Raw genomic sequence first — 58,117 nt, forward strand, 5'->3', positions numbered from 1 at the left:
AACACACCCTTTCTAGCTTTCAGAATTCTGGTAGGCTGGTTCAACTCAAATGTTTTGGTTCAAACTCCTCTCCAACTGATTCAAACTGGCTTCTCTTGGTTTCTGACTGAATTGCCCAACTTGGAAAGATTGCCTCTGATCTTCATGAATTGAACTGCTCTAAACTCAACCATTATTAACTGAACTAAATGAAACTGAACTGAACTCCACTGTAGTCTCCCTCACTACTCCATTTTTATTATTTATTTATTATTTATTTATCTTCATTTACATTTCCAATGCTATCCCAAAAGTCCCCCATACTCCCCCACTCCCCTACCCACCCACTCCTACTTCTTGGCCCTGGTGTTCCCCTGTACTGGGGCATATAAAGTTTGCAAGACCAAGGGGCCTCTCTTCCCAATGATGGCCAACTAGGCCATCTTCTGATACATATGCAGCTAGAGACATGAGCTCCAGGGGTACTGGTTAGTTCATAATGTTGTTCCACCTATAGGGCTGCAGACCCCTTTAGCTCCTTGGGTACTTTCTCTAGCTTCTCCACTGGGAGCCCTGTGATCCATCCAATAGCTGACTGTGAGCATCCACTTCTGTGTTTGCAAGGCCCTGGCATAGCCTCACAAGAGACAGCTATAGCAGGGTCCTTTCAGAAAAATCTTGAAGGTGTATGCAATGGTGTCAGTGTTTGGAGGCTGATTATGGGATGAATACCCGGGTATGACAGTCGCTAGATGGTCCATCCTTTCGTCACAGCTCCAAACTTTGTCTCTGTAACTCCTTCCATGGGTGTTTGTCCCAATTCTAAGAAGGGGCGAAGTGTTCACACTTTGGTCTTCATTCTTCTTGAGTTTCATGTGTTTTGCAAATTGTATCTTGTATTTTGGGTATTCTAAGTTTCTGGACTAATATCCACTTATCAGTGAGTACATATCATGTGAGTTCTTTTGTGATTGGGTGACCTCACTCAAGATGATGCCCTTGAGGTCCATCCATTTGCCTAGAAATTTCATAAATTCACCCTTTTTAATAGCTGAGTAGTACTCCAAAGTGTAAAATCTAAGTGCATCAAGGAACTCCACATAAAACCAGAGACAGTGAAACTTAGAGAGGAGAAAGTGTGGAAAAGCCTCCAAGATATGGGCACAGGGGGGAAATTTCTGAATAGAACAGCAATGGCTTGTGCTGTAAGATCGAGAATCAACAAATGGGACTTCATAAAATTACAAAGCATCTGTAAGGCAAAAGACACCGTCAATAAGACAAAGAGGCCACCAACAGATTGGGAAAGGATCTTTACCTACCCTAAATCAGATAGGGAACTGATATCCAATATATATAAAGAACTCAAGAAGGTGGACTCCAGAAAATCAAATAAGCCCATTAAAAATGGGGATCAGAGCTAAACAAAGAATTCTCACCTGAGGAATACTGAATGGCTGAGAAGCACCTGAAAAAATGTTCAGCATCCTTAATCATAGGGAAATGCAAATCAAAACAACCCTGAGATTCCACCTCACACCAGTCAGAATGGCTAAGATCAAAAATTCAGGTGACAGCAGATGCTGGCGAGGATGTGGAGAAAGAGGAACACTCCTCCATTGTTGGTGGGATTGCAAGCTTGTACAACCACTCTGGAAATCAGTCTGGTGGTTCCTCAGAAAATTGGACATAGTACTACCTGAGGATCCCACAATATCTTTCCTGGGCATATATCCAGAAGATGTTCCAACCGGTAAGAAGGACACGTGCTCCACTATGTTCATAGCAGCCTTATTTATAATAGCCAGAAACTGGAAAGGACCCAGATGTCCCTCACTAGTCCTTAAGTACTCTCTCTTTCCTGTCTGTCATTTTGAGAGCTGGGCATATCCTATCTTTGACTCATTTTGTCAAGTCTTTCTCTGGTTTGTCACTTTGTCTGCTCCTCACTTAGCTGTCACTTTCAAATTTGGCTGCCAACTTTACCTTAAAGGTGTATACGAAGGGTGTGTCTGTATTTCAGTCAGAGAAAGTAAAGGTCTGTGGCATGTCTGCATTCCACACAGATCATACAGACATAGTCGGTCTTTAGATGGGATTCACTTTGAGCAGACATGTTGCTGGATTTAAAAAAAAATCTCTATATATAATTCCTTCAGACTGTTGTAATCCATACATCACACTGACCTGATGGTTTCTTTTTTTTATAATACTTTTATTAAGGTAAGTATAATTTATGTACAGTTTATGCTTCTGTCACCAACTTTTTAGTCTATTTTAAAGTTTTATAAGCTATGTAATAATGTTGTTTTACTCTGTTCTGTGCTCTTTTTGTTTAACTCAGCCATAGTTTATTTCCGTCTATTACTATGTAGAACTATGATGAAAAAGCCACAAAAAAAATTCTCTGAGCATTCTGGAGAGACAAACTTTTGAAAAAATAAGAAAACTTGTTTCTCTGGTAGAGAAGTGACTTCTAATAATAATGAGGTTGTTTCTTCAACAAAACACAAGGCCAATAAGAGAATAGGAATTTGATATAGTCCTAAGAGTTATGTATGAAGAAGTTCTGCTGATATTGACAATCTGTAATATTTAACTGGAAATATAATCTGGACACCGATCTTAGGGTTTTAGTAAGCTTGGGCTGCTGTTAGACATCCTGAAGACATAATTTACCAACACCTTATTGCTCGCCAGTCCTGAGGCTGGAAATCCAAGACCATAGTGACAGCAAATTTAATTCCTGGTGAGGGCCCTGTGTCCTGATCCAATGTGCTGCTGGTTTAGGAAATAACCATTATATATTTTTTGAACATCTGATTCCGTGATTGGTAGATCTGTTTGGAAAGGATATAGAGTAGTGAACTCTTGCTGGAGGAAGTACATTCCTGAGAGAAGGCTTAGAGAGGTGATAGCCTTGCCCCACTTTCAGTTCATTCTTCAAGTTTATAATTGAAGTTATGAACTCTCAGCTTGTTGTTCCAGTTGCTGTCTGCTATGCTTCTCCCACCATTATGGACTCTCTCTCTCTCTCTCTGCAAAAATAAGCTCACATAAATTCTTGCTTCTATAAATTATCTCAATTAAATTTCATCACAGCAACAGAAAAGAAATAAATATACCTGCTTGTTCACGTATCTCTCTCACACAGTGGAGAAAAGCTTAGCCCCTCTCATCTTCTGTAAACTCTTGTCACATTTCACAAGCCCTGCTTCCATGCTTTTCTCTTCATCTCTTCATAACATCATATTGGCTCTCCCGGGTTTAATAGATAAATTTTAGAGGGGTATGCACATTCAGCCCATGCATACTCTCTTTGGTGGCTTATGACCACAGGAATTTTCATTTTGTAATTCTACAGACCAGACTTCCTAAAATCAAGGTGTCATCTAGGCTACTTTTAGGGGGAATTTCTAGAGGTAATCAACTCCTTGCAGCATCTAGACATCACTTGTGCCTGTTGGTTCACAGCCTCTTCAAACTATTGTTCCTACCTTTTACTTTAAATTCCCTTTTGAAATTTTGATTCAGTTCCAATACTTCAGAGAAATGTCCCCATATCAGTGTTCTTGAAATAATCACATTTTCTACCTGCCTATTACTGTGTCATTTGATAACTTCATAGGCTGTGGAGATGAGGGTATAGACTTTTGACAAGATAGGATCTTATTCTGTCTCCTATAAGTGCTAGCTCAGTACTGGTGACTCAGTTCTGTCAACTCTGCTGTTTTTACATGTGAGTAACTCTTTTCTTCCTGGAAGTCAATTTTAATGTTCATTCAGATGGAAGAAACCACTGACTTCCACAGGACACCTAAAGAGTGAGTCTGCTCTTAAAGATCAATTATTCATGGGCATTTTAAATAGTCTCTTGGCAAGAATAAAACTGAAAGAAATCAATTCCAAAGACAAAATAAATAAGAGCAGTACCACAAGCTGAATACATTTAATTTAGAAGATAATGAATTAAGACAGACCCCAGAGTGGACTAACTTTGTTTCACATGGATTAATGGAATAACACACATCTGGGCCCACTTTGTTCTGTTGACATTGGCTACTGCTTCTTGAGCTCCAGCGAGAATAAGGGAACGGACGAAGAATCTGGCTTATGTGCTCTGTAATGCTGGTATGAGATTTAAGCACATTGTTTTAACTCAAATGGAACATATGTGAATAAGAATTATTTGTATTTTTAACAAACACAATACTTAAATGGGGTATAAAGCTCCTGATGGATAAGAGTTTGCTACATGTAAAGCACTATATGTCCTTTAAAATATTGTTACATTGAATACCTTTGATTTCCTTATGTTAGAAGAGGAAATTAGTGTTTCGTAAGGTGCACAGTTGCAAAGAGCAGGGCTTCTGTGAATATCATTCTCTTGTCTCCTTCATGAATTTCTCTCACACGGAGAATGTTTAATAGCCAATGAATTCAGTCAGTGGTATGATAAAAGAGAACATCAGATGTACATTATTATACCACATACACAATCCTTTCATATATGCTACTTCATCTCAAGAACACCATGAAAAAAATGGATATAAGAATCCCATTTACAGAGCCCTAATTTTTAGAGACATTAAGTGAAGCATAGAGAGTTGACCATGAATCCCTCAAACTTACATAGACAATTGCAGTTAATTCCCTTCTGAACTCCTTATAGCCATGTGGGTACAGTAACAAACACTGGCTGTTGATCCTAACATACAAAGGACAGCTTACTGTAAGGAAAGAAGCCTGTGTTTGAGTCCGTGCTCTCCAGTGTGTCACTAGATTACTTTATTCACATGCCAGTCTTACCCCCCTGGTATGAGGTGAGAAAAGTAAAATAACATTTACCTGGTATATACAAGAGGAGGTGATGGATACTGTCACTTTGTCACCTGTGAGAATTTTTAGGAGCAAAATTTGCTTTTAACTGAGCATCATGTTGTCTAGGGTTTTCTCTTCCCATTTTGCAGTTAGATATCCTTTGGCATATAGAGGAACTATAATATAGCGATACCAAAATTCACAACTAACAATCTTTTAGGATGAGTTCTAAATGACTTCTTGTTCAAAGGGCATTCTTTGGAAGAACGCTATTGGTTGTATTCAATACAATTCTGTCTCATTTCAATGAAACTGCTGACATCAGACTTCTTAAAGACTGGCCAGGTGATTAGGCATCACCAGATGATGGTTGAGGGTGAGGGCATCATTAAATATGGACAGCCAACTGACAGGCAGCAAAGTAGTTCTAAATTATGTAATAAAGATTTTTTTGAAAAAAGTGGAATTTACAAGGAACTATACAAATGGACTTAGAAGATTCAGGATCTCCTTTCAAGTTTTGACAAAAAAATGGTGTTCTTTAGTTTGTGGCCATTTGCTTAATCAATTACTAATTAATGGCATACAATCAATAACTAAATGCTTGATACTTAGGAAAATTTTTCAGAACAATTTTTCTTTTGATCATCCATGAATTGTCAAGAAAGATGACCAACTGATTGTTCTGGTTAGCTTCAGTGTCTAATAGATAGAGCCTACTTACCACAGAATAGAGTCTCAATTGGGGTATTGTTCATATCAGAATCACCAATGGACATGTTCAAGAGAGGTTGTCTTGATTTTAATTGATTTAGGAGATCCATGCCCACTCTGGAAAGTGCAATTCCCTCAGCGAGTAGTACTGGGCTGTATAAGAAAGCTAGTTAAACATGAGCCTGTGCTAAACCCAAGCAAAGTTTCCTCAAGGTCTCTTGAGCTGTGGGGCAAGGGTATGTGATGATGATGTAGCCCATTTAGGGCTGAGCATTCCCCAGACTCTTACTCTTTGTTTGCTGATCCATCATGCTTCTCCCTCCATGTTATTCACCATCTACTACACGAAAAGTTTTTCTGATGATGGTTGAGAGATATTGCAAGAAGTCATTCAAAAATGTTTTAAATCTGTTTTTATTTAGCAGAGTAATAATACTAGGGCCCATGACTCATCCAGGCATTTTGGTCCCATTTTGGACCCCGCTAATAGTACTATACATGTGTTCTTTCTTCTTTAAGAAAATAAGTAATTTGATTTTTATTTTCCTTTTATATAAAACCACATGGGAAGCTATCATTTTGAATCAGAATTCCTCTTTGTTCAAAGCATCCTGAAATCCTTGCATTAAGTTTTGGGTGAATTTTAGCATGATTTATAAGAAGAGATATGAATATTGCATACCTATGTAGTGCTGGTACCAGGAGCTCAAAGAAATAATAATAATTTGGTTTTGAACTTTACCAGTTAAAGAAGCATCTGGATTGAAGCAAGTCATCCTATAAGAACTGGTTCAAATGACAACATGCTGCTCTTCAAACCCTGATTGCATTACAGGAAAAAAAGAGAAAAGCGTTATCATTCGTAAAGCACATGCACAGGTCTGAGGGTACTGCCTCCCGAGTGCTGGGATTAAAGGCGTGGGCCACCACACCCGGCTCCTATGCTCTCTAGAAGGCTTAGGACTCTCATATTGATTTGAAAAGCCTTGCACACAATAGTCCCCATTAGGGTTGGTCTTGTGCACTTTGAATTCAGATGCTGAATTCTGTACCTCAAGATCAGGTTGCAGTCTGGACATGGGCATTGTATTGACCAATGTGCTATAAAGAATGCTCCCCAGTAATCTCTGATTGGATAAGAAATAGGCTAGAGCCTATGACTGGGCATGAGAAAGAGGAAGGTGGAATTTGAGATTGAGTGGGGGACAGAATCTCAGCTTGGAACCATGAAGAGAAGGGAAAAGGGAAGGGAAGGAGGAGGTGGCAGTGAGGCAGGATAGACCATGAGGATGTGGCCAATAGAAAATCTCCCCGAGGATATACATAGAGCAGAGCCAACAGAGCAAGACTCACTTGGCAAGTAACATAGGGCAGATAGCTGGGATATAGGATAGAGTAGCTCACACTCTGCGCAGTTTAGGCTTACAGTTCGTTAATAAAAACACTGGATTTCTGTGTGTAGAGGCTTGAGTATGCCTAGCCGATAGAGTGGCCCTATTTGGAGGTGCAGCCTTGTTGTAGCTGATGTGCCACTGTGGGCTTGGGCTTTAAAACCCTCAATCTAGCTGCCTGGAAGCCAATCTTCTCCAAGTTGCCCTCAGATAAAGAGATAGAATTCTCAGCTCCTACTGCCCCGTGTATGCCTGGACACTGCCATGCTCCCACCTTTAGGATAATGGACTGGAACTCTGAACCTACATGTCAGCCCCAATTAAATGTTGTCATTTTAAGAGTTGTCTTGGTCATGGTGTCTCTTCACAGCAATAAAACGATAACTAAGATACTGTGTCTTTTATTCTGGCTAGAGTGGGGCAGAACCCCTCCACCATAAAATTATTTTTATAAATCTCATTATTATCAATTTTTAAACCTCCCAAAAATTGTTTCTATTAGCTGAAAATATGAGCCCCTTCAGCTGACATTCCTAAAAGCCACTCTTTACTTCCTGTTTATTTCGATCCAACAGCCTGATCAGCAAACAGAGTTGACTTTGAGGTCATCCAAGTCCATTCCTAAGTTCCTACCTCCCCCATCCCCCTTTAACTGATTCTCCTCAGCTTGGAACTTACAGAGAAGGATGCAGCATAATGTTTCTGAGAGTAAGACATTCTGGGAGTAAATAAGTCACTTCATAGTCTTGCTTCTGTGCTCCTCAGTCAACAGTAGTGTCACTGAGGTTGGTGATCACACAAGTGTGGTCACCCTTTTGAGGCTCTGTATGGCTGTTGAGAACTCTCTTGGTTCTCAGAATCATATGCTTTGTGGTATCTTGTGAATGGAATAAAAATTAGTAAAGGGTTAGTGAACAAAATGTGCCTATAGATTCAGAGAGAGAGTGGGGGGGGGGGGGAGGGAGAGGGAGGGGCCAGAAAACAAACAGCTTAAGCCATTTACAAGTAGAAGTATGTGCTGACAGAGACAATAAGTGCAAAAGACAATTGAATTAAAAATGAGAAAGGACATTCAAATTAGAGAGATAGACACAGGAGATGGAGGAAAGGAAGGAGGGTATAAAGAAGGAAGGAGAGTCTGAATGCTCCCCTCACATCTTTTCCAAGTGAATTTTCAGTGTTTTTCATGCCTAAAGAAATGCATTTCTCTCCCCCCTTTCTGTCTAAGCCTAGTGTAGGGCACATACCACTGCACAATGCCCACAGAGACAGTGCAGGTACTCTGTTCTGCTTGTCATAGGAGAACAGATAAAGGTAGCATATATATATACAACAATTGTGGAATCAAAAGGTTCAGGAGGTCTTGTGTAGAATAGAAAACTTTTCTTGAGGAGACACAGTGAATATGTCTACTGTCTTTAGAGTGAGAAACCAATACTTACAGAAGGGACAACTTGAAAGTAAGAAAGAAAGAGAGAGAGAGAGAGAGAGAGAGAGAGAGAGAGAGAGAGAGAGAGAGAGAGAGAGAGAGGAAGGGAGGAAGGGAGGAAGGAAGGAAGGAAGGAAGAAAGAGAGAGAGAGAGGGAGGGAGGGAGGGAGGGAGGGAGGGAGGGAGAAAGACATACTGGAGAGGAATGAAATGTTCACACATTTGTAGTGGGCCCTTGGATGGATGGGTGGATGGATGGATGGGTGGATGGATGGACCGATGGACAGACAGACAAACAGACAAAACAGAAACACAAGACAAATCTAAAACTTCTGGAATTCTAACTCCTGGGTTGTAATATGGCCTTTCCTGTAAAGTTCACAGACAAACAAGATGGCTTAACGTTTTGCTCACAATTATGTTTGCACATGAAGTATCTATCCTCCAAGAAGACACATGAAGTATCTATCCTCCAAGAAGACACATGAAGTATCTATCCTCCAAGAAGACACATGAAGTATCTATCCTCCAAGAAGACACATGAAGTATCTATCCTCCAAGAAGACACATGAAGTATCTATCCTCCAAGAAGGTACCTGAGAGCATATTCCCCAGCTGGGAAACACCATTTTGGAAACTTCTGGAAGCCTTTTAGGAGTTTGTAAGTAGACCACTGTGGGTGTCCTTGGGAACTGTAGCCTCTGCCGGGCCCACCTGTGTGTCTCTGTAATGAACTAAACAGCCTCGGCCCCATCATGGAGTTGGGCTGTTCCACATGCCCCAAAGCAACGGAGACAAAAAAAAAAAAAAAAAAAAAAAGATGGACCTATAAAAACCATAGGAAAAAAATGAATTCTGCTGGTTAATGTCAGGTATTTTGTCTCAATGACAAAAAGTCTAATGCAGTTGCTAAACCTCTTGTATATTACAGAACATCTTAGTTTGTGCACTTGATTATTAACTTCATTGACTAAAAGTAAAAATGTTAATTTTGTAGGATTAGCTATGTCTGCCAGCTGTTGCTAGGTAAAGCAGCAGAGGAAATGTTTATGTGTATAATTACAGAAAACATGATGATACTAATCAACACTGGGGGCGCACACACACACACACACACACACACACACACACACACACACGCCCAAGTCCTAGGACATTAGAACAGATGTACTAGGATGACAATGACAATACCCCATCCATGCTGGAAGGAGTACAGCTGGTTCTGCTCTATCTGCCTTAAGGCCTCAAAAGAAATGACTTGTCACCAGACTGGGGCGGGAAAATGTTTGAGCACAGTAGCTCTGAGCCCATCTGAATTCCCTCCTCTGTCTCTGATTGGCTAAAATATGGGAAGAAACAGCGCCCAGCCTCCTGCGGCTCCACTCATCATTGGCTGAGAAGAGTGGCAATCAGAGTTGGCCGAGACTGATGCCCTAGCTTCAGCTCCGCGCTGGTCTGGGAGCACTGTCGCCGCTGTAGTCGCTGTCTGGGTCCCTTCCGCGGTACTCTTGCCTGGAAGCTGCTTCCTAGGCTCCGGGCGCGGACACCATGGTGAGTGCTGTCAGGATGGTCAGTGGAACATCACACCTGAGCGGGTGGACCTTGACTGGCTAGAGAGCTGGCTGAGATGCAGAAACAAGCCCCAGGGCACACAGAGCGGAGGGCCGCGAGGAACAGCGCCTTTGGTGGGAGGTGGGGACATATGATCTGCTGGAGAGCTCCGAGTCTCTGGGTCTGGTTGGGTCCCCACCACTCAACCCCAGCCTCCAACTTCAGGGGATTCTGGGTTCAACGGGCAGGGTTGTGTGGGAGGCTCAGGGCTCAGGTTCCTGAGCTACCCCTGTTGCACCACGGTGACAGGTGAGCAGGGGTAAGAAGATGGGGGAGGGGAAAGGGAGGACGAGAATTCAAAGATCCCGCAGAGCCCCCCCTTTTAGAATAGGGTACCCCGAAAACGTAGCCTGAAGGCGAATGACAGGTCAGAGGCACCGGGTGGAAGACAGGGTTGCAAGACGCGGGTCCTTAACCGCGGGGTCTCTCTCTGCCCTTCAGTACGGTTTCGTGAACCATGCCCTGGAGCTGCTGGTGATCCGCAATTACGGTCCCGAGGTGTGGGAAGACATCAAGTAAGTGAACAGCCCCGCTCCCAGGGCCGCGCGTTGGCATCGCGCCCGCGCCCGCTTCTCTGGCTGCTCCCAGCAGGGTCGTGGTGCGCATCCTCCGGTCTCCGCTCCCACGCTCCGAAGCCCGGACCAGGAGAGGAGGGTAGGCCGGGGCGTGGCCGCCTAATCAAGCCCCTTGGGGTCGCTGCGGCCTCTTCACCCGACTGAGCGTGGGAACACCCAGACAGGCAGAGCACTGTGACTCCCAGGCCAGGTTCAGAGGATTGGTTAGCTCCCATGCAAAGGGACCTGGGGGCTCCCTGGGCCTCTGCAAGGTCTTGGGACCAGAGGCAGGAAATGAACAGAAGATTCGCTTTCTTTTGCGATTTACAAACCAGGTACACATAATATGGTTAAATCATTTGGTTATGCTATAGTGCACTCAAAGATTATTTCTCCAGTAAGTCATGAGAAACCCATATTTAATAAAGGGACATTTTCCCTTTAACTTGCCCAAATCACCCTTGCTTTGCTGTATTTTCTTTTGGCAACCCTAGCAGGGCATCCTAGTTTCTGTAGAGCTTTGAGTCTGGTACTCAGATAAGACGAGAAAATACACTTATCTGAGATTTTAAGGACCAGGGCATCTCTTAAGCTTTCTGTAGGTCTAAGGAGGAGGTTTATTGGGGATTGAAGCCAGAACCTTATCCCTGAGAGGCAAACACGATGCCACTGAGCTGCATGTCTGGCCTTTATATTTTTGAGACGGGATCTCCCTACACACAGCGTAGGCTGTCCTGGAACTGCCAATCTTCTGTCCTCTCCTAGTGCAGGTTTTAGAGAAATGCGTCATCAAGCCTAGCGGAGCATTGCAATCTAACAGACTTATCTTTCCCCCTCTCTCTTGTTGAAACTTGGATTTAACTCCTGAATATCTGAGTGCCACTACCAACTATAGTACAGTCACAGACTGGAATTACCACGTTCTGTCTGGGTAGCGTTGGTGGGGATTAGAGAAGGACAGAGGGGAACAGGTGTCTATTATTTGTTGAGTTCCTGCACCCACCGATGCACATTCGTCCTTGCTATTTTTCTCAGCACATTTTTATAAGCAATCAATTTCAACATGCCTTATTATGTAGTAAGAGGATGGTGATTTTCTGTGTGTATCTGTTTCCATAGAAATGACCAGGTCTATAATTTAAGTGTTAAAACCCAACATCTCCCTCCAGCTCTCTTGTGTTTGAGCTTTAATTCACGTTCCATAAGCCATCCGTGTTATCCACACTTGTATTATCCACAGGGCACTGCTGCATCCGATAAAAAAGAGGTCAGGATGTGGAAGTTGCCATTTTATCAAACTAAATTCTAAGAAGGAAGGCTGCTTTGTGGTTGCAGTTTTCTTTCGACTTTATTCTTTCCTTCAGAATTGTCATTTTCTCTGGAGACAGTATAGGAAAGGCAGACACTGAGAACAAGCCCTTCCAGGGCCACCAAGCATGGGGATGTCTGTAAGCCACTCTGTGACTGCACAAAGGCAACATCCACATCCCCCAGACATTAACCTCTCATCTTTAAAACGGAAATCCCCAAAGTTCATGATGGATGAACTATAGAAACAGATATGTTTAGGATTTAAAGAATACCAACATGTTTATCTTTAAAATTAAATTGTCAAGGGATTTGTTCATGGGGATTATAATCTAAAAATAAATACATTCTATTGATAACTTTCAAATGGTGGCAGAAAATAATACAGGTTACTTCAAGTAATACATACATGTACATACATACATATATACATACATATATACACATACACACACAGAGGGAGGGAGGGAGAGACAGAGATAGAGACAGAGAGAGGAGATGAGACAGGTTCTTGTTATGTAGCTTTGGATGTGTGGAAATTACCATGCAGATGAGGCTAGCCTTGTTCTTACAACAGTCTTCCTGTCCTTGCCTCTCATGTGTCTGGACCACAATCACGTGCACTCACCACGAAAAGAAGTACCACTGAGCACGATTCTTAGGTTGATAGAATGCTAATAATTATGAGCCAGGTCACATGGGGGGTTTCCTCTGCAATTACTTGCAAGGACAGTGCCCTTGTAATAGAGGAATAGAACCAGTGCTGGCTACCTGGTTGCTTGTTTTCTCTTTTTAGGAAGGCATCTTTTATTGTTGGCATGGGTGCAGTTTTGTATATTGCTGGGGAGTCTGGCTTGGGTCTCTGGATCTAGAGGATTAAAACTTTTCCTTGCTACCCTGCCTAGTTTCCCAACAGGTTGTTGAATGCCTCCGGGAAGAGCGTTTGCCTAATCAGCAGATGCTCACTGAGGGTGAGGGAGATGTAACTGCTAAGGCTGCTGTCATGAAGGTGTCTCCTCCCCTTCCAGCCCAGCCCAGAGCACTTCTGCAGCTATTGGCCCAAGATGCTTTCCGTTTTAACTTCTTATGGAAAACAATATATGAGAGAACTTTTTATCCTTTCCCCCCCCAATAAGAACCAACCTTTTTTTTTCTTCCTTTATGATTTGTGAAAAACTATAAATAGCTATAGGATGTTTTGTAATATTTTTGAAGTTTAGTAAGAAGTGGGCATTCATTCTTTATGAGAAAGGAAGCAAAACATTAAATGACAAATAAAACTCTAAGTGTCAGGTTCCAGACAGAAAATTCTAGATGACTAAGAGCAGAAAATATCTCCTTGTAAACTCAGGGTCTGCACAGACTATGACCAACAGCATCACCACTTCACAAGCATGTTGTCTCTTCTTCTCAGGAAAAAGAAAAATCGCTCAGGAACCTTCTCTTAAAAAGAAAGACAGAAAAGATTTAGTGTCTGTGCCCAAGTCTCGAGGCCAGGCATTGTGGATGTATATGCATAACTACTCAAATGCCACAGTATAAACATGTAAACACGGTAAGCTCTTATACTAGGCAACATCTGGATCCAGCATCCCCACCCACTTTTGATCTACACAATAACATAAGAGGGCAAGAAGTTGCCTCAGATCTTGCTTTGCACATTTTGAAGCTTCAGATGATCCTCCTAAGAAGCCATGATTCCCAAGTGATGAGATAAAAATATCTATCATCCATTTAGAAAATGTAATCAGACTTTATGCATATTAAGATACAATCTAAAGGCTTGATAGGTCTCTCTCTATTATCCGGGTGTCAGCCCTGGTTGATGTGGTAATTGTATTGTGTCAGTGAGCTCTGAGATTCTCTGCCTACCTTGGAATTTATATGGATTCTAAAGCTGGATTCAAAAGGCTGGAAATTCTAAGAAGGTTAAAAGTCTATTGAAAACAAGTGACAGCTGAAGATGTAGCTCAGTGGTAGGATCCAATACCAAAACACCACACACACACATACACACACATATACACACACTCACACGCACACACATGCACACACACACTCACACACACACACACACACTCACACACACATGCACACACACACCACACACACATACACACACACTCATACACGCACACACACACACACACACACACCACACACATACACACACACTCACACATACACACACACTCACACATACACACACATACTCACATACACACACTCACACACACACACACACACACACACACACATGCATCCCTTTCAGAAAACCACTTCTTTGCCTACAGGTAAGCAGGACAAAGCATTGGTTACTTTGTGCCTGATTTTTCTGAGAAACTAGAGATAAGCAGTTAGATGTAAATGCTGGCATGAAAACAGTAAGTTCTATAATAATGTAATCGCTTTGTGAATTACTAGATTCTGTTGTCAATTTGCTATCAGTCACTGTCCATATGTTTTGTAGGGCTTTTGTCAATTTGCTACATATTTAATTCATTAGTCCTCCTTCTCTTTCGTCTATTGTCAAGTTTATCTTTAGTGAACATAGTTTAGTACTTCAGGCACTGAGGGTAGAAAAGCAAATGATGTCATTCTTGTCTTGAAAAGTCTGCGATATGAGGATATTTTTAGTCTTACTCATTTTTTATAAAATTTCTCTGTCACTCAAATAAGGAAATGACTGTGAGATAGCATGTACTGATCTTCCTCTTTGAAACTCATATATGTAGCATAGTTTGCTAATCAGGAATGAATATTAGGGTCCAAACAAGAATTCTTAAAAAAAAAAAAAGAAAGAAAGAAAAGAAAGTTACATGACTCTCTAACCTGCCTAAACTTTCCAAGTCTCAGTTATATGTGGAAAAAAATTAATGTGTTAGGTTGCTGCAGTACATACAATATTGTCTGAAAAATGCTTAATGTGGTTCTTAAATAGCTTCAGAAGAAACAGTGTCTATTGTTTTCCAATTCTCCCTGGTAACTGGGCTTTTCAACATCTTTCTTCCACAGCACACCTGAAAGATGAGAAGCTCCTTTTGAGTAAAGGCAGACTGGGTCTAGGGGTGTGAATGGATGCTAGAGAGCTTGCTTTTAGCACTTCACACCCAAACAAAACACTAAGAACAGTTGTGTCAGCATGCTGTTTCCACCTAAGTGTTTCCTACCCTCTGGTGTAAGGCCTCAGGTCATTTCTCATTTCTCTCATCCCATTCATGCACTGACTGCTCTAATTGGTTTTGAATTATCTCCTGGCCTTTCTTCTTTCCCCTTGATCCTTATCATCTTCTCTTGCCCTACTCTAAAACAACCCTCTTGCCATGTCTATCATGGGCTCATCCTCCACATTGTACAGATTGTTAGAAAATGATTGTTTCACTATACCATCTACATTGCGATTCTTTAAGCCACTCACCAGCCCCTCATCCCTTCTGCTTTTTCACATTCGTGATGGAATGAGTTCTATTTCTACATATCTCTATACCACAATTCAAGTAGGAAAAAGCCTATGTGTTTTTAAATATGGGTAACACTTCATATTAAAAAGGTATTTACGCCTTCTAGAGTTGTTTCCTCTGTATGTATTTTCAGCTGAGCCCTGTAATATCCATTGGAAGAAGGAAATGACTTTCAAGCTCAGTGTGTTTGCCATTGTTGTGTTTCTTTCTTCCACTATGAAGTGGCATTTTGAAGAAATTAAATGACTGTCTGTCAAGAGCGTTATGTGTAGGAAGGGACCACTCCTCTGATACCATGCTTCATGTTCCTACAAGTATTTTCCAAAGAGAAGTTATCTAATATAAATACAACATATTTATTTTATTACTCAAAACAACCCATGGAAAAAATTAAACAGATGATATAAAGAAATTTATATAAAAATATAAATAAGCTCTGGGTTAGGATCGAGACATTTTTCTGTAGGAAATTCTTCCAAGTTAACATGAAAGCCAGAGGAAGACACAGGATGTATATTTGCTTGATGCTAGGGAACTGAACACCTCATTGTGAACCACCTCACACAGCTGCTGGTGAGCTGTCTGAACTGACACTTTGGAAACAACATGGTTCTTGTATGGTAAGGCAGACCATAGCGTTGTTTTGATTGGTTTGTTTTTATGATCTGCAGCAACCCTCTGGCTGGTCTTGGGAAGTATTCATTGCCCCATATTCTTCTTTTTTTGTGTGTTAAATGTATACCAGAACCATATTAGCTTGGTGTGGTTTTGTACATTGCAATGAGGACTATAAGAGAAACCAGAAAGCCCTTGATTTCTTTCTAAGTCAAGATTTGATGGCAGCAAACATTAACTAAACATGGCTGCTGTTTGCAAGAGCGATGTCCTTTGTATTCCATTTTTTTTCTCTAGAATCAGGGACCTGGCAAATGTTTCTGTCTAACATGTTGGAAGGTGATAGTTAGGGGTTGATGCTACGCAGATGTCTACAGGAAAGCACACTTAAGGAAATGAGTACTATAAAGAAGAATCTCTCCAGTTCAGTTCCCTAGCGACAGTGCAGACTTGAAGTCTTGAGGCTTTTGTGTTCACTGTTTTGCTTCTTTAAGCACTGAAGAAGAAACAGTAGGAGAATACTGCTGTTATTATTACTTGTATCTAGAAAAATATAAGACTTTTTTTTCTTCATAAACTATGTCAAAGATGGTAAGATCTAAGTATGACAGTGCAATTGAGGCTAAGGTCAATATGCATTATCCCATTTATCCTGAGCATCTCTCATTGCGGACTGATCTCAGCTACTCAATCATGCTGAGGTTTAGAGTTTGAAACACATGGTCCCAGTTATGGCTCCTTTTTTCCATATCCCCTCTTGGTTCCGTAAATATCTCCTTCTCAGCTTTGATATAGCACAGTGAGTGCTGTTAAAGGAACCATCTTATATGTCCAGCATTGTACCTTCCCTTCCTAGTACATGAGTTTGTTGATAATTATGCTTGAAATGATTCATTTAATATCTGACCCACCTCACTAGGATCTGGCCTTTTTACTATTCTTAGAGAAAACCCTTTCCTCCACCTGTCTCTATTTCTCTCTTTCTCCATGAAAATGATACATACATATGTCTATGAATTGTTTTACAGTATTAATTGAATAAAATAGAGAACATGTGAGTAACACATATTTATCGTGTCTGTGTGTGTACGTGTGTGTGTACATGTGTATGTGTACATGTGTGTGTGTATGTGTGTGTGTACATGTGTGTGTACGTGTGTGTGTGTACGTGTGTGTGTGTGTACATGTGTGTGTGTACGTGTGTGTGTGTGTGTGTGTATCTAGATCCTTAATTTTTAGGATGTTGGTCAAAGCTGGACTGTAGAGAAATACATGTCAGGCTGCAGTTAGGTTTGAGATAATGCCATTCCATGTTGAATGCTCTATCTCATTTATATTGATTATTATATTTATATGTGGATCTACCGTGCCCCAATGCTTCCCACTCATAACATCCCTAAATTGTCATATTCATTCCTTATTGTCACATTACAAATGAGAGAAGAGGGAACATTAAACAACCTCCTTAAACACATAGCTATTCACAGAGTAAGAACTGTGACAGACTGCTAATTATCCCCGCATGGGTTTTCTCCCAACGAGAACCTGAACTCTGCTTTCCAGCATGGACTGATTTAGCCAGGACTCTAACCATCTACATGTGGGCTCGTGTCTTCTGTATTCCTATTTGCTTCCCTTGAATGTTCTGGAATATGTACAATGAGTGTGATTACAATGTTTGGAAGGTGTTTTTAATTACCAACCATCAATTGTGTTGAAGAAAAGCAAACTCTTCTAAATTTTGAACAGATTGCTTGCTTTGAGGGGAACTATGACATCGAGTGCTCCCCAAGCAGGGTTGATGGTGAGGTGGATTCATCTGTTTGATAAGACTGTAGAAAGCCCTGATTTAAGATATATGTGAGTGGCTTTCAGAGTGGCAGCCACCGCTGTGATGCATCTCCCATGTCAGGATAGTCACTGTGAGAACAACCACAACAGTCTCTGCTCCCAATATGCCAAGAATGATGGCATTATTTTGCTTAAAATTGAGACCCATTTGTCATTTATTGAAGCATGGATGAATGACAGGTTGACTTATGGAAAACCACCTTCAATTAAGGTATGAAATGGAATGTGACTCTAGACGTAAAGGGTCTGTCACTCCTTTGGCGAAATTCTTTACACTGGAATCTCACCACGGGCATTCAGAGACTCATTAAAATCCTTGTAATTAGATCATGAAAATATGGCAGTTATTTTCCCTGCTACTTACAAATAAAAAAAAAAATCCACATGCAGCTTCAATGGGGCCTATGATTATTGTCTGTGGCTTCTAATGGAACATTTTAATTTTCATAATGACTAGATACAGCTCAGTGTTTAATATACTTCCCTCCCTCTCTTCTGGGCATTCCTAGAATTTATGATACAGACTAAATCTGTGTGCACCAGGAAGGCTCCAGGATCAGTAGTACTTGGGGATGTTGGATGGTCTGTCAAGTGTGGAATTGGTTGGAGCTCACCTTTGTTTTGAGACCTCTGTGGGAAGCACCTTTACCTAAAGGCACAGACTGTGCCTGGAGTCCACTTGCTGGGCAACTGAACAGTAGCAGCAGCTAAGGGTAGGATGTGGAGTCAATCATTTTGTTGTTCATACACAACATCAAGAGGAAGCTCCTGAAACAGAACTTGAGAAATGGTGCTTGACCATTTTGGACACGTTATATATCTGATTTTTTAAAGACATATAAAATATTCTTACTATGAAACATGAAGTATGTTCTTGTTCAGTTGTATTGGACAGCTCGCTTTTATAGTACAGTGTGTAGAAATTTATGGAAAGTATATTTGAGTAATAATCCCTTCCCTTGTTTTAAAGTGTGCATGCATATATTTAGCAGGCAAGTATTTCAGCCAACCCACCGAACACCATTCTGATAAAACTACCCACTACCCATTTTTTGGAGGTAACTAGTAGATATGAAAAATGGGCTTACATTGCAACTACTATCAATCAGCAGGAGTGAGCTGAAAATGAATTGTTCTAGGGCAAATATGGCACCTATCTATAATGCATTACTGTGGCAGTGAACATATGATTCTGTTATTATTTTGTTCCCATCTGAAAATTTAATCACTATTCTAAGTCACATAAAAGAAGAGTTCTTGCTTTTACCATTTACAATTCATAAGTTTTACTGGCAAATCAATAAAGTGCACACTTGCTTTCTTTTATGCAGAATGGAGACTTCTGAGTTGGTCATTGCACCTCTTGCCTCTTCCCTGCACGTTTCCTCTGCCTCCTCTTTGCCTTGCTTCTCCTCTTACCTCCTCCCCTGGACATTCTTTCTCCCTCCCCTGTGGCCTTCACAGTTTGCTTCTTCAACTGCTGTAGCTCTGTGTGAAATAGAGACTGGTTGTGCTAACAGTCCCATCCCGGTGGTAACTGCATGAGCGTGTGTGCATTATGCTCTGCAAAAGACATGGGATGAAACCTCAGGATGCCCTCAGACTAGCCCAGCGACATACAGGAGAGCTGTAGTTCTTTATTTTGCACAGGCTGTGCAGAAAGACTTCTGACTCATTATTTAGAAAAAAAAAATAAAAGAAAACCAAATGAGATAAGCAAAATAAATTAAAAGTATGTTAAAAATATTTAATGTTAGAGAAAATTTCGAATTATGAATCCCGGAGAAGCCCATGGCTGCTTCACATGATGCAGAAACTGAGTAAAGTTGATGCTAAGATGATTTTGAAAAATTGAGTCTAGAAAGATGGTGAGAGAACATGGATCTGGGTAAGTCAAGCTCCAAGGAAATGCTACATATAAAAAAATGTTAAATTATTAGAAATGGTATATGTAGTAGATAGAGAGATGTGTATTCAGTATTAGCTTTTAAAAGTATAAATGTTATGGGGCAAGCAAGTAAGAGATGAAGAACTTGAAAGCTCTGTAACTTGAATTATGTATGTTGCTTATATAATCTATCCACTAACTTGCTTCCTAAATTTTCTTTTATTTTCTGGTCACTTTCTCTGATTTCAGTCAGTAGCAACTGAAGGAGGAAAAATTCTCCCAAACTAAGGAGAGAGAATCTTTAGCAGAAATGGAAGCAGGAGAGCCATTAAAGTTTCTACCAAGTAATATGGTGGGTCTGTCATGAAGAGCACTGACTGAGGGTGTTGGGGGGGGTCCATTATGAAGAGCACTGAGGGTGGAGGTGTTAATCACTTCTGTGTACCACATGGCAACTAAGGCTTTAGGCAGCAGGAAGCCTGATACAATAGGAATCTGTGAGGAATGTAGGAGAGGTGCTGAACACTGACAAGACATTTCCAGCAGCGGCTGCAGGGGGTACTGCCTGCCTCCCCTTCATCATTATGCATGCCTGTTCCTGCTCAGGTTAATCTGTTATCCAACCACATTTGGGGGGGGGTCTGTGATTCTCTAGTTAGTGTTTCCCCTGAATACAGGAGATGATGGATGGGCTGGGTAGAGGAAAGTATTGGTTCCAGCAGGATGGGTGGATGATGGCAGACAGCAACTGCATCTCTTCACACGCCAAATGGCACATCAACCCTGAAGACCCCAGTGCCACTGTGTGGAATGCGGAATCTCACTGCTATCTCTTTCTTCCCCCATTCTTATTCTGTCTACCTTGTGTTCTTGTCTCCAAGCATATGCCATGCTATAATGTAGTATGGAATTTAACACTTTTTACATATTGCTTCTTTCTACAATTGCAATACCAGTCAGTGAGGGCTGGTATCTTTCATAGTTTTCTTTATTGACATATCAAGATGCTGTGAAAAAGAGCTAGAGCCTGAAAGGCCTGGAATATGTGTGGAAACACATCTGGGGCAGGGAATAAAAAAGAAAACAAGCAACTGGCTATTCCCCAGGGCTTCAGAGATAAATGCAAATAAGAGTTCTAAGTGTCTGAATAATTCAATGGAATTCAGCACGACATTTCCACAAGAAGACGCTTCCTGGTCTGTACTCTGCTTACTCTGTTTTTAGCTCCTCCAGGGAGCCTGACCGAGGATCATTTTAGGAAGGAATGCTTAAGAGATAAAGGAGCTTGTTTCAATAAACAGAGAGGATGTGGGTCTGGTTGGTAGTTAGCTGATCTCTCTGGAAAAGGCTGCTTCTCTGTTTTCTACATATGGAGTGTGGATGCTTCTCACTCATTTAAGGGTTACCATGGATTGGTGGGTGTTTTATAGAAACTAAGTTTATTATGAAAAATTATATGATTGGATTTAATTCATTTCAAAGAATAGAACATGCTGACTATAATGAATTAGCATATATTTTGTTGTAGACTTGATTAACATTTATGCATATTTTATGTCAGATGTCACTAAATTTCCATGTGGACATTAGAGTTGGTTCACAATAAGAAGAAAATTGGAAAAATAACAAAATTGACATAGTCGTGGCCTTCAAAACAGCCAATTCCATTCCTAGGAATTTATTCTGTTTCTCTATAAACACACAAATATAGTCCTTGTAATGTTGCTCTTTATACTTATTGAAGAAAATAAAAGCACTGTACCTCACTAACAAGACTTTAATGTATTTGAACAGTGCAAATTTGTTCAGTCGTGGTATCCAAGAGTAATTTGTTGAACGGAAAAGAAAGCCATCAAAGATGACATTGAAACTAGCTGCCTTGAAAAGCATTACATATTCAAGTGTGAACAACTTGATATAGTACTGAAAGTAGTTTTTTCAGGCTAAAGGAAGCTTGTTATTTCATTTTTAGTTTTTTCTTCCCTGTGCCTTATGAATTCTTATAATAAGCAATAAGAGCACCTAACTTGAATCACTGCATTATCAAAGAGTATGCATCTGTACATCAATGTTTGGCGTTTTTCCATAGTGTTGCGATGTATGATATTAAGAAGATATAAGCTCTTTGGAGAACTATGTTCCTTTCACTTGACAGTTATGTATGCTTGGAATGTAGAATAAGGTCACACTTGACATATAGGTCAATAACTGAGAATGCAAGTATGTGAAGCTCTATCTTAATAAATATAGACTGCTTTAATGGCTTTGGTCATAAAGTCACATGGCTTTGTGTCATTATTGTCATGGGAAGCCAGTTACATTCAGCTTCTCATTTTAGGAAAGCTAGGTTTTCATGCTCATTTTATATATGTGACTTGCTTAACTTCACCCAACTAATAAATTCTGAGCTCTGAAATTGTGTTTTCTTGGTACAGGGAATGGGATTCAGGGCCTTGTGACTATTAGGAGGACAACTTCCCAGCTATGCATAATTACAGCAAGATCATAAATTATATGCTCTGAAGGACATAGAAAGTCTTTGCAAATGTTCCCATGCTAAGTCATGCATATGAGACGACTCAACTGGGGAGATTTCCCTTGAATAAACAGAGAGCAGCAGCTGTGACAGAACAGCTCCTGAGGGAAGAGTGCCTGGGGTACACCTTGAAAATGTCACTGTGCCAGTGTCTGGGTACAGGAGTTCAAGGGAGGTGGGTTGAGGCAGAGAGAGCTCTCCAACATTGTGTGCGAATGGAGCAAAGTTGTCCATTGTGTCTCACGTGGAGACAGCTGTCTGGGAACTAGTCAGCGCTTTCTCCACCCAGCACTGTTTGAAGGATGGTTTTCTCCACGGCTTGGACACTTCCTTAAGAAAAACAATCCAAATCTGATCACAATAAATAGACTCCTGATGGCTGTTCAGAAATGATAAGCAGCATTTCCTTGCACGAACTGTGCATGGTTTGAGCTGCTGTGTTTAATCTGTGAAAGATATATGAGAAGACTGACCAATCCACTCAGCTTCTCTAACTGGATGGGTTTAAAACATAACTCTTACTCCCACCCCAGACCATCACACAGCCTTTTCCAGTCAGCTACTGATGACTGTTATTCAGGCCAGAAACCTCCTTGTCATGCAGAGACTCTACCCTCCCTCAGGCCAGTTTCAGCAGGCTGTGCTATCTACCCAAACAGTCACCTAAATGGAAGTCCTTGCTCACACACCCTGCTGGCTCTCTTGATCCACTCCCTGCCTTCTCAGCCGAACATGCCGCTCCCCCTAGAGTGTATTTGTTCCAAAATAAGAGGATTCCGGTTTGTTTGGCTAAAGTCTGCATCTCCAGTTCCCAGTACAGTGCCTCACACCTATAGAGAGTCAATAAATATTTACTATTTCCCAGTTTAAACATAACTACATTGCAGTCTGTTATTCATGAGAGTACTAAAATGTATTGCATGTATTGTTTTAATTTGGGCAGAAGCATGTGGCAATTCCTCTGAAGTCACTGGGTTGTTAGGTACACAGCGTCGTCTTAAGCAATTTTGCCTCCACAAATCCTGTTTCAGAAATAAACACTATCATGATTTTGACAGATGCTCTTATTTCAACTTTGCTCTCTATCACTCTTCCATTTTCTTTCAGAAAAGAGGCGCAACTGGATGAAGAAGGCCAGTTTCTTGTCAGAATAATATACGATGATTCCAAAACATATGACCTGGTGGCTGCTGCAAGCAAAGTCCTCAGTAGGTTGAAAACAACTTTCCTGCTCTGTGTTAGCTACACATAGGACCATAAAGGAATGTGTGCTCCAAGACCACAGTGTATCATGCAAGTTTTCACTGTACAGTCGTGAGGGGTTGATGGATGATGCTAGGCTGTGGCTATGCTAAATCCTACCTTTACAGCATAAGCTGTTGGGTAAACAGAACATCGAAAGTGGAAATCTCCTGCCCCCCACCCCTTCCCTATCCCTGTACAAGGTCTTGCATTGGAGGGAAAAACAAACAAACAAACAAACAACTACTGCCAATACTTCAGCATCCCGAAGAGTAAGCACTCAAATGTAGTGTGCAGGAAACATTATTCTTCAAATGTGTTATAGTAATAAGCTATGTGAAGCACTGGCAAAAAGAGAGAGGCAATCCACTGACAGATGAAGTTCACAGATAAGACTCATGGCTGAAAAAAAAACCAATTCAAACAGGTTTCATGGAGTAAAGCCATTCTGAGCACTAATGTTTCAGAGGACTATATATACTTCAACTGCTGTCTGCACAGAAGAGGATGAAATCTTAGCTCTACTTTGCAGAATTTAGGAATTAGAAACAAAACTACTAGATGATTAATAAAAAGAAAAACACATAGCAGTTATGAAAAAACACATAGAGTAAATTTTTAAAATATTGATTTTCAAATGTGCAAAACTGAAATATCTGTTTGGGTCCAGAGTAGAGCTAAAGAAAAAAAAAACCCACACATTTTCAATTTAATAATAAATTAAGGCAAATTTGAGGGATGATGATATCTTATATTATCAAAGTCAGTTAAAACTGTTAATATGTTCATACTATTAATATACTTTTTAATTTATTTTTATGTGAAAGGTATTTGTGATTGTATGTATATGCATATACAGAACAGCATGTGTGTTTGGATGCATGTGCACATGAGAGACCAGAAGACAGTTTCAGGTGTTTTTGTCAATTGTTCTTATTTTTATATATTAAGAAGTTTTTGAAATTATAATTTTTCATTTCTCCATTGCATCTCCTTTCTCTAGGCCTTCCAACATATACTCCATCCTCTCTTCTTCTAACCCATGGCCTCATTTTTGTTTATCATTTATGTATATATTTAGGAATATATATAATATATTTATTCTTCATTACATGAGCACAACCTGCTCAGCCCATATAATGTTGCTTGTAAGTCCGTGTTTTCAAGGTTGATAATTTGTTATTAAATAATCTATTGGTGTGCTCTTCTGTGGAACACACTGTATCTTCTGATCTCTGCATTCTTGGTTGCCTGTACTTCCTTGTCCTGGGCTGAACTCTCAGGCGCTTCCCCCAGCCATCCACATTAACATGTCCAATGGTGTTGTTCTTGCTCTACTCCTGTTCTCTTTAGGCAGGTATGATGGTGAGACTTTGTCAGTGTAGCTTCTGACATATTGAGGAAAGATAATCTCACAGCAAACTCTTATTCCTCTGGATCTTGCAGCCCTTCTGGTCCCTCTTCTGAAGTGACCCCTGAGCCTTAGGTAGTAATTTTGTAGATGTATCTATTTGGACTAGACTTCATGCTTCACATTTTGGGCAGTCACTTCATCTTCCTTTCCAGGATAGGGTCTCCCACTGAACCTGGAATTCACAGTTTGACTGGATGGCTGGTTGGCCACCAAGCTCCATTGATCCACCTGTCTCCAACCCACCAGTGCCGGAGCCACTGTATCTGGCTACTATATAAGCACTGGAGATCCATGTGCAGGTTATCACACTTGTAAGACAGGCACTTTGCCAAAGACTCCATTTGTCCAGCCTCCTCACACCGTTAAGGAATTTTCACTGAAGATATGTGAGATCGGCTTCCTACTAAGATTTATGAATAAGTGGTTTCCCTAGAATTACTTATATTAATAAAAATAAAAGGTCTATCTTCTCAGTAAACGATTCATTGAATAAATAATTATACTCACATACTCACGTTGAGTCAGATGTTAGTCAAAATTCATAAGAAAGGTACCTACATAAATTTCATGAAATATTAATGATCCCTTTCTAAGAAAAAGCAGGATATTAGGATTTATACTCTGTGTAAGAAGTAGTTAAATATTCATATTTCTATAAAGAAAAGTTATTTTGCAACAAGGGATCTTACTACTTTTATTTTGTGTGGGTGGGGGGAGGGAGGTTGTGTGCTTGCTCGTGCTCGTGCACATGTGTGCACGATAGACAGATATTTATGTACCACATCACGTGTATGGGGGTCAGAGGAGAACTTGAGAATCAGTTCTTTCAACCACGTGGACCTTGGGCATCAAAGTCTGGTCACGAAGCTTCATAATGTCATTTTACGAATGCTGTGTCCTTGATTTGAATAAATGTTTTTAAAAGAAACAATACACTAAATACCTAATAAAAACTATTAAACATACGTGTGTTAGTATATAAATTGAGAAAAATGGTTATATCCCTAATAGTGTGAGTTGCACCATTAACTCATTAGCATAGTCTTCTAAGATTTCATATTAGTTCGTTGGTCAGAGATTCTATGTTCACACTGTACAATAATTGTCGATATTTTATATCATTTCCATATACACTTGTGCTTATTCTTCTTATTGAGAGTCTTCTGCCTGTTCTTTCTTTTTCATCTACAAAACAGACCTCAATGCTGGCGAAATCCTGCAGATGTTTGGGAAGATGTTTTTCGTCTTCTGCCAGGAGTCTGGCTACGATACCATCTTGCGTGTCCTGGGATCTAATGTCAGGGAGTTTTTGCAGGTGAGATGTTCGAGGTCCTGAGAGTGAAAGCTCTCGGTGCCTGTTATTAAATTTGAGCTCTGAAATACTTCTATTTAGCCAGCTGGACAAGAGTGTCTTGCTGCTGGCAAGGAACCCTAGTGACCATTCTCACATAAAATTTAATTATTAGATGATTCTACACATATTTCAGAATTTTCAGTCATGTGTTTTCATAGTTTCTGGTTGTTGATTCTGAATATGCGAGCCTTCAATTAGTATTCTCTTAAAGTCCACAGGGTCTATCACGACCTGTTCAATTGCCTTTAAGAAAGAATTACTCGTGCTAATGATGTGGTCTTTTGTTTTCATATGTAATCTGGTTTATTTTTTGTAACATACTTCTAAATATAAGCTCTCATTGGACAGTGTATGAGTATTTAGTAAGCAGTTTCTGGGCTCCTTATTAGGAGAAAGCTGTAGGTGCTTCAGGTATCCCACTTTGGAGAACTAATTCATCGCATTTGAGTTACAAATCAGTTGATCTAACATAGAAAGAAAGAGATATGAGGAAATTCAAAGTTGGTTTCAGGTAAAAAAAAAATAACAACAACAACAACAAAAACCCCAAAAGACAAAAACAAACACCAGCCCTCAAGGCCTTTATCTTACAGCACTCAACAGTGACCACAGAAGTCTGTCCTAGTAAGTTCCCCGTTTGCTGAGAGGCTATTTCGGGACTGCCTGTGCTATTTTGAGCTCTGGCTTTTGTGAGACCCTCCGGATGAATGTGTGAAGGCTCAGCGTCATGGAGCTGGGTTGCAAAGAGTGTGTCCAACCTGACTGCTGAGAGAGGCTAGACCTGCTGGAAAGTGATGTCAGCGCAGTCCCAGCTGAACTGAAGCCCAGTCTTGAGAGAATGTAAACCACTCCAAGGCCAGCTGCGTTATTGATTTAACAGCCAAAATAAGAACGCTGGTGTTTAATCAAAATGTCTGTTGTTTACACAGGGACATTTTTCTTATAAACTTAAAGCAGCGTTAAATCAAGATGAACACTGGTTTATAGACTCCAGCTGTGGACTTACTAAAGTCCTGCTATCCGAAGAAAGAATGCCCCTTCCAAAGGAAATAGCTACTGATGTTGAAGTCAGTCTGATAATCTGATGGTGTTTAAATTGATTATTTCAAACGGATTGAATCTTGAGACTTCAAAGTGTTGGAGGGATTTTAGAGTCTTTGAATATAAAGTACATTTTTAAAGTATGTTTGTTGACCACTGTCGCCTTCCAGAGATTTTTTAAAAATATATTTGAGTGTGTGTGTGTGTGTGTGTGTCCATATACTCAGAGATGCAGGTACCCAGAGGCCAGAAGTGGGCATCTGATCCCTTGGAGTTGGAATTAAAGGACACTGAGAACTACCTTTGTAGGTGCTGGGAACGGAATTCTGGTCTTCTGTTAGAGGAGTGAATGGCCACAACTGTTGAGCCACGTCTTTAGCCCCACCCGTGAAGTTTCAACTTACAATAGCTCTCCATTTTAATGTCATTCTCAGTGATTAGATTTACACAACAGGTCACAGATTTCAGTAGATTTATTCATTTCTTCATCTTACCTGAACTCATTTTTTACCATCTCCCATCTCACAGAGGAGGTGTTTTTATGTGCTCTCAAACTGTAGAGATGCTAGCTCCTCAACACATTGTAAAAGCTTAATTATTACTTGATAATTTTCTGCATTATGTAGTACACCCCGGTCACACCAGCCAACCTTTTCAGGCCCCCTCCCTCTCTACCAGTACCCAAATCCTCCTAACAAGTCTTCATCCAGCCATCCTATCTTTCTGTTTTGCATTGGTTTTGACTGGTTCATCCAAGACTGCCCGCCCTGGGCATGGCTAGTGGCTGCATCATTAAAGGCAGTGATGGCCTTTCCCTTAGCAACCTCAACTACCAGTAGCTCACTACTCTCCAGGCACAGCCAGGGCCCTGTAGTCCCCTTCAGCATTCCTGACTGGATGTTCACATGTTCCACTTCTGTGAGATGATGAGTCCAGTGTGCATGGCATGCTGGGAAAACAGCTTTCATGACCATCCTCCCCATCATGTGGCCTTTGTTACCTTCACTCTGTCCCCTCTTTTGTGATGTTCCTTGAGCTGGGGAAGCAGAGATACGGTCATCACAGTGAGGGCTGGGCAAAGTGACTCAAAAGTGACTCAGTCAAGTATTCTTAGGATCTTGAACAGCCAGTCTCCACATTAACTACTGTTACTACTAAAGGAAGATTCCCTGAACAAGTCTGAAGACAGAGCAAGTCTATCAGTAGGAAGTTAACAATTTAGGTTGGCAAAATGCCTGTTTGGCAACACGGAAGAGGTAGATTCACCTGGGGCCTCCCAGCCATGGCCTTTCACCTGACTACAGCATCCGATATGAACTTTCACACTGGAAATTATCTAAGAGGTAATTCACCCAGTTCCCAAGATGATGCAAAAGAATAAAAAACGGATCATTTATAATTTAATATTAAAACTTTATTGACATCTTTAAATTAACTATGATTTTATTTTGTGTCCCCTTGAGTACGACTGAAAACTACAAACTTTGGAATTATCAAGTTTTTGTTATTTCCTACTTTTGAACAGTGAATTTTTGTCTTGCAACTCTCTACTATCATGGCAAATTTATTACAATAAGATAATACTTTACTTAGAAGTAGGTGGTTTTGTTGGGGTTAGTCTAACAAATAGAAATTCAGTGCACCTTTCTCTGTGTCTGTTGTTGTAAAGCGAAGCACCTGGTTTTCACAGATTGTTTTAAGATCCTAGCTTACATATAACATTTTTCTTCCAGCATATATTAATAAAACACTCTTCACCATGTACTTCTCCAATCACAGAGTGAGATGAACTGGCTTCATCATATGGAGAGTTCAAAAGTTTTTCTTTCTTTTTCACCCCCTAATTTTAATAAATAACCAAATATTTCAACTTATCCTAAATGCTAAATTTGGAGAACTCAGTCTTTTTGATGTTTCTTTGAAACTTTCCAGGAAGGGTCTTCCTTTATTGAGAGACTAGACATCCTCCTCACTTCTTCACTCTCTTCTCTTTACTCTGAGGAGTTGTCTAAAATGCAAATATAAGCTCATCATATCCTTTTCTTCTTTGAGCCCTTCAGTGATTCTCTCTTGCTTGCTGGAAGTATGAAGCATATCAGGTTTAAGGCAGTGCAGAGGACTTCTCCCACCACACTCTCCATCTCTAGACCCTCTCAGAGCATACAGTTAACCTTGACCTCTGTGGACTCTTTATTTGCCGGGCTCCCTCTTTCCTCTGGGGCTGTGTGCACACTCTAGCCTCAGCCTGGGACAGGGCTCTGGCTCCTATCTATTCACAGAGCAAAGTCAGTTGGTCTTCCAGGTCTCTTTGCTTCTTCCAGGAAGACTCCATTCTTTGGTCTAAACTCTGCCCTTCTTGAGAGGTGGTCGCTGGCTTTTCTCAGGCTTTCAAAGCAGGCTGTCCCGAGCCTCAGTCCTGGCACTAAAGCATCATTTCCTGTTTCTTTCACTGGAATGTAAACCATGGCAGGCCAGAGACCCTGCAGAGTAACTCAGTGGATGCTTGCCTTAAACCAGAGGGGGGATGAACCAATTGCTTAAAAGCAAAAGAAGAAAGGAAGGAAGAAAACATCCAATAAGTGGATCCGGTAGTAATGATTTCATCAAGGACCGTCCCTTTGAAGTGGGGCTGTGCAACATTGAGAGTTTTTCAAGAAAAGTATAGCTTCCATCTTAGAGGAATTATGAGAGTTTATTCTGAGCCAAAAATGAGTGACCATGACCTGGAAACACAGACTCAGGTTGCCAGATTTGATTCCATGTGCCATGACTACTCTTGGCTTGGTGGACATTAGTACTCAGCTAATAATACATTTTAGAGGTTTTACTTAATAGTCATGAAGATGTTAAATCAGAATGGGAAAAAAAAAGAAGTCTATTAAAAGACCAGAGATAATTCTTGGTAATTTGGCGCCAGAAATGCAGCATTCCAATCCTATAACCTCAAAGCTCTAATTGGTCAGTCAGCTCTATAAAGTTTTAAATATATCCATGCTGGTTTTTTTAATTTCTTTTTCTGAAAATTTCACTTGATAGAAGTTAGGCTGAAATTGACACATAAGAAAAGATACATTAGAGTTTTTTTTTTTTAGGTAGGTAAGGTAAATTTGTGTTTATTTTTCAATTTTCAGGCTAAAATCCTGCATCTATACATTAAAATACATTGCTATATCTTTACATTAAATATACCTCTGCATTTTTTAAATGTCAACTTTGATATTCCCATTTAAACATGTCAGATAACATTAACATTGCTACTAAAGGTATAGCTCAGGAGACTGTTTTACCAGGCCAGGTTTTGAGTAAGCGCGTTCATCTATTTCATCATTGCAAAGAAGACTTAGGGTGTAGAGCTTCTCTTCCTGTCTCTCTTTGAATATCTTAGCAAGAGTGGCTTTTCCAAAACACACATACACACACGGGGGTGGGGGGAGAGGGAGAGGGAGGGAGAGAAGACATACACACACTCACACACACATATGCATGCATATACATGCATATATGCTCACACATATATAATTATATGAAATGTACTTTAAATGTTTCTGAATTCCAAAAACTGTATGTATGTATGTTTGTATGTATGTATGTATGTATGACTGGAAGACATCAATTCTGTAGGCATTGGTTAATTCTAGAGCAACTTTTTAAACGATTTTCACATGTATTTATTTAGTTTGTGAGTATACACCCAGATGTATGCACATGCAAGAGCACGTTTCTGGATGTCGTTGGTCAGTTTTAAAGGAGGTGGCTTTCTCCTTCCTTCTGAGTTCCTCGGAAACCAAACTCAGATCATCAGGTGTGGTGACAAATGCTTTCACACACTGAGCTGTCTCAGCATAATTCTGGAGTATTCGTAATATTTCACAAATCGATGCTTTCAGTGAGATAATACGTCTGCTCCTTTATAGAAATGGTATATTCCAGGCCACACAGTAAAGGCAATGTCTGTAATTTAGTTCTATGACATTTTGACATTTTCTGTGACTATTTTCTTTAAACAGTGCTTGCCTTCTCATTTGAGAGCTTTTTCGTCCATCACCAAACTCATGGCCTTATACAACTTCTCTTGTGTTTCTAGATTCAATGTTTAAAATTTTGCATTATGGTGACTTTAACAATGAGGTTTCCCAATGAACACAGTGATAAAGTATAGAAATACTTCTAGAGGAAGCTTTGTCCATTTGTCTGTAGGAATTGAATAGCCTGCACGTGGCTTTTCTTCAGTTGGTGCCGCTATCAGTTTGGGGGCTGTGAATAAAAGTCATCTTTTGAGTTTATTCTGAAGTGAATTAGTAATTGAAAACACAAACAATAAGATGAAGAATTAAGAAAACTTTTACTCTGATTGTTAGATTTTATATGGATTTAACTGAGACTGTGGTTGAAAAGACAAAGCTATATTTTAGCAAGATTTTTCCACTCTTTTGTACTTCTATGTTCTTAAATTAGGCATACACAAATTTCTCTCTGAATGTCTGTGAGCAGAATGAAGCAGTCCTGCTGCATATGTATGCTTGGCTGGCCCCCTGAGAACATCACTGGTAACGATTGCCAGCCAGTGTTGTTTGAACTTCAATCCGTTCTGCATTGTGAATACATTTTCCAGAGGTCATTGAGACAGTATCTTCTGTCCCTCCTGTGCCTGGCTGGCCTCCATCAGGAGATGCACGTCTCCTTCCTTTGAATAAGGGTTGGCTTTGGCAATCATTTGACCAGCAGATTAGGCAAAGGTGACATAATGACACATCCTAGGCCATAGAATCAATAGTCTTCATTTTGTTTCTTGGGTATCTGGGGGCAGTGGGTGGGGATCCATTATGGATCCAGAAACCTAACATGAGAAGTTCAGGCCACACAGACTGTGTAGAGATAGTCAGAACAAAATCCTGCCTGATTTCCTTGCATGTAATTGGCTTACAAAAACCTGGCTACATTGCTGGCCATTTCAAGGGTTCATCATAAAAGAACCAGTCACCCTGTCTATGTTCTGGTGACACCAGTAAGGCATTTCCACACTCAGACAGCAGGGGACTTGTCAAAGATAACAATAAATTATCATTAATTAGCATTTCAATCAATAGGTGTTGCTGTCTGTGGTTTGCTATACCACAAGGGCAACAGCAACAGGCTTTGATTATTTTTCCTTGTAGGTTTTTTTTTTTTCCTGTTAGTATGTATGTGCACTTATGTAATGAATCAAGAACTTTGAGTAAATCCTTGGTGAGATGATGCACAGCTTTGGTAGTGGGACTCAAATAAGGCCAAAACAAGATTATCGCTTCATTCATTCCCTGTGATGCTGCATTGCTAGTTTATCTGTACTTTATGGCCCAAGGTTGCCAGGTTCACTTAAAAAACACAGAGAAAAATGCTATTTTAGAGACTAGTTAAGATGTGTATTCAGGAGCTTATTTTAATATCCATAAGGATGGCATATAAAAATTTAAATATACTTTCATTCTTGGCTAGAAGGCTTGGTTTGTGGCACTTTCAGCCCACTCCCTCCATATATTCCGAATCCTCCCCCAACACAGCATACAGCCTGCAGGAGGACTGTCTCCAGCTCTGCTTAGCTCTGATTTGGACTTATAAAACACAGCCCACCGGCAGCATCCTGGCATTCACAGCAGATCCAATTTCAAATTCTCAAATGTTTGTACAAGGGGCTATTTTGGGAAATACTAGGATTTTCCTGAACAGCTATAAAGCCCTAATACTTCCCTAAATTATTTATATTTTGTAGAAAAAATGCACTTGACACTTTATTTTAACTTTTGAAACTCAAAAAGAAACATCTAAACTCAATTTCTACAACCTTCAACTAAAATATGACTTAATTTTATTTTAAACAGAAAAACAGAACAAAACTTCAGAAGGAAGAGAAATACATTAAAAGTGAAAGATTCTTCTTTGAATAATTGGTTGCACTAAATATAGATCCGTTGTTAAATTTGGTATTATCTGGAAGGATTCTGTTTTTAACATGCATTGTAAAGGACAGAAATATGTGAAATATATGTAAGTGCATTTTATTTATTTTTATTGTTATTGAAGATATGGCTTTTGAGAAGATGAGGTAAGAAGTACATACTGTTTTGGGGGAGGTTGTTTGCTTTTTGTTTTGTTTTGTTTTGTTTTTTGAGAAAGAGTTTTTAGTGTAGCCATGACTGTGCTGGAACACCAGGTAGGCTTTGAACTCCAGAGATTCTCCTGCATCTGCAAGTGCTGGGATTAAATGTGTGTACCACTTCCACAGGGCTAATACTACAATTTTAAAAGTGATTTCTATTTAAATAATTTTTTTAATTTATTTTTCATTATTTGTATTTGATATTTTCAGTTTAAATAATTTTAAAGGCTCTGATAAGTTTTCTTTGCAAATAAAATATTCCAGTTTACTTTTTGACTTTTTTTGTTGTTTTTGTTTTTGTTTTTTGAGACAAGGTTTCTCTGTATAGCCCTGGCTGTCCTGGAACTCACTCTGTATAGACTAGGCTGGCCTTAAACTCAGAAATCTGCCTGACTCTGCCTCCTAAATGCTGGGATTAAAAGAGTGTGCCGCCACTGCCCAGCTAAAAAGAGTTGCCTTTTAAAAGAAAAACAAAAAAACAAACAAACAAACCAAAAACCAAATCAATCATTTATTTATTTTTAAAATCTTTATGCGTAAGTGTGAATTCCTACATGTCTGTGCACTGTATTGATATCTAGTGTCCCGGAAGGCTTGGCTTCTATTTCCTAAAGGGGAGTTACAGGCAGTTGTAAGTTGTGAGTTACAGCAGCTGAGGGTCCTATGCAAGATAAGCAAGTGCTCTTAAGTGGCTCTGAGTCACCTCTGAAGCCAACTTCATGCTTTTCTTTTACAAACACTAAACCTTTTCATTTTTTTTGAAGGAGCAGCTCCTAAGAGGAAAGGCAGAAGCAAAGAACAAACCTGCTTCCATTTTAGGCTTAAAAGCCATCTTACATTAAAGACAAACTAGGCTCATTCCTATTTATGATTAAACTTTTGTTTCTCAAGGATTGGGCTATGCCCCACCTGTAACCTTAACTACAAATGGTCCTGTACCTCCTGTTCCAGGAATGGCAGTCATGTCTTTGTTTCAAAGAGTTCTTTATAACCATCTTGCGACCCTCATTGTTTCAAAAGGTTATATGACCACCTGAGACAACCTTGTTATGCCTACCTTGCAACCATACCTTTGTTCCAAGAGGCCATTAGGACTCCATTGTTTTTCCTGTTCTTATAACTTCAACTATTTTGCCCTCCCCCCTTCCCCAATTTGGAAACCATCTACTTCTGAACTATTACACCCAGTGCTGACCTCTTCCCATTAGGGAAAGTAACCCGTGTATGCAAATAAAAATATTTTAATTAATTGCTTGCTTCAATTAGTTTGACCATGATTATATGGGTCAGATCTTTCTCTGTGTGTCCCACCAGCTTTGAGTTAAATTCGCCATTTGTTTCAGCATCCTTCTTCTCCAACTTCCAATGACCTGTTTCTCATTAACTTCACCAAGGGGATTTTCAGGGGCTGCAATTCACGTTAAACATGGTGGATGCAGACCCTGCCTCTCAGAGATGTGAGAGGAGAAAGTGCTGGGGGAGAGGATGGAAGGACGGAGAAGGCTTTGCAAGAACATCTTTCATTTTCAGGGCTGAATCTCAGTGGATTGTCTCCACAGACAACTTCCTTTCAACCACAAGGATCAGGATTAAGGATTATGGAGACTGGAAACAAAAAACAAAAAACAGTTTGCTTTCCAGGCAGAGTCTTTATCTCTACATTTCTGTGGCCAATTTACAAGGTTTTGATTAGCTGTACTGCGAGCAAAGAGAGGAGGTCTTGGATTTCTGCATAGTTTGTCTCTGTAATTATATATGAACTTATTTTTGGCATGCCTGGTATATTTTTTTAAAATGTGCGTTATTTTCTAAGTAGTCCAAAAATCTTAAAATATACGCGCACCTTAAACATATTTCCCCAAAGAACAACAGCCTCCTACATCTGTAGAGCACACTCCTTCTCGAGCTGCAGCAAGGCCCACAGCCCAAGTGTAACAGGAATCATTTTCCTTCTTCTACAAAGCACAAACACCAGGAGACTGCTAAAGTGGCCTGGCAGCTGCAGAATTCCCGCATAGAAAATATGCCTTTATTCTCTTTGTGAGAGAGGGAACACGCAATGATATCAGCACCGTTAGAAATGGAATTAAAACTTCAGACTAGATTTTTGGTTATCGGAACAAAAACACCACCATTTTAGATGATGCTAAGGAGGAGAAGCCCAAGCGTATTCGCGGTTGCTCCATGGCTTCCTGGAAGTTGTTCACGCTGAAGCATCTGTGTTTACATTTTCCCACGGCTTTTTGGCTCTTATGCGCATGTGCGAACTCCTTGTAACTGGCCCTGCAGCTGCTCTCTTCCTGTACTTACCTCCATGGGTATATTTAGAAATAAAACAATTCTAGTTTTGTGATGAAAGGTTTATTGCCCAGACTGTATCAATATAGCTATGTTAGTGAACAGTCAAATGTGTTTAGTTAGTGCTATCAAATGTGAATAGCTTTTCTCTTGGCCATGTTAAGGGTCCCTGTTTGTGATTTCCAGAGGATATTGTAACTATAGTAGTTTAAATGTGAAGACTGCGCATTTATTAGCAATACAAGTGTGGTGAAAATAATTTAAATTTAATCACAATCCCATTTCTTAGAAGAGACAGGTCGTGGTAAGCGCTTGAAACTTGATAGAGTAGAACTGAGTGAGGAAAGCGGTAACTGAAGAAATCCCGAGAGTGAGTTTTGTGTGGGATACTATCTAAAGAAAATCAATATTACATTAAGTGGTAAATCTCTCATGCTCCAACAAAGCACTCAGCTTGTGCATTTAATTAGTAGCAAATTCAATACAACAGCAAATCCCTGGAGACTCAGTTACCACAAAAAGGCTTGAACACCATACCATGCCCAGCCTTTGTAGTGACCCTCTTGCCTGCAGGACTGCATCGTAGCAAGGCTGTACTTCCAATACTCAGACCTTAATCGTGCCCACACCCGTGCACAAATTCAGATGGCTGGCCTTGCGGGAAGGGTGCTACCTTTCACCTGTCCTGGGTGACCAAGTCCAGTGTCAGAACTGCCTTACCATCAAGGTGGCCACTGGTAGAAATGGTACCTTTGTCACTGCCAAGGTATTGTCTTGACTGCTTGTAGGAATGTACAGAGGGCACATAATGAACCAAAATGAAAATTGATAGCAAGCACATGTCTATTGACTAGGGAATATTTAAATATTTTGTTTAGAAAAATGAAAAAGTATTAAACCACCTATTTAAGATAGCTTTCTTTCATACAAGGAATATAACGCAGTACTTGGACTGTATATTTAAGTATTTTGTTTAGAAAAATGAAAAAGTATTAAACCACCTATTTAAGATAGCTTTCTTTCATACAAGGAATATAACGCAGTACTTGGACTGTAATATGGAAGAAATGGGTTTTTAATGCAGCCACAAACTCAGCTCTGACTTTGTGGAAAATGGAGATATGTAAAACTCTTAGCAATACATTTTCTTCTCAAGAGGTTTTTCTCTTTCAAGATTGTTACATCAAAAGTTCGGCAGGGGTCTTAAGGTCCTGCAGCGGAGCTTTCGGGTCTTCTCTTCACGGGGAAGAATTTCCACAAAAACAATTTGTTAAAGAAAGAATCCATTGTATGGTTCAACTCAATAGAAAGAAAGGAATATGAAGTTCTGGGACAGGTAGGTTTCAGGAATGGCATGGAGCAAGCTAGACTGCCTCTTAAGTTTCACGCTACAGCAGCGGCCCCTAGAGGAAGTCAGAAGAAGCCTTGTTTTAAAACAAAAAAACAAAACAAAACAAACGCTAGCTTGACTTGATTTTTATAGAGATATTAGAGGGAGGGAAGAAAACAGAAGTCATTATAGACTGAAACACCCAGACTGACACTGGATTTATCCAGCTCATTGAAACAGTGTAAGCCTTCACGACTCTCTGTGCCTGGATCTATTTCCTGAATCTCTTCATTTCTGCACGGGACACATTATCAACTAAATGCTGGATTGAATTAAAAGTGTAACTTTCTTATTTCTTAGGTCAATATGAATATAAATCACTTTTGAATTTTAGGAGCTAATAGGTGCTGAAGAACTTAGCATGTTCTAAGTGACAAGCTTACAAAAATTAGGAAGTTTAATTTTCTAAGCCTTTAGCCTGAGATGGTGATTTTGCTGCTCTGCCTGGGCTCTGCTATTGACTGGGGACCACGGATGGACCGGGAATTTATACACGTCTACTTTAGTCACTTATCAAAGTAATATGCTTATATTTCACCATCCTTGACATTTTGATATTTTCTTTTATTGACTTCAGATGGGTATTATAGTGCGAGCAGAAAAATATGTGGTTGATTTACACAATGTTCTCTCCTGAATACTACAGTGTGCATCAACAACAATCCTAGATGCCTGATTTTAACCTTAAGTATGCTCTTGAGACTTGCCGTTAACAATCACATAGATTCGTCTCAACTATTCTGCTCTCTTTTCATTCTCTCTGTGGTACTTACCTCAGAGCCATCTTAGGGGTGCCATGAAGGATCCCCCCTAGGTAGATGTTTACACTAGTGATCTGCCCAGCAAACCCAGATGTGAACCTTCTTTCTGCTGTTTGCATGGCTATGACCTCATAGACATTCCTAGTCACTATGCTTCCGTTTTCACTACAGAACCTCGATGCCCTGCATGACCACCTCGCCACCATTTACCCAGGGATGCGCGCACCTTCCTTCAGGTGCACAGATGCGGAGAAAGGCAAAGGGCTCATCCTGCACTACTACTCGGAAAGAGAGGGGCTTCAGGACATCGTGATCGGGATTATCAAGACTGTTGCTCAACAGATACACGGCACTGAGATAGACATGAAGGTAATGTTCACCCGCTAAGATGTTCCGAACATTGGAACATTTGAAATGATACCTCACTGATTGCTGCTTGTGGGCTACATTAGCGGTACTTGTGAGCCAAAATGGCATAAACCCCAGAAGTCTTCTCTATTTGGCCTTCAAATGCATTAACACTGGGCGATTTCCCCCTTGCAACAGATTCTCTTTCTATTTATATGTTACTTAAGGCAAGAAGAAATTCAATTCCTCTCCGTGAATACAGGCCAGCTGGAAATAGGGTGGGCCATGTGACATGCGAGTTATCAGATTGTGGAGAGTGAAATGTAAAGAACATTAAATTAGTCGATTTTACAGATCACTTATTCCATGTGAATTCTTTTCTCTTTCCTAAAATGTACCAGGAACATTTTATCATGACAACCAAAAGTCTTTGATTCTGTTCTTTCTTGATTTTGCTTTTTAATCAAGTTGTGCTGGTGAACTTAGCCAAGCCAGCTCTGGTCTTTTCCTGGTGCTATTGATAACACCCTTTGTTATTTCTGAGTGGCAGTTTTAAGGTATCAATACAAAGAGCATGTAATGAAAAAAAAAACTGCTATTTTTCTGTCTCTGACCTCTGTAGTTTCTCCTAGCCAGGTACTTTGTTTTTGCTTATCATGTTTAGCCTCAACCATAGATTCGTTGTACAAACATCCCTGTTCAGGAGGCCTACCCCAGGAGGCCAACACGGTATATTCTTCCTAGTCCACTCAAAAGGCCATGTGTGCTAATGAGAAATTTATACCAGATTATAAATAGTAATTATGTATTAATAATTATGGGAAATGTTCATAAGCAGTCCCTTACATTCAGATATAATAACAAAGCTAAAATACCAGCAGTTAACCACATTTCCTCCCATTGACATCTAGGTTATTCAGCAAAGAAATGAAGAATGTGATCATACCCAGTTTTTAATTGAAGAAAAAGAATCAAAAGAAGAGGATTTTTATGAAGATCTGGATAGGTTTGAAGAGAATGGTACCCAGGAATCACGTATCAGCCCTTACACCTTCTGCAAAGCATTTCCTTTTCACATCATATTCGACCGGAACCTAGTGGTCACTCAGTGTGGAAATGCCATCTACAGAGTGCTCCCCCAGGTAAAATGCACAGCTCTACCACCTTGTGATCTGACACACACACATACACACACACACACACACACACACACACACACACACACACATACACACACCCTGTTACAGATTCCATTTGTTATCAGGACCGATCCCACGCACTTATAACCTAAATGTGTTTGAAAATATTGAAAAATTCCTTAGGGCTTTTATCTGTATCTACTTTAATCACTTACAGGGAGAGGAGGGAGTTGTATGAGAATAGTAGACTTGCTTTGTGAGAAAATCGGGAAATTGCTAAGAGCAGTCAGCTTTCACTCCGGTTTTTGTTTATTAAATAAATATTCACTGCCTAGCTACCTTCCAAAAATAGCTTTCAAAACCAGCTGTTGACAAGGGGAAGAAGGAAGTTTACAAACAAGCAAGATGAAAAACATAGACATTACCATGGGAAGAGTGGCAGGGCTAAGAAGGACCCCAGGCTCTGCAGCCACAGTTGGTTTGCACTCCCAGGAGTCACGTGAAAACTCCCTGTGCACTCACGTTCTCTCCTGTCCCATGTTAGGATTGGTCCCTGGCATGTATGCATCTGGGGCTACCATTTGCTTTAACGCAGGACCAGAATGCCGGGGTCTTGTGGAAAGCTGTAGATGTGGAAGCAGCAGAGTGTTTTGTGCTCCTGTGGGCTCTCCCACTTGGTGTGTGACCTTGCCTGTTTCCCTTGGTCCTGACATGGCAGGAGGTCCCTTCAGTCAGTCACTTGCTTCATCATCAGTGGGCACTTTGTGTTAGCACTTCTATTAATATTGACTCTCCTTGAATGTGTTATAAGGAAGTATTTACCGCTGTTTTGACTTACTGGCATTAGATACCATGGGCTTCTTCAGTTTAGAAGATAAATCTCCCTTTTTCTCTTTATTATTTTATTTTCATGAGCTTTATATTTATGTCTACATAGTAGTCGCCTAAATCCTTTCTTGTTCCTGCAAGTATTTGGCATTTGCTTAAATACTCTGTTGCAAATAGCAAAATTTGAGGCCACAGTCAGGGAAAATCTCCCACACAATACTTATGATTATTTTTCACACACACACACACACACACACACACACACACACACATATATATATATATATATATATATATATATATATATATACCTGGTCTAGCTTAATTTCAAGACCAATAGCTAATCATAAAGTCAACCTCGAGTAGTTGCATGTTCTCTGCTCTTTTTCTGTATCTTAGCTCCAGCCTGGGAACTGCAGCCTTCTGTCTGTCTTCTCTCTGGTCCGCCCTCACATCGACATCAGTTTCCATGGGATTCTTTCACACATCAATACAGTCTTTGTACTGAGAAGCAAGGTAAGCAAGAACCCCTTGATTAAATGTAAGCAAGGCGTTTTGTCCATTAGCAACAACAGAGAGGGGACATCGATTCTGAGCATAGTCTCTGAGATAAAAGAAAGTAAAATACGACTTTCAAGAGAGCAGTGTTTGACTGGGGACACGGACCTCTGTCAGCTGATGAGAATGAGTGAACAAAAAGTTTGAGCAAGTGTCCGGCTGGGAACATGTCAGTCTCACTTAATAAAACTAATGTTGTAACGTCAAGTACCCTTGAAGTTCCAATGCTTCTTTCCCCTAACAAGAAGTCTTTGATAATGTCACCAGTGGTTTACTGTTCTGTAAACTGTTTATAATTCAGGCTAACATTTTTTTTCTCTCGGGAAATAAAAAGTATTGAAAACTCATAAACTCATGTTGTTGGTAATTTAGATGGTTTCCATATCCCCTTGATTGTGCTCTTGGGAAATTATAGCAAACAATTTCCCGAGCATCCACACATTACATATTCTTCAATAACTTTTCAAAGATACATCTACATGTGTTTTATATGCTTGAGACTGACTGCTGCTTTTTGAGGTCTTGTGAATACAGGGCTAGCTTTGCTTAGTTTTGTACCATTCAGTAATGCATGTTGTGGCCAGAGTGGAAAAACACAGAAGCTTCTATGAATGCAGGCACAGCAGCTTAGCTGCTGCCTTCCTGAGTGCACAGAAGGGTATCAGGCACTGCTTCTTACAATGCCCTGGACCTGGAGCACTGTCCCCTCTCCTGTTCTAAGGGATGCGCTTCCCTCTCTTAGGGCTGGTGAGAAATGAAGTTGTTCCGATCCCTCCAGCTGCTTTGTCAGGCAGAAGCTGACGTTTTGTCTTTCCTGTTTAAGGAAGGGTTGCTGGATGTGGAGAAACTTGAGTGTGAGGATGAACTGACTGGAGCAGAGATTAGCTGCTTACGGCTCAAAGGCCAAATGATCTACTTACCGGAAGCAGATAGCATCCTCTTCCTCTGTTCACCAAGGTAACAACTTTTAAGTTAAATGTAATGCGTATAAGTTAAAATCAAATCCAGTGAGGCTTCTGTAAACATCGTTGATCAATATGTGCTGGTTGTACATATAAACTGAGATTGGCATGATATTTCAACTCATGCATGGGGAGTGATTGGACCAAATACACCCTCTCTTAATCCAACAGTATTTTGGTCCACGATGCTTATTTTTGCTGAAGTATAAACTGCATTCTCAAAGCCTCATTATGCAATTCTTTATAACAGGAGTGTTTGTATTGGACATTTCTAAAAAACCCTGCTTTCTTTATGTGCTATCTTAATCTGTCTCTGAAGTTCTTCTGGCATTAGATCACAGGATGAGTAATGTGCTAATTCTATATTTTGTACTTTCAAAATGAGCATCTTGTAAGACAGCAATTCTGGAAATTATATAATATGTGGGCATAAATAAAGGACTTTTCTGGAGTTAGTAACAATTATAAAAGGACTAACAATTTTTTTTATCCAAGTCACTTTAAGTTAAAAACATTTAACTATTTTTAATTGGGTTGGACTCTTCAAACTGGTTTGTTCAATTGAAATCTATGTTAAATGTTATTAGTAAGAAACATCAGAAGAGGCAAAGCAGGGGTTGATGCTTTGCTAGTTTCAGCAGTTTAGTGAAAGGTACAGGGCATATAGAGTATGCATCTATGGAGCAATAGGAAAGGATAAATGAGGTGCTTATTATTAGATTATACTTTGTATATGATACTATAATGCAGTAGTTATAATTTACTTTCTGAGAATCATTTATCATGCTGACAACAGAGATGAAACTGTGATATGTAAAGTTTCTTTAAAGTTACTACCATCCAAGGACCCAGTGGCATGTCACCTGCCATCGGCGCTTCTCTGCATTTTTATGATTGGATATCAGTCGAGTGACAGCTTCACTTTAGGGAGTGTTTCTATCCAAGGACAGTTAGGTTTCTTTGGAGAGAGAATCGCAAGCCATAGAGTATATGTTTTAATTTTCATATTCAAAAGTTGGTCCAATAAGTGATATGTTTACCAAATACCATGGAATCTATTTAAATGGAAGAAATTTTGTTTATAGAATAATTCCAAGGTGATTAATGTAAGCTTAGAGAAAGTAATAAGGATTTATTTTTTTGAGAGAGGATGTCATGAAGCCCAGGCTGGCTTCAAACTAGATGTGTAGATTTGCATTATAACGGATGCTGTATTCCCTGACCACTATAACAAGTGTGTACCACCACACCCGGTTATATAGTCTTGAAGAGTGTATATGAGGCTTTCTTACATGCTAGACAAACATTAGCTATGGCATACCAACAACACTGTATTTCACAGCCCTTCTTGAGGTGCTACATTCTCCCAGTTCTTACATTCTTTCTGCCATCTTTCAGGATGTTTTTGAGCCTTCATGGGGATGGTATACATATTCCCTGTAGGTCTGAATATCAACTCTCACTCCTTAGCATCTTGAGCAGCTCTGTGTCTTTCAAGTGACCACCTTCACCGAGGTCTCTGGTGAAAGTTGTGAGTGACATTTGTCTATAGGTATAAACATAAATATTTTGTTTAGAATTCAGCTTGGTTCCATGGCAATTTAATTAAACAATAGCATTAAGTTCTCCTTTAGGGCCTAAGACATCCTTTGCCATGACCAGGTTTAAAGAGCTACTTGTGTAGAGTGAGCTTCAAATCCAAGCAGAGAGCAGTTGGTTACTCCCTTTACAGTTGTGCAACTCCTTCAGAAAGGGGCACATCTTGCCTTGTGGATTGATGCTGTAGATTCTAAAGTTCACAGCTGGGTATGACTTCCCCCCACCCCCAACTGCCCTTAGAACATCTTGTAGAACTAAGAAAGCTACACAGCAGGAAGAAAGCTTCTAGCTCATTCCAGCTTGATTTCTTTACACCATATAACCAAGGGGTGTGGTATCTTTAGCAGCATGGTTTTAGCACCTAGTTGTAGTATGCAATTAGGAAGAGTAACAAGAGTCTGTGTTGTCTTAAGAGCCTCTCTGGCCTCCCTGACCAAAAGGGTACATTTCACCTAGTACTTCAATATAGAGGTTATTTCATTCTATCTTTGCTCATGGTTTGTTGGGTCCCATTTGGATCATTTGGCAAGTGAGCTGCCATCTTTCCAGGTGGGTTTATTTTTCTAAGAGGTTTATAAAATATATATTCACATTAACAAAATGGTTGGCTATTTTTTTCAATAGCACCCTGGGTTATTCTGTGTTTGCATATGGGACTCTTTGCTTTGCTTTAATATTTCTTTTGAGAACACATCCATAGGCTCTTCTTAATCCAAAGTTCCTAACAAAAGGAACTTTATCCCATCTTTATCATTTTAGAAAAGGATGCTATGTTGAATAAGTAGAAATAATAATTTTACATGTTAAGAATTAATTCAAACCAGTAAAATTTTTTAAAATGTTTAGCTAATTAGTAAATTTTTAACTGAACTTTTTACTTACCAGAATTGTAATGAATCAATCAAGGTTATTATAATAAAGCTATAGAAAGGGTAAGGTTTAGGTTACAAAGATTCATAGATTTCAGGGAGTTCAGATAACACATTTTAAAAATGAAAAAAGTCAACCAAAGAAAGTAAGACTAGAGAGAGAAATGAAAGCCCAAAGAAAGAACAGCATAAAGGCTCTAGGCAAGGAGGGTGGCTAGACCTCGGCATGCTGAGGAGGGAGGCTAAACCTCGGGAAACCAATCATTGCCTTCAGTAGCACTGCAATGATAAGATTCTTAAAGTCATAAGCAAAACGAAGTGGTTTCTCAATAGAAACATCATCACTCCTGACACAAGCATGGAGATAAATTTTTCTTCTGGTTTTTATGATAAAGAAGAACATGGTAAGTTTGTTAAATGCACTAGCCTTGTATTAATATCTAAGGCAATTTCTTGGGGGCAGCTTTCTGCATATTCCTTCAGTGAAGGTAGATGCCTTTCAAAAGTACAACTCAACATGTATTTCAAGTTTGCTGATTGCTAGTGGGGTTTTAGATACACTGAAAGCAAAGCCATGTTAGGTCAACTTCTCCTTGGGTTTCCTCAACCTGATCTTCTGGATAGTGAAGTTGGAGAAAGAGAAAGCGAGAGGCCGCTTGCTGTGGCTGGGGCTGACCCCACCACATGGACAGGTGGTGCTGATTTTAACTCAAGCTCTGTGTGACAGTGTGATGAACCTGGACGACCTAACAAGAAGAGGCCTGTATCTGAGTGACATCCCTCTCCATGATGCTACCCGAGACCTGGTTCTTTTGGGAGAACAGTTCCGGGAGGAGTACAAACTGACACAAGAGCTGGAAATCCTCACCGACAGGCTGCAGCTCACACTGCGAGCCTTGGAGGATGAGAAGAAAAAGACAGACACGTAAGAATGGGAGGACATAAGCTGGGCGGTGGTGGCGCACGCCTTTGATCCCAGCACTTGGGAGGCAGAGGCAGAGGCAGAGGCAGAAGCAGGCGGATTTCTGAGTTCTCACTGGAAGAATCTGGAACCTCTCATGTGTATGAACACTATTTGGTCCAGTCTCCTCATAATTATTATTGCTTTAGGCTGTGATGAGATCAAACACCACAGTAGGGATATACGTCAAAGGAATCCGCTTGTGTTATGCTGGCTGAGATGCTAAAGGGAAGGATGAGATCTGTGTTGGTCCAAGGTGTTCCCAAGTGGGCTAACTCCTTCCCACTGGGTCTCACCCCTTAAAGGTTCCACAAATCTGCAGTGGAATCCTTATCTTTTACGTTCCATACTAAACATGCTGCTGATTCATGTTACTACTAAGCAGTTAGCTTGAGGCCCATTTCTCTCACTAGACTACCATCTAGCCTTTAGAGTTGACACTACTGTCACTAGAGCTTGACTTCTGAACTAGACAATAAGGATCCATCACAGGACCCTTTGTTTTGGTTTGCTCAAGGTAAGAATGGACTTTTAGAAACTATTTGCACTATTTATGGACATTGTGCTTCTTTCCCTTCCATGACTGATTTTTAGATTTACGGATGGGATTTGATTTTATTGTAGAGTCTTTGTTTTGAGACAATTTCATTATAAACTGACTAGTTTTATTTAAAACTAAGCTGTTGTACGGCTCACATTGAATATTAAGATCTAACTTCGATGTTTCGTGAAATGCTTTCTGTTTACAAGCTAAACTTAATCACTGACAAAATTCCACTGCACTCGAGAGGAAATAGACGGCTCAGGTCTGCTTTTTCATATTTGAACTTTGCCCTTTGGCTAAAAGGATGAAAAGGATAAGAAGGCCTCCTTTCTTCTTGTTTCTTTGGGCTGTGAGCCCAGAGGTTTTTGCTTTCCTTCTAAATCTACCCGCTCCCCTCCTACTGTGTGCTGGCCACAGTCTCCTCACTGTGATTTCCAATGCTGTGGCAGCAGCATTGCCTAGAGAAATAAAAGGTCTGCTCATCTGGACTGCTTTCATCACTTTTATCAGTTTCTTCCAGGAAGGAGTGAAGTAGAAATAAGACTAGAAAGCAAATACATTTTGTCAGCTGTGGGCTTTGCAATATTTGAGATAAATTTTATTCCTGTCATGTGAGCACGTTTCTCTTATTACACTATTGGTGTAACATTTTAGACGCTCATACTGACAACACTAAGCCTGTCCCTGTCATAAGAAGAGGGTAAGAAGCCAGGACTACAAATGAACATGGTGAAGTCCTTGTGTTTTTTCCCACCTGTTCATTTGTTTGGCTGATTTTGAGTTGGTTTGAAATGGTTCAGGATTGGGAAATATCTGTGACCACAGCAGGCAAATGTTTAGTATGGTTTTTTGTTTTGCATGTGGCTAACAACTGATGCTGGTTTTAAAGGATGTCTTACTAAAACCCAGCACAATGGCATTGATGCAGTAAAGAGGCCCAGCCAGAGAGATAAAGCCTCACCAGCTTCTTACAGTACTGTCCACTAATCCCCACAGATTGCTGTATTCTGTCCTTCCTCCATCTGTTGCCAATGAGCTGAGACACAAGCGCCCAGTGCCTGCCAAAAGATACGACAATGTGACCATCCTCTTCAGCGGCATTGTGGGCTTCAACGCTTTCTGTAGCAAGCATGCATCTGGAGAAGGGGCCATGAAGATTGTCAATCTCCTCAACGATCTCTACACCCGATTTGACACACTGACTGATTCACGAAAAAACCCATTTGTTTACAAGGCAAGTCTTCATGGGAGCCTGTTGTAGTGAGTGCAGTACAGGTGTGGGCTCCCGAGACTCCCCTGAAGAAGCCCATGGTCACTGTATTGGACTGTAGCTGACTTGCTAGTATGTTAAGAGTCACTGCAGACCACTGGCTTAAATAATTTCCTCATTGTAAAGAAGTGTATTGTGCCGGGCATGGTGGTGCACGCCTTTAATCCTAGCACTAGGGAGGCAGAGGCAGGCGGATTTCTGAGTTTTAGGCCAGTCTGGTCTACAAAGTGAGTTCCAGGACAGCCAGGGCTATACAGAGAAACCCTGTCTCAAACAAACAAACAAACAAAAAAAACCAGTGTATTGTTTGATAATTTCATACATGTAGTTAATGCACTTGATCATATTCATACCACACAAGTCTTCTCTTACCTCCCTGCCATCTCAATCTTCCTGAGAAGTGCCCCTCCCACTTTCATGTCTTTTGTTCCTGGTTTTTTGTTGTTGTTTTTTTTTTGTTTTGTTTTGTTTTGTTTTGTTTTGTTTTGTTTTATTTTGTGATCCATTCAGTTGAACCAGGGCTGCTGCACAGACATGGGTATGGAGCTGTCTACTGAGGTATAGACAACACACCAGTAGCCACACCACTGGAAACCATGACTCCCATTTCCTCAGAAACAATACCACATCTATAATTTAATGTTGACTTGCCCAAGCCTTGGGCAGGCCCTGGGAAGGCACCCGAAACTACAATATGATCCTGAGTATAATAGCCACATCATTCCCAGAAGGCAAAATGTCAGGGAATTCTCCTGCATCATCAGCGTTTCTGTTTTCTTCTGTGCCCTCTTTGCAGATGTGCACTGAGATTTGGAGGAGATGAGACAGATGTTTCATCTAGTGCTGGGCATGCCATAATCTTTCCCAACCCCTTGGTCAGGCATGAGTCTCTGCATTGCTCACTGCAGAAGGGCACTCTCCTGAGCAAGGCTGAGGGCAGCACTTGTCTATGGTATAAACTTCAACCTGGAGTAGTTACCACTTAGGAAACTTTCTTTTCATTGCAGCCATGATGAGGTTTCATGGAGCAATCTCTGGCTGACACAAAGTATCCCGCAGTTTCTTTGCACTTAGGTTAACGAGTCTGTGCAGATTGTTTATTACATTTAGTATAAACACAGCATTCATTTTTGTACTCAGCCAAAGACCTTTTTTCCTAAAATACATAAATGTTTTGCACTGTGAAGAATCCATGGAGCTTGAGAAGGGTCCTGGGCCTCAGGTTTACTTTTAGATACCATCAACTTGAAGATAAACATTTACAAGACATCTCTGCCCTTTGTTTTAAGTAGAAACAAATATAATATTGGAAAAATGAAGTCAGTGGAATATTGCTTTATATAGGCAAGAATGTTACTGAGTGTCTCTAGGCTCCTGGGGTACTCTAACTTCATAAGAACTATTTACCGTGTGGTTCTTTTCTGAGCCACAGTGCTACACTTGGTGAGCACTCAGAACAGGACATGGTTTAACCAACTTTGCTTATTTTGAAAAAAAGAAGGTGGGTGGTGTCTGAGGAACGATACCCAAGCCTCTTTCATGTTCACAGAGATGCATACCTATATAATATGAATACACGAAATAAACCATTACATTTAAAAGTTAAAAGTATAATTAAATGAACAATTAAAATCTGGGTAGAAGCCAGGAGTAGATCAATGAACTTCAGTCAACAGCCCCTATGTTATTGGACTGCTGCCGCTTCAGGGAGAAGAGAAGTAATAGAAGGTTTTCCTGAGGCCTATGCAAGCGGGAGAACCCTAGTCTGCAAAAGCCAGGATGGCCATGCACTTCTGTAGCCTTGGTGATGGGAGAGATGGAGGCAGATGGATCCTGAGGAGTTGCTGGCCAGCCAGTCCAGCTGAACTCAGTTCTAGATTCTAAAAGAGACTCTACCTCAAAAATAAGGTCTCTCATTGTCTCTCTCTGTGTGTCTCTCTCTGTCTCTGTCTCTCTATCTCTGTCTCTCTGTCTCTCTGACTCTCTCACACACATACACACAAAGAAAAATGGCAAAAATTAAGGGAGAGAGAGCGAGAGCAGGAGAGAGAGCGAGAGCGCGAGAGAGAGACAGAGACAGAGAGAGAGAGAGAGAGAGAGAGAGTCTCTATCAACCTGTAGCCTATATTACTTAGGAAAGCAATCTACTACCCACACGCATGGAATCACTTGAACATGCATGAGTAAGGGCATTTTTACATGTATCTTCATGCACACATAAATATTCTACTGAGTTATAAGAGGATTTCAGATGAAGTGATCAAGACCCAAGTTAACAGAAAAAATGTAAATTACAAATAATTAGAAGGTTCCAACCTGCTAGAGCTCACGCTGCTAGAGAGGACGATGATGATGGTGGTGGTGGTGATGTTGATGATGATGATGGTAAACCATCACTTTATGTCAACCACTGAACATGTAAATGTGTGTGTCACCTTAGGTGGAAACAGTTGGTGACAAGTATATGACAGTGAGTGGCTTGCCAGAACCTTGTATCCACCATGCACGGTCCATTTGCCACCTGGCTTTAGACATGATGGAAATTGCTGGTCAAGTTCAAGTAGATGGTGAATCTGTTCAGGTGAGTAAATAAATGGAAGATTGGAGTGCTAAGAGCTCAGTTGATAACTAGTTCATATCCCTTATGAGGGGAGGATTAACATGCACAAAGAGGGGCATTTTGAACACAAAGAGCTGATTGATTGCATTTCATTCTCCCATAGACATGGGAAAGGAACTAGCTCATCTCTTCTGTGGACAGCATGTCCTGTGGATGAGGAAAGCTCCCGATGTTTCTGTTTTTATTGTTCCATCATGGAAGTTACCCACGCCTTCTCATTGCCATTTTCAACTTCAGGAATATTGCTCTTTACAGAGAGATATTGAATGAAGGCGTTTGAGGGAGTCTCTAAAATACATATGTTAACCATCAAGGCTATCGAAGCAAAACTTTGCTTTCTGCAGATAACAATCGGGATCCATACCGGGGAGGTGGTGACAGGTGTGATTGGACAGCGGATGCCTCGGTATTGTCTCTTTGGGAATACTGTCAACCTCACAAGCAGGACAGAAACCACAGGAGAAAAGGGAAAGATAAATGTTTCCGAATATACATACAGGTGAGGAGGGAAATGTCTCACTATTTGCCTGGTACCTGGCGAGTGAACTGTGTGCTTTTGCTACCTTTAAATTATTGCTACCTCCATGTCTCCCCTCTGCTACCACAATTATTTTTCATTGGAGAAGACTGTACCACTCTTTCCACCAGAAACCATCCTACCTCACCCTGAAGGTTTCCAATAAAGCACCATTACTAAAATCCTAACTACTTCAAACTACAACTGCAGTATTGGAATCAGGCTGTCTTATTGTCTATAAAACCTTTATCAAGTTCCCCCTCTGTTTCATCTCATGACTTTCAGGTGTCTCATGTCTCCAGAAAACTCGGATCCACAGTTCCATTTGGAACATAGAGGCCCAGTGTCTATGAAGGGCAAGAAGGAACCAATGCAAGTCTGGTTCCTATCCAGGAAAAATACAGGCACAGAGGTATGGCTCATTAGAGCAGTGCTTTTTCATTTTTATTTTCTTTTTCCTGAGAGAGATGATAAAGTGGAGAGTTCAAGCAGAAACACTGGAAATGCACTTGGAATGGAAAGAGTTCTTGCTTGCAGAAAGGAACTCAGTAAAATGGGACGTCACTGTCACACTGATGAGCCAGATAGAACAAGATCTGCTTTAGAAAGTGCTGTAAGGTCTCCAGCCTGGGTCTTGTGATGAAGTAGAAAGCAAAGCCTCAGGCAGAGGACAGCTGGGGTGTTCTTCCTCATAGTCTAGCTCAAATGCAGTCCAAGTGCTGGGTCCCGATGCTGCACCCTATGAGATCTCAGCAAGTCTGTATGATGGCCATATTGCCTGGCAGTTTTATCAATCAGGAAGTCAATTATCCATCTAAGGACTGCAGAAATTCCAGTGGCATGTTTGAGAGACTCTTGATGACCTGGTCTCTTCTGAGTTCCTTCTGAAGAGACGCCTGATTTTGATTTTTCAGAATCTAAATAACTCTTTAGGGAAGATGTAGGTTCCTGAGTGCTGAGATTCCACTTTAGGGATAACCTATGGCAGGGCTGTACTGTGCAAGCCATGTCTGGCCTCTTCACAAGATGTCAAATTAGAAGCCCAAGTTCTGTTTGTTCCCTCTTTGATGCATGCACTCCTCAGAGGGTGTGAGATAGCTTGAACACATATCTTTTCCTGTGTGTATATATTCCCTAAAACTGTTTTCCTAGAATATAAGCAATATTAGAGGGAATCGAATGACCACTTTTAAATAGTTAAACTTTTCCAGTTGTTTTCACTCTGCTAAATAACTTGTTTGTGAAGCATGTTCATGGGTGCCCTTCAGAAGGGCCAAACTGTCTGGTGTCATTTTCTTAGTCATAAGACCCTAAGAATAATTTCCTCTCAACCTGGGGTGAAGATGTTTTATAGAAACTGTAGATATCAATGCATATTCTATTGTCAGAGACAGGGAAATTGTTTGCCAGACATTGTAGATTCATTAAGACTGATGGTTAATATTTTTTCCACCCATTTAAGGAAACAAACGAGGAGGATGAAAACTGAGTGTCAGGTTGTGGAACAAAGAGAACATCGGCTGGGTTCGGGTGACAGTCTACTGTGTGTCAAGCCAGGAGCACGTATTCCCTGTGGATAGCAATTTCTACTTCGTGTTTTAGTGGCCCAAGGCTTTCTCCTAGTTACACAGATCTCACACTATGGCTTATTTGATGATAGCTCTGCTTTCGATTACTTTTAAGGTCTCAGTATATTTTCCAAAGTTTGGGTTTTTGATGTGGATGATTTGAGCTGTTTCTTAAATTCTGCTATAAGCATTGCCTAGACTGACGTTCTAAAAGTGGTAAGCACCCGCTATGTTAAGTTTGTTAAATCTGATAGAACGATACTTAATAGTATCTGGCCACGTGTGTATATATCATGGCTCAGTAGATTTGTTTTATGCTCCATGTATATGTGTGTGTATATGTATATTTTAATGACTATATCATAAAACAAAGTCTATATCATGTTGGTGCATGACATTCTAGAAATCATTTTGTAAACGAGTGAATCTAAGGTTTAGGGGAAAAAGGCAATTTATTTCTAGACTTCTGAAGTAAGAATTAGTATGCTATATTAGGAAAAAGAGTGACTATTTTGAAGTATGTCAATTCCCTTCTGGGACTCTATTATTGCAAAAATTGGTTGCTCATTCAAATTTTATGCCAATTACATTTTATCTAACATCTACGTTGCCCTAATTTGTACTGAAGTCCTTGTATATTGGGTTTGGTTGGCTACTGGTAGATGTGATGGGGGCTGCATTGTCTCACACTGAAGGGTTACATTTGCTTTAGCAAGTGTTTGGGGTTAAACTATGTCCAGGAACAAGGCTGGGAATACATAGCTAGGACACTGCTATTGGAGCCCCCCTTGGCCTCACTCCAGGCTTGAGCTTCTTTATTAGCTTAGAAGGATGTCAACTTATCCAGGATATCATATTCAGAATATTCATAAAAATCATTTTAATTCTAGCATAGAATGGACTGAATTCCTGTTGGTATATTTGGCCTATCATCCTTTAAATGTCTCTGATAATTTATTGATATCTATCTTTATAAAATATAAAAAAAGGACTTTGTGTAAAGATGTTTGTCTTTAAATTTAGTATTTCATATCAGCACATCAATGTATGTATAAATGTTACATGTTAATTGTGTAAAAGATTCTACAATAAATTATTTTTACCACTTGTCTACAGTGCGCATTAATTTAATAAAATGGTATTGACACTACTTGCGATTTTTCTTAATCTTTTATTTAAAGGCATTTTATAACCTTGCTCATGAGCTATCAACTGATTCTGGTTTTTCTACATTTATAATTTGTTTTCAGAGCTGGGTGAGGAAACTAAGGCAAGGCATATGCTTGTCAAAGGCTGCAACAGTGAGCTATATCCACTCCCCACCTGCACTATCAATTTTTAATAGCTCCTCTTATTAATATTCTGGTTTTGTTTTTGTTCCTTTGAGACAAGGTATCACTCTTAAGCTAGCCTGTCCTTGATCTTAGGCAACACTCCTCCTGCGCTACTATTGAGATGATAGGCAAGTGCCACTTCAATACTAAGAAAGAAACAGCAAAAGATGAAACAGATGAGAACCATGTATGTGAAGATGAAATGACCTCAACCAGAAGAGCTCACTCTCTGTGTATACTATACACTATATACTATACACTGCACACTATGTACTATAGACTACATACTATAAACTATGTACAATTCACTATGTACTATACACTATGAACTATACACTATATACTAATTATATAATCACTGCACATAGATAAACATGTTTAATATTTTTAACTGTGAAGAATGTTTAATATAAAGAAATGATAATAAGAGAGTCATGAGGTTGGTTAAAGAAAATTACAACTACATTGACATCATCCTAGGCACCCTATATATGTAGCAAGGTTTCTTTCTGGCTTACACTGTTGTAGGAGTTTGGGACACGCTTTTGGGTCTGACGACTCCTGTCTTCTAGACACTTGTGGATAAGTGCCATGCTCTTCATCTTGGTGCTGCTGCAGATAGCAGGTTGCAGTGGAAGGAACTTAGGTCACAGAAGTAGCACCCTGGACTGAGAGATCCAGCGTCGCCTCCATCCTACTGGCTTCTTCACTGTCAGAAGTTGAGTGCCATCATGCCTTCTGTGATGTGTTGTCTTGTCACAGGTGCAAACGCAGTAACTACCATGGGCTGAAACTCCTGTAGTCACCGTCTGAAGACAAAGCTCCTCTCCCCTCCTCTTCCTGGGCAGCTGTTACTGTAAGAGCCCTCTAACATGGAGTGTGCTAATAAGCAAAACTTCTCTGCGTTTAAAGCATTTACTTGCAAAATTGTACAACTTGACTGTTCCGAAATGTCAAAAAGGTATAAATCACCCAATCTGAAACCTTGCCAAATCTTCCTTTAAATGACCTGCTTCCCATATTCTCCCTCTCTGTTCCACATTCAAATTTCTTTCCTATGCAAACTCACTTCATTTCTAGTCTTTGTCTATACCCCTTAGAGAACAGTGTCACCTTAGCCAAAGTCATCGGCTAGCTGCCTCCTGTCCAAGGTTGTGCCTCCTCTGTCCAGAAGCACACTATCTATTTGCAGATCTCTTTGGTGCACTGTAAGTCTCATACAGCCAATACACTTCCTCTTTTCCTACATGTTGCCTGCACTCACCATGAAATAAACAGTTGATAAACCATGCTGAGAGAAGGAACAGAGGAAGCAGTCTGTGGACTGGGTAGACTACATTTTCAGGAAGCATGGGAAATGTATGGGATTGGGGGAATGAATGGGCAAGAGAAATGCTGTTATTAAGGTATTATTAAACTGGTTCTTGAGGAAAGTCCTGCTGCCATTGGTGTGGGCTGAATTAACAGCAGAGAACTACAGTGGGTGGTTTTTGGCAATGACTATGCTTTCTTATGGGCCTGCACTCAAATGATGGAAGGGCAGAAAGCCAGTTGAGAACTTCAGGTTCGTTACTCAAAGTGTGTAGTAAGATGTGGGTCAAGGGGTATGAGGAGAAAGGTAAACAGAAGGCTACCTGTCCAGTTATCTGTTAGATGGCACAACCACTTAATAGGATAGAGGGTACAGAAAGGAGAGTGAATTTGGGGGAAAGGTCATGAGAATATTAGACATGAGTTGTAGAATGTCTATGGCTGCATCTGTGAGAGTAATGACCATTCTCTCCATGGGACATGGTGAGTGTAGAAATATTGTTGGAGCATATAGCTTTAGTTTCTACACAATCTATCAGCAGCCCCTGACTGTTACATCCACCAAATCTCGTTATGCCCTCGTTCTTCCATTGCTAAAATTTAGAATAAAATAGCTGTTGCTGAAATTATTGGTTGATGTTTTAAGTCAAGACATTGAATTAGAGCCTGGGTTCAACATGTTGAGGATAGAAACATAACCAAAGGCATGATCGTTTTCAAATCACTGGAAATACATTGTGAATGCTAAATCACGGACAGGACATGGACATGTCATCAGAAAACAGTAGGGTCAGCAAGCAAAACCTAGAATGGGTTTGAATATTCAAACAAACACAATGAAATTTTTCTCCAAATTAAACTCAAGTCAGTTTGGATTAATAAAATCATTTTCATAAAAACATGTAAATATACATGAGTATTATATTTCCCAGCTAATTATTTCATTTTGTTTGAACCTACCATTGGCTCCCCAAAGGATCTGCTCTTTTCTTTGTCTTTGGAGGAGAATGGTTTTTTGCAGTCTTTACCTAAGTGGGTTTCTTTATATGCCAGTCTGTAATAATGGCTTGCGAACCACTAGAGGGCAGCAGAAAACACCATCTGCTATTAAGACCAAGGACCGTCAGGGACTGACAACAGTTATTCTCAGAGGACATTGCACCTCCTGGTTAGGAACTAACAGTCACTTTCTTTGTGCAGCCTGGAATTCATTCTTACTTTCCCACAAATTCAAATGAATACTACAAAACTACTGCTCATTATGAGATATCAAATCTCTTATACACCTTGTTTATAAATTCTGACCAGGTAGTCCCTGCTTATTTGTAAGGAGGTGAATAGCTTTAGTAGAATAAGCAATCTGTGATGGAAGCTATAACACAGTGGGGGAGTATGCAAAGTTCACCTACCTCCTTATTGAAAGCTATCATGTAAAAGCAAGAAAATACTGCTTAAAGAGTTATTTTTCCATTAATTAAGCCATTTATTTATGTTTCATCCCAAATCGCTGCCCCCTTACATAACCACTCCCTCCATCCCCCTTCCTTTCTCCTCTGAGAGGGTAGAGACCCCACTGGGTATCCCCCACCCTGGCACATCAAGTTCCTTCAGGACTAGGCACATCATCTCCCAATGGGGCCAGACAAGGCAATCCAGTTAGGTGAACAGGATCCACAGGCAGGCAACAGCTTTAGGAACAGCCTCACTCCAGTTGTTGGGAGACCCACATGAAGACTGAACTACACATCTGCTACATATGTATAGAGGGCTTAAGTCCCCCCGACATGGTCACTGTTTCTGTCTCTGAAAGACCTCAATGGTCCAGGTTAGTTGACCCTATCAATCACTCCTGTGGAGTTTCTATCCCTTCCAGATACATAAGTGATCCCCAAAACTCTATCAAAGAATGGCTGTAGCTGAAAAACAACTTCAGCAAAGTGTCTGGATACAAAATTAACTAGAAAAAAAAAAACAGGAGTTCTCCTTTATACAAGCAATAAAAATGCTGGGAAAGAAATCAGGGAAGCAACATATTACATAATAGTCATAAATAATATAAAATATCTTGGTGTAACTCTAACGAAGCAAGTGAAAGACCTGTATAACAAGAACTTCAAGTGCCTGAAGAAAGAAACTTAGAACGTTAAAGAGTAATTTTAAAGTTTTAATTTACATTAAATTTGAATTTCTCTCATATTAAAAAGAAATAATACAGTGATGGGGACCAATATTGAACAAAACATTGATAGAGAAGAAAGATCCTGAGCCCAGTTACACTGTGGTCCTTTCCCCAGCGTCTTCACAACTCAGTTATTTGGACTCAGGTTTCTACTCAGGAAAATGGGAGCTGAGTGAGATACTACCAACAGTTAAACCATGATCTACAGCAATAACAGTACTTTGATAAAAGGCCTGTGTGCTCAGGTAGTGAAGTTGGTCTTGACCTTGTAGGAAAAACATCTAAAAATTTGACTGTAGTAACTTTAATAGTCCGAGTGGGAAGATCTGAAAAATAACTCATAAGAAATAGCGAAATCTAAGGGCAAACTTGGTGTCTAATCTGCTAGCTTGTGAGTCTCTGCTTTCCACCTCTCTGTGGAAGCACTGAGATTACAGATGTGCATTACCACATCTGTCTTTTATATGGATTCTGGGGTTCCAAACTTCTGTTCCCTCTCTGGTAGAGGAAACAAGTACCCACTGAACCATCTTTGCAGAGCCTCCTTGCCCATTACTGCAGCAGTAAGGATCACAAGTGCCCATCAGGCAGTTTTGGATCATTGAAGGGAAGAGATAGGAAAGTAAGATTTTAATTTATAAAGCACATCCCTCAAAACTTGCTAAGACTTTCCCTCTGTGATTGTCCACCTGACACGAACAAACTTTAGCAGAATCACCCATCCCCATAAAGAAAACACAGCTTTAAAACTTTGCAGTACTGCAGGGCCTGAGCTGGCTTTGTGATGACGCACTGTGCCGGGTGTGAGTACAAATCACAGAACTGAGAGTTCTTTAATTTTCACCTCAGCATGTGCCAAGCTGGCTACTAAGTCCTCTCCTCCCTTGGCAGTGCTGCAGTGCCAGAGCACACACCAGAAGCCATGATGAATGTGTCCTAGATTCTAGGACAAGGTGAGAACAAGGTCAGAAGAAAAATCAAGTCTGAGCGGGTGTATACAGTTTGAGTTCAGCATATGACAAGAGACCTAACTGACCCTTTTTCTATTTGCCTATTATTTAAAAATTCCAAACATGTATATAATGTATATTGATCACACCCCCCATTCCCTCCCTCTAGCTCCCTTAATGTATCCCCCTTCTTCCCCCAAAGTTCATGTATTATCTCACTTCCTTTTAAGTGTGTTATGAGTGTTTGCCTGCAAGAATCCCCTGCTTCTCAGGAGCCCATAGAGATCAGAAAAAAGTTTCTGATCTCCTAGAGTTGCAGACAGACAGACAGCTGTGGACCTCCATGTGTTGAGAAGCAAACATAGGTTCGCTGCAAGACAAATAGTTGCTTATAACTACTTGGCTATTTCTCCAGTTCATCATCACCATCATCTGGGTCATCACCATCATCATCATCATCATCATCAGTTTGACAATCTACTGAGGAGCTAGTATCTTTGAGTGTTTCAAAGAGGTTTCTGAGTTGTACAATGATATTTTAAGAAAACATGCATTCATTGGTTTTGTTACATTTTAAATATAGAGAAAATTTAAATAAATGAATATCATGCCTTATTACAGATGAAATTATCTATAATAATTTCATCTCCACCTAATAATATTGGTTTCATTAGAAAATTGAAAGTGTATTCCCTCCAAATAAAGTCTACTAAAAATAGAATGATGTGAATTTTTGAAATTCAAAAATCCCCAGCAGTCATTCAAG

At 40.2% G+C, this 58,117-nt stretch overlaps 1 protein-coding gene across 1 annotated transcript; it reads left to right on the plus strand.

Moving 5' to 3' along the window:
- Positions 1 to 9,759: 9,759 nt before the first annotated feature.
- On the plus strand, positions 9,760 to 52,698 carry Gucy1b1 (guanylate cyclase 1 soluble subunit beta 1). Its single transcript, XM_021158183.2, has 14 exons — positions 9,760 to 9,885; positions 10,387 to 10,460; positions 23,266 to 23,366; positions 26,011 to 26,129; positions 37,966 to 38,163; positions 39,054 to 39,284; positions 40,509 to 40,625; positions 41,491 to 41,624; positions 44,825 to 45,022; positions 46,599 to 46,836; positions 49,313 to 49,453; positions 49,837 to 49,991; positions 50,295 to 50,421; positions 51,472 to 52,698. The coding sequence occupies exons 1-14, from the start codon at positions 9,883 to 9,885 to the stop codon at positions 51,496 to 51,498; spliced, it is 1,863 nt and encodes a 620-aa protein (XP_021013842.1). The 5' UTR covers positions 9,760 to 9,882; the 3' UTR covers positions 51,499 to 52,698.
- The last annotated feature ends 5,419 nt before the right edge of the window (positions 52,699 to 58,117 follow it).

The sequence above is a fragment of the Mus caroli genome, unplaced genomic scaffold (assembly GCF_978045245.1).
Source record: "Mus caroli unplaced genomic scaffold, Mus_caroli_1 scaffold_3, whole genome shotgun sequence".
Lineage (NCBI taxonomy): Eukaryota > Metazoa > Chordata > Mammalia > Rodentia > Muridae > Mus > Mus caroli.

Excerpts from the sequence above, each read along its gene's own strand:
- Gucy1b1 (XM_021158183.2), top strand. Across the intron at positions 40,626-41,490 it reads TCTTTGTACTGAGAAGCAAG|GAAGGGTTGCTGGATGTGGA; the intron begins GTAAGCAAGAAC and ends TTCCTGTTTAAG. Across the intron at positions 41,625-44,824 it reads CTCTTCCTCTGTTCACCAAG|TGTGATGAACCTGGACGACC; the intron begins GTAACAACTTTT and ends TCTGTGTGACAG.